Genomic DNA, 69473 nt, shown 5'->3' with positions numbered 1-69473 from the left:
GATCGCGAACAGAGTTGCAACAAACATTTGTGTCCAGGTCTTTGCGTGAACAAAACTGTTTGTCTCTGTTGGGCAGTGGTTCTCACCTGGAGGCCATTTTGCCCCTCACAGGGACACTTGGCAAAGCCTGGAGACATTTTTGTCACAAGAGGGAGTGCTACCAGCATCCCGTGGGCCGAGGGTCCGAGGCCTCAGTCCCCGGGTTTGATGCATCTGCCAAGGCAGCCCACAGAGCTCAGGAACGTTGTTTGCCTACGAGAATCCCGGTTTGTTACACAGGATTTTTTTTTTTTTTTTTGGTACGTGCCCCTAGTGGGAACTGAACCCAGGACTCTCTGTTCTGCAGGCCGATGCTCCAACTGCTGAGCCAAACCAGTCAGGTACACAGAATATTATAAAGGATACAGATGAACGGCTAGAGGTACCCGGACAAGCAAGGCCCAGAAGGTTCCCAAGCACTGGAGCTCCGGTCCCTGAGGAAGGGGGGTGCACCATCCCCCAGTACACGGAGGCAGCAACCAGAAGCTCAGAAATGCTGCACCAGTTCAAGAGTTTTCACGCAGTTTTCACGCAGCTGCACCATGGCTGGATAAGGCTAAAATCTCCACCCGTCTTACCATCGGTGTTCCTGGCGACCAACCCCGTCCGAGGCAGTGTAGGGACCCTACTCAAGTCCCCTCCGACTCGGGGCTTGTTATGACTATCAGAAGACACTCCTATCTCTTAGGAAATTGTAAGGATGGTAGGGGCGCTGTGCCTGAGACAGGGGATGAAGACAAGTATACATTTCTTTTCACACCACGAGATGCAGACTGACGACGCCTCAACTTTCTTGTTCTAGGAAGGACGGGGCGCTCAGATCAGACTTTGGGGAAGTTGTAAGAGAGAGAGAAATGCTGATGTTATCGAAATCTCAGGACAGCCATTGCGCTGCTTCCTGGGGAGAATAGTTTGAATACGAGGAACGCAAAGTTGCTTTCTTTTCCTCACGGGGTTGCTGCGTGTTGGTAAAAAGATTCACAGACCAGTGACTGTTGTCTTCTGCCAGCTTCCCCGGCAGGCTGTACTCACCGTCAGGCAGCAGAACATTCACACATGGCACTCCTGTCTCCTGCACGGTGGCACTCGTCCACTGGAAACCTCTTTCGTTGGTCGGATCACCTGCCAAAGCTTCACATACGCTTTTCTAAAGGTGGAGCGGGAATGCATCTCGTCTTGCTCTGTGACCTTGTCTGAATCCCTCGTCCTCCGAGGCCCTGGTTTCTAGAACAGACGAGGCCGTGGCTCGGCACCAACGCCAGGTGCAGAGTAGAAGAGAGTGGGTTCTGCTGATCCCCGCTGGCCTCCTTCCTGGGACTGGAGAGCTCGCGGACCTTCCGCCTCTCGGTGCCCAGGTTCTCTATTCTTTCTTTAAATAGTCTCTCTTTATTGATTTTAAAGAGAGAGGAAGGGAGAAGGAGAGAGAGAAACATCGATGAGAGAGAACATCGACTGGCCGCCTCCTGCATGCCCCCCACGGGGGATCGGGCCTACAACCTGGGCGTGTGCCCTGACCGGGAATTGAACTGGTGACCTCTTGGTGCAGGGTCGACGCTCAAGCACTGAGCCCCACCAGTGGGCACAGGTCCTCTATTCTTGCTGCTACACTTGGGCCACAGAATTTGACACCTTCAGCCCCGATCTGGCAGCGATGCCGCCGACCCGCCCCTCTCCTGGAAATGCCGCGAGACTCGAGTGATGGAGCACGGAATGCCGCACCGCTCCCAGGGGCTTCTGTAGGGACAGAATGGGGGAGTGGGCGGGCGGGAGGGAGGGGGCATGAGGACATCTTCAAACCAGTCTGATTTGTGTCCAAATTTTTAATAAGGGTGAATTCCTTTTGTGATTTCAATACAATTGTAAATGTTCCCAGTGGCTACGCGTGTCGATGGGATGGCGTACTCTGTGGTCTTCAAGAAGTGTGCAGCCCTGCCAGGCTGCAGGCCACTCTCCGACGCCTGCGTGTGGGTCACCGGGCCCAGCGAGGACACTTTCAGTCTAAGAGTGGCAATGAGGTCGGCTAGGACAGGGACCTGGGTTCCAGGGGAGGCGGGAGGAAGAGAAGGCGGACTCCACATTGGCTGTGAATTCGGCTCCTCCCTCCTCCCTCCCCGCCCCCAGGTATGTGACATATGTTTCTCCCCGGGATCTGGCTGGACCAGCAGCAGGATGGAGCCGCGGCGCCAGAGGGAGGGGCTCTGTAGGACAGAATGGAGTCAGCACAGAACGCGTTTTTAAAAAATCAATCGTTGGAAAAAACGAAAAACAAAGACAATCACTGGGGCAGCAGCTCAGCAGAGTGAAGGGCCTGGGCCCCGAGGCCACCCTCCCAAGGAGCCAGCGTGCGGGCGAGGGTTCTGGGTGTGCCGATGGCTCAGCAGGCGCGGAGGCCAGCCTGGGCCCACTGTTTGCAGTACCCAGGGCACAGCGGGGGCTGGCACACCTTGGCCCCTTGGCGGGCAGCGAGGAGGAATAGGGCTGTGTGTGTTTGTGCTTGTTTGTTGTCTGAGGTTCTTCTCAAGCTCATGTGAGCGCTGATTTCCCCTGTGGCTGGAGTCTGCTCAGGACAAGCCCTCAGCCCCTCCCAGGTCTGTGAACGAGGCTGGGGGTGTAGTTTATGGAGAATCCGGACACCTCAGGAGCAAAGAAAGGGACCACATGAGACCACTGTTATTCCTCATAGGGGGTGTCCCACTGACCACTGACGAGGGCAGACAGGAGGCGGGACCCGGGATGTCTCCCTGGAAAGGAGAGAGGCAGGAGTGGCAGGGCCCAGCCCCCTCCGGTTAGCAGCGTAAACCGGTCACTTTAACAGCGGAGCTCAAGTTACAGGGCGCTCGGCCCCTCAGGAACCCACCTCCTGCCCCGGGCTCCGCAGTCACCTTTGGGTGTGCGTGTTGGGAATTCCTCCAGTACCGGGAACAAGTTCTGTCCTGTCCTCCTGAGCTGCCAGGGACCTGGGGGACCCAGGGGACAGGGAAACAGTGTTCTCTGCTGGGGGTGCAGCTGCTCAGGGGCCAGTGAGACTCAGGGTGGACGTGAGGAACACCCAGGCTCTGAGTCAGCCCCACTTCCGACCCCAACCTGTTCTCATCATGAACAAGCCCAGCCGCACAAACCTTGTCCCTCCTCTGTCAGCCTGGTCAGAAATCAGCTGGTGCAGAGCGGGGCCTGAGCACGCCCCCTAACTCAGGGGTCAGCAGCTTCCGTGAAGGGCCACACAGCAAAGATCTTCAACTTCCTGGCCTGTGGTGTCCAACAACTACTGAACTCTGCCATGGCGGCAGGCAACGTGTCAACAAAGGGGTGTGGCTGTGTTCTAATAAAACTTTATTGATAAAAACAAGCGGCGGGCCAGGTGTGACCTGTGAAGTGGAGCTTACTGGCTCTGCTAAGGCAGGTCTGAGCATCACTTAGGATTGGCCACCCCTGCTAAACTCCAGTGGACCTGCAGTAGCCATCCAAGAGTCTGGCTGTCCACCTACCTCTGCAGAGAGGAGGAGTTTGTACGGGGGGAGATGAAGCAGATGTTTGCTGAGCTGAGCACCCCACCCCACCCCGGTAACTCACTCCACCTTTGGCCAATGCAATTAAACCTAAACAGATAACTCCCCAGTGAACAGTGTTTGTGGCCACTTAGAGATGAACAAGCGATGTGATCCATCTCCCAGAGGGTTTGTGAGTTTAGAAAACAGGTTGGAGGCCTGGGGAGGGGCTGTGGGTCCCCACCAGAGCCCAGGAGCAGAGATATTTTTATTCTTATTCACATCACCGTGGGCCTAGGATCGGGCAACAGTGGGAAAAACTAGGTTCGAGTCTCAGAGCTGCTCCCACTTACCAACCGAACGACCTTGAGCAAATTACACAATCTCTCCAAGCGTTAGTTTCCTTGTTTTACAAAATGGATTAAAAATAGACCTTGGTTCTTGGAGCCCTAGGGTTTAGATCAGATAACCCATGGAAAGCATTTCACACAAGACCTGCTACAAATGGGCAAGATCAGACCTGTGACTGGGACTGTTGGCTTCCTCTTTGGGCACCTTTCCTGGGTCAGGCCTGTGCTAGGAACTGCTAAGCGAGACCTTATTTAATCCCCATGAGAAGCCTGTGAGGCACCCGATGTTCCAGGTGGGGAAACTGGGGTTCAGAGAAGTAATAGCTTGCCTCGGAGCACACAGATTTGCTTTTGTCCAAGGGAGCCATAAGAGTAAATACACAGGATACACAAGAAAAGAACGGAAGCCGGTGAGGAAGCGTGGGGACCTCCACGGACAGATGACGGGGCGGAGGCAGCCCACCGACAACTGTGATTTCAGTTTCGGAGCCAGCAGGGGCTCCTGGGGGGGCCATCTCTGGCACACCTGCCCGTCTGTGCTAGGAAAGCTGACTGTTCTGGGTAGGAAGAGTCTGTGGAGGTTGTTGGGTGAACATCCCGCGCTCCCATGTACTGGGTTCAATGGTGTCGCTCATAAAATTCATGTCCACCCAGAACCTCAGAATGTGGCCTTATTTGGAAATAGGGTCTTTATGGGTATAATTAAGGTCAGGATCGAGGTCAGATCGCACTGGATTAAGATGGGCCCTAACTCAAATGAGGGTGTCCCCCCGCAGGAACCAGAGAAGGGTACCCCGTGGCGTAGAAAGGAAGGCCCTGTGCACACGGAGGCGGAGCCTGGAGCGAGGTGTCTGAGCTCGGGGCTGTCGGGAGCCAGAGCGGCTGGGGACGAGGATGCAGTGGATTCTCCCTCCGGCCCCAGAAGGAACCACACTGCTCGCACGGTGGTCTTGGACCTCTGGCCTCCAGCCCTGTGAGGGACCACACTTCTGTCCTGCGAAGACAACCCGTGTGTGGCTATTTGCTACGGCGGCCAGGGGACGTGAATACACCACACGGGAGCTTTCGAGGGTGGCTCCTGGCGTCCGGCACACTCTGAGGACCCCGACGACGCCACAGGATGACAGAGTGAACAGGGAGAGGACGCGGGAAGGGAGAAATCGGCCGGTGGGCCAGGGACAGTAGAGCAAGTTCAAGGGGAGTCCCTGCTGGGCCAGGATGGGGGGTCAGGAAATAAATGGGGCGGTGAGGCTGGCCGAGCTCCGTCTCCTCTATGCCGGAAAATTGCAAATAAATGGGCTGGTGACAAGTTCTTTATTTTTTTAATCCTTACCCAAGGGTATTTTTCCACTGATTTTTTTCAGATGGAGTGGGAGGGAGGGAGGGAGAGAGGGAAACATTGATTGGTTGCCTCCTGCACAACCCCAACCAGGGGTAGAGATCAAACCTGACCGGGAATCGAACCTGAGACTCTCCGGTCTGTGGGCTGACGCTCTAATCGCTGAGCCAAATTGGCCAGAGCGACAAGTTTGTTTATTAAAGAGAGTGAAGCCCTGGCCAGTTTGGCTGAGCAGTTGGAGCATCAGCCCGCGGACCAGAGAGGCCCGGGTTCGGTTCCCGCTAACGGAACGTGCCTCGGTTGCAGTTTGTCCCCGGCCCCGGTTGGGGTTGTGTGTGTGGCAACCACTTGATGAGTCTCTCTCACGTCGATGTTTCTCTCTCTCTCTCTCTTCCTCCCTCTCTCCCTCCCGCTCTATCTGAAGATAAATGCAAAAATGTCCTCGGGCGAGGATAAAAAAATAAAAAATAAAAATGAAGAGAGAACCAAGTCAGTGAAAGGATTGTTTGGTTGGCTCCCCACTCCCACTTCCGGCTGCCCCCCACCCCCAGGGCTGTGCCAGCACAGCCGGCCAGCCGCAGTCAGACACCACTCCGGCAAAGCCATCCAGCTGCCAGGGCAGAGCTGCGGTCAGGGTGTGGGAGTGCAGCCAGGCTGGAGGGTGGCCACCTGGAGATCTCTGTCATGTCCCTGACCTTGGTGCCCAGGGCTTGTCTGAGCCCATTCCCGTTGCTCAGGGAAAGCCAGCAGCACCGGGGTGACAGGGTAGAGGACTCAGGCTGTCCAGTGGCTTTTCTGTTGAGGGGTTTCTTCCAGTCCCCATACTTCTGCCAAAGCTAGGCCCCCCGCACGATGTCATAGCAACAGGCTTTCTAAGCTGGGAAGCTCAGGAGTCTAGGGAGTGGGGACTGTCCCTTGTTGTGGGTCACAGCTTGCTGCCAAAGGTGGCGGCCATCAGTTTCTGCCCTCCTTGTCTGCACACCCCACTGCCCCACTGAGAGTTGAGTCTATTCCTCCACACCATGTATCCGCGCTGCCCTGTGACTCTTTGACCAATGGAATATGGCTGAAGTGAGGCTGAACCTTCTCCGCACCCAGCCCTTGAGAGATTGGCCATTTCTCCCTGCTCTTGGAATCAACAGCTGCCACCTAAGAAGCCGGGGCCACATTGCTGGAGAGAGAGGCCACGTGGACATCTTGGACATCAGCCTGGTTGGGACTTCAGGTGACACAGTCCCAGCAGCTCTCTGCTTGTAGCTGTGGAGAGAACCTCCCCCACGGCTGCGGAGAACCGGCCAGCTGAGCCCTGCCACCCCACACGCCCATGACAGATAAAAATGAATGACTGTGTTAAGCACTAAATGGTGGCGTCCTTTGTTTACACCATCCTCAATGACAGGAATTCTCTGAAAAAATCACCCCTTCCCCAGTCGTATTCACTGGGGCAACGAGGACCTCCACGCTCCAGAGTCCAGAGTCCAGAGTCCCTCACTGGCGACGTGGCCTCATGGTCTCCCAGGTAACCAGCCGTGGTTGTGGAGCACGGTTGCTGGGAGGTGCTGCTCCTTCTGGGGTTGATAGGAAACCTTTCGATCAAAATCAAGGAATATCTGTAAAGCGCCTAGGACGCTCGTGGCACTCTGAGCAACTCAGAGCGACACATGACGCCTTTTATTTGAATAGCATTAACCAGCTTAGCAAGCACTCCAACATATCGGAACTCATGTCACCCGTGACAACCATAAAAAGCAGCAGCGCAGGCAGGCTTCCTTCTGTTATGCAACAGGAAACTGCCTCGGACCACACCAACAGGGGCGGCACAGCCAGGGCTGCAAGCCAGGTCACCTGGCTCCCCGTGCACAGGCTCCTGCACACCACACTGTACCCCTTTGTCCCCAGACCATCCTACATAGCAGTGTGGGGCTTGACCAGGCCCATTTTCCCTGGTTGAAGGCACAGAGAATTGGGGAAGAGAAACCGCCCGTAGGCGCTAAGGACAGCTGTGAATGTGACCTTATTTGGAAATAGGCTCTTTGCAGGTGAGCAAGATGAGGTCCTGCTGGACTAGGGTGGGCCCTAAGTCCGACGTGATTGGTGTCCAAGCAGAGTTTGCTGTGATGCGGTGGCCAACCAGGGAATGCTGGCAGCCACTAGGAGCCGGCGGAGAAGGAAGGATCCTTCCCTGGAGTCTTCAGACACGACGTGGCCCTGGCGACACCTTGCTTTCAGACTTCCAGCCTCCAGAACCGTGGGAGAATAAATTTGTTCTTTTAAAAAAAAATTTTTTTTCTTTATTAATGTTTGGAGAGAGAGGAAGGGAGAGGGAGAAAGAGATAGAAACATCGATGAGAGAGAACATCGAATGGCCACCTCCTGCAGGCCCCCATTGGAGATCGGGCCCACAGCCTAGGCATGTGCCCTGACCGGGAATCGAACCGGTGACCTCCTGGTGCATGGTTGATGCTCAACCACTGAGCCACACCGGCCGGGCTAAACTTCTGTTCCTGCCAGGCCCCCACTTTGTGGTACGGCAGCTCTAGCAAATGCATACAGCATGCTGACATCTCTTCTTTGGTTTGATCCCACGACCCTGTTGGTGGCTGCGTTACTGCCCGCGAGGGCCGGCCTCCACGGCGGCCTCTGCGTTCCCACGTCCCGGAGCACCCTTCATGAATATGGCTGACCTGTCATCAACAACACATTGTAGAAATAACAGATGTGCCTTCTATGGCTTAGTCACTATGTTTCAGTTCTGCCTTGTCCTCTCTGGGAACAAGTCCCGAGGCCACCCCAACAGCCTGTGGAGAGTCTGCGTGGTGAGGAGCCGAGGGAGGCCTCCAGCCAACAACCAGCTCCATGTGAGGGCACCGACTTGGAAGCAGGTCCCCCAGCCCTAGTCCGGCGCTTCGATGACCACAGCCCTGGCTGACATCATGGCTGCAGACCCCCCAGTTAATCCACTCCCCGAGTCCGGGCCCACAGAAACTGTGTGCCATAACGTTGGTAATTTGTACCGTGAAATGTCCTGGTAATTTGTTACACACTACTCACCAAGACATGTTTCCCTAACCCAACCGAGGCAGCATGCATAGTAGATAAGAATGTAAGTTCTGGGGTCAACTACCACCAGCTAATGACCTTGAGCAAGTTACTTCAGCTTCTCTGAGTTCCCTCATCTATCCTTATTTATTTAAGAATCCCTGTTTCCACTTTCTAGACTACTGGGAGGGGCAGAGGAGTTAACACATAACAAATGGAGGCCCTGGACCACGTTAGTTATTGTTATTCTGTGGGTGAGGGAACAGCTGGACAGATGACGAGGGACCTCCATGGCTCCTTGGCCAGCTCCTCCACGGGCAGGCTGTGCTGGACTCAGGTCTCCAGCCTTCCTGTACAGTGCTCCTGGTTCATCCGAACTTCGCTCCGACCACCCACCCCAGGACGTGCAGCTGCGAAGCCCCGTCTCCAGCTGGCTGTGCACACTGGGCCGGGGGTGAGGCGGGGGACAGCCAGGTGGGTCAGCCTGTGGCCCTGGCCCTGACAAGCCCTGAGCCCCAGCAGGAGAGGGGCTGAGCAGGCACACAGAGCAGGCAGCAGCAGCAGGCACCCCCTCAGGGGACTTCACTGGATCACATTTCACTGCCAGAGCGGGGCCAAGGGCAGGGAATGAGCCATTCCAGCCCTGGTTAGCAAATGACCAGGACAGCAGGACAACTGTTTTGAAATGCAATACGGTTTTAGGGCGAAAGGGGTGTCGGGAGTAAATCTCTACTGCACGGGCTGCTTTCGTTTAGCAAATCAAAATGACCTTGGACAAGCAGAGGCCCAGGAGCCACGGGCCCCCTACGAGTGTCCACTGCCCTGTTTGCTCTGAGTCTGGGCACAGGCCCCACGTCTGACTGCGGGAGGCAGCGAGTGGCTGCAGCGGATGAGGCGATGGAGAAGGTGCACAAATAGAAAAGGTGGTGGCATTTGAACTTTACCTTTGCTTTTTAAAAAATCTTTTATTTATTTATTTTTAAAATACGTTATTATTGGTTCTTTAGAGAGAGAGGAAGGGAGAGAGAGACAGAAACAGCAATGTGAGAGAGAAACAGCAATCGGCTGCCTCCTGCACGCCCCCTACCAAGGATCCAGCCCACAGCCCGGGCATGTTCCCTGATCGGGAAGTGAACTGGGACCTCTCGGTCCGTGGGATGCTGCTCGACCCACTGAGCCACACTGGCTGGGCTTTATTTATTTATTTATTTAAATTAAAGGTGCACAAATAGGAAAGGTGGTGTCGCCCGGCCAGTGTGGCTCAGTGGTTGAGTGTCAACCCCTGCACCAAGAGGTTGCCGGTTCGATTCCTGGTCAGGGCACATGCCCAGGTTGTGGGCCCGATCCCCATTGGGAGGCATGCAGGAGGCGGCCAATCAATGTTCTCTCTCATCTATGTTTCTGTCTTTCTCTCCCTCTCCCTTCCTCTTTCTAAAAGCAATAAAAAAAAAAAAAGAAAAGGTGGTGGCATTTGAACTTTACCTTTGTTTTTTAAAATCTTTTTTAATTGATTGATTTCAGAGAGAGAAAGGGAGAGAGAGAAATGTGGATTTGTTGTTCCACTTATTTATGCATTCATTGGTTGATTCTTTTTTATTTTCTTCCATCACCATTTGTCCTCTTTATGACCTCTTCCCCTCCATTGCCCCCCCCACCCCCAACATTGGTTGATTCTTGTATGTGCCCTGACCAGGGATTGAACCTGCCAAACTGGGCATATGGGAAGGACACTCTAACCAACAGAGCTCCCTGCCTAGGGCTTGAGCTTTACCTTTGAATGAGCAGTATCGCCTATGAAAATTGGATGCAAAGAATCTCCAGGTGTGCTTGTCACTTTCTAATGATGCCTCAGGGACAGGTGTAGCACTTGTAAATCTTCAAGGAAGGTGACTGGGTGTGGTTTTCCCTAAACTGTCACTGAACAGTGGCAGAATAAGCCATCCCAAAATATGCCCTTCAGCATAAAGATGATTTTGAGCTGCTTGTTTTGAAAAAACAAAAACATAAATGCCTACTCTGGAGAAGCTCTGAAAACAGTCACAGTTACCCTTTTGTAAGGGAATTTATATTATAAAGAAAAATCTCACCCTGGCCGGTTTGGCTCAGTGGTTTGAGCGTTGGCCTACTGACCAGAGAGTCCAGGGTTCAGTTCCCACCTTGGTTGCAGTTTGTCCCCAACAAGTGGGTGGCAGCCACTCGATGTGTCTCTCTCACATCGATGTCTCCCTCTGTCTTCCTCCCTCTCTCCCTCCCGCTCTATCTAAAGATAAATGCCAAAAAAAAAAAAAAAAAAAATGTCCTCGGGTGAGGATTAAAAAATAAAGAAAATCTCCAGCCCGGGCCAGTTTGGCTCAGCGGTTAGACCCCCCACTTCCTCCGTGGACCAAAGAGTCACTAGTTTGATTCTGGTCAAGGGCATGTACCTCAGTTTCGGTGCACCCATGGCCCTGGTCGGGGTCGCGTGGGAGGCACCCGGTCGATGTCTCTCTCTCCCTCCCACTCTATCTGAAGATAAATAGAAAAATATCCTCAGAAAGAAAATCTCCGTTTGTCAGGGTGTCTCCTTCTCGGTACTAGGAAGAGAAAGAGGCTCAGGATCCTGGGGACCACATCCAGGGAGAGGGCAAAGGTCTAAGTCTGCACCCCAGAACTGTCCCGGCCGCGTCCCCTCCCCGACCCCTCGCACCTTGCTGCCGCTGTCTGCAGCTGGAGGTGGCGTCTAAGTCCGAACGCTAAGACGCGCTTTGAGTTAGACCCCACTTCTCCCTGGTGTCTCTTATGTATGCATACAGTATACACATTAACAGACGCCTGTTTATTTTCCTCTTGTTAATGTGTCTTTCGTGACAGACTTTCCAGCAGAGCACACGGAAGGGTAGAGGAAATATCCCCCCCCCCCCACCGCCTTGACCCGAAGTGCCCCATGCGGGCATCCAAGGCCCTCACGTCACGGTCTGCTGATGAGATGTTTTCCGGAGCCTTGCCGTGTCTAGAAAGAGTTTGGGGATAAAGGGGAAGGCAGGACACCAACCAGAACCGATTCAGTGACTTCCTCTAACCAGGACGAGGCTCCAGAAAACCTTTCTGAGGCTCGACTCCGGGACTCGGCCACACTTCCTTCTAGGGCTCTGCTCCTTCCCTCTCCCCGAGACGCTTTCCTTCCAACAGGCAGGAATCCAAGGGCTCCAAGTCACGTGGGTCTGTGACAGGTCGTTGGACACGAGTGGAGCAAGGACCGTAGGCCAGGTGCAGAAGGTCGCCAGGGCGGACAGCGCCAGGTGCCTGGCCGCGGACGACGCTGGGAAACAAGGACCTCTCCTGCAGGGTGCCCTTCCCTCCCCCGCAATGCTAGTCATGGCTTAGCCCCCTGACCTTTCATATCACCCGACCTCTCCTCCCCTGGCATGTCGCTTGAGGAGGAACAAGGGGCTGGAGAGTGGTCTCATTGGACTCCCATCCCGGCTGGTGACCATTCCCTTCAGCATTAACCCCTGGGGACAGCATCTAGGCCTCTGTGGTATTTCAGCTCCAGGCCCAGAAAAGCAGAAAAACCAGACACGCAAAGCCTTGGCCGACATCTGGACCACCTGCATTGACCAGCGACCACCCCCTCCCCGCCCTAGCGCTGGCCAATCAGTGAAGGCCACACCCTGAAAGAGCACACCTGGAGGGCTGATGAATAATCCATTGAGATGCTCCCCTGAGACCCTCCCTAAAACCCCCACCCTGAAAGCCCTCCAGCTGAACTCTCCCTCCCGAGAGCACACCTGCGCCCTCCTTCTCGCCCCCCTTCCCCAGAAGTCACCTTGACCTTTTTCTCTCCTAAGCTCCAAAGGGCTCTTCTTTTGCCTCAGTAACTTGTTTCCTGAGTCTATTTCTTCTGCAGCCCACTTCCACCCCTGTGACTTCCTAAGTAAACTTTCTCTGGTAGTTTGAGTGAATTCCTTCTTGGCCAGAACTCAAGTACGAGGTTGACGAACAAGGTCCGATACGATGCCACCAGTCACATCTGGTGCCATTCTTGCCTCCAACAGGTCCAGCCACTGCCTCTCACTGCGGCGCACCCCACCCCCCGAGGGCTCCACTTTCATGTCCTCTCCCCAGGAGTGCATCCACTTAATCAGAGGCTCTCTGACCACAAACCCTCCGGTCAGCTGCAGTCATCTTAGCCCACAGTTCTGACCATCACATTTCTGCTTGTATTCCAAATAGATTTGTATTTCAACTTTCTTAGATACAACCATCACCTGAAGCACTTGTTCAACTATAGAGCCTGGGCGCGTTCAGAAATCGATGGTATTAATGAGCTCCTGCCCACGGTGAGGGTGGTGAGCCTTGAGCCGCGGGAATCCTGCCCTGACTGGGGTGATTGTAGTCGGGGCTGGAAAACACCTGGGAAAGGGGCAGGAGAGCCAGACGAGGAGACACGAATAGTCACTTTGTGATCCTATCATCCCTTCAAGGAGGGCCAGGGGTGGGTGTGGGGAGGTGGAGAACCACAAGGCCCTGCATTCCCCTTGGGGATGAGGCTCTGTGCCCCTCACCCTGGCTCCACCGTTATGCCGTCCTCCGTCCTCCGGAGTCCTCCACTCCCCAGAAGCAGGGACCTGCCCACCTGCTGTGAGGACCGAATCCTTCCTTCCTCATAGCTGACTTGAACAATTCTTGGTTTAACCTTGCGCACTGGTTCTCAAGGTCAGCAGGATCAGTCATCATATGGGGGGCATGGATTTCGTAAAACAGGTTCTTAGGCCTGTTGGCTAGAGACTTGGGTTGAATAGTTGGCAGTGAGACCCCAAAATCTGCTATTTATTTATTCTCACTCAAGGACATTTCTACATTTTTTGTTCAGAGAGAGTGGGAGGCAAAGAAACAGCGACGTGAAAGGGACACATCAAGTGGCTGCCTCCTGCACGACCCAGCCAGGGCCAGGGACAAACTGCAACTGAGGTACGTGCCCTTAGCGGGAACCGAACCCAGGTCTCTCTGGACCGCAGGCCGATGCTCTAACCGCTGAGCCAAACTGGCCAGGGCTTTATTTAATTTTTATTTTACATTTATCTTCAGACAGAGTGGGAGGGAGAAAGAGAGAGAGAGAGACATGGACACGAGAGAGAGACATCGACTGGCTGCCACCGCATGACACCAACCGGGGCCAGGAACAAGCTGCAACCGAGGTACGTGCCCTTGGCCAGAATCGAACCATGGACTCTCTGGTCCGCAGGGCGACGCTCTAACCACCGAGCAAAACCAGCAGGGCTAAAATCTGCTTTTTAAACAAATGACTCGGCCCTGGCCAGGTAGTTCAGTTGGTTAGAGCATCATCCCCAACCGCCAAGGTTGTGGGTTTAATCCCTGGTCAGGGCACATACAAGAATCAACCAATGAATGTATAAATAAGTGGAACAACATATCCATGTTCCCCCACCTCTAAAATCAATGAATAACATTTTTTTTATTTTTTATCCTCACCCAAGGACATTTTTTCGGTTTTTGTTCAGATAGAGTGGGAGGGAGAGAGAGGAAGAGAGAGAGAGAGAAACATCGACGTGAAAGGGACACACCGAATGGCTGCCACCCCCACAACCCAACCAGGGCCGGGGACAAACTGCAACCGAGGTACGTGCCCTTAGCGGGAGCCGAGCCCGGGTCTCTCTGGACCGCAGGCCAACGCTCTAACCGCTGAGCCAAACTGGCCAGGGCTGAATAACATTAAAAAAAAAAGAAAATAAACAAATGACTCACTCGATGACAAAGCCGTACACGGAAGTCAGGAACCCCGAGGACCAGCTCTCCACCCTTTCTGTGCGCTGCCGTGGCCCTTCTCGGGGCGGCGTGGAAGGGGGATGCGTCTGGAGCCAGAACATTCCGAGTGGTCGGGCACGCGGGGCGCGGCCTCTCAGACCTGTGGTTTCAGGTCATCTCTACAGCATCACGTGCAGCCAGGGTCATGACCCCATTTTACAGATAAGCTAGTTCAGTGCTCTGAGGACTTCGGTGCTCTTCCAGCTCTGAGACTATAGTTCCACGACCAGAAGGTCCAGGAGTCAGGATACCAGGCTTAACCTTTACGTCCATCACCGTGTGACCCTAGGTGGACTTCCCAACTTGGCCTCCAGTTCCCACGTGGGGCTGACAAAGCCGACCTCGTCACCTCGGGGCTTCTCTGAGGGCTATCCCAACACAGGCAAATCACAGGGCTTAACTTTGTCGTAAGGTGGGTTTGACGACGACTCTCCTCTTTTGTCACCTAACCTCAGTCCTGACACTTGATTGCTCACATGGCAGAATCAAACCACGCAGGCTCAATGAACAGAGAAAGACAAAGGGGCTCCGTGGAAACCCATCACTGGTCTCTCTGCAGGAGCCTGGGCCAGGACGCCTGGGAATGGGTTAATGTCGCAGGGTGGGGATGAGGGCGAACGGACAATGAAGAAAGTGACCACATGAGTGACAGCAAGAACAGAGGCTTCTGCATCACAGGGCTGAAGTATAGACTGTTCGTGGCCAGGTCCCACTTTAGCATAACCACAGCTCCCATTAAGACCCTCAAATACGCCATCAGCGGTTCTGAACTGAGCATAATGTCTGAACTCTGCCTTGTCATCAGAGGGGAGCAGAAGAGTGTGGAGACCGAAGGGGCTGAGATTTCAGCTGCTGCCGGGCGTCCCAGGGCTGCAGCACACTCCCAGAATAGCACGGCCGGTTCCCGGCAGCCTCGGGTGGCTCTGCAGCTGGGCTTCCGGAGAGGGAGTCGGCCCCAGGCAGCGTGGGGAACAGCTGGGACTGGGCACCACCCAGAAGCCAGCTGGCCGGCCCTGCCCTGCTGGAAGCCCCATGTCTGGTGAGTGTGGGCACCTCTGACTCTCTCACGGCACGTGGCTCTCCCCCACCACTCCTGCCGTCACCTTGGGGTCCTGGCTGAGTCTGAGAGTCAGGGCACCCCCACATCCCAGGTGAGGGGGGGTCTTCTGGATGCTGCAGAGTGAGCTATGTCGGTGTCTGGCCAGGCAGGTGGTCGCTGAGCGGCCCCGAAGGCGGGGCAGCCACAGTGTGTGCAGAGGCCGCCAGGGGCTGGAGGAGGAGGAAGGGCAGAGAGCGACACAGCCCTGCCACAGGCTGGGCACCTGCTCAGGGCAGCGCTGTCTTGGAGTTGGGCTCTCAAGGAGAAGGGCTTGCTGGGGGCAGAGACAGGAGCCGAGGAACGAGGTTGCCTGCTCGACGCCTGGTCTGCTCTGTTGCCAACAGGCTCCTGTGCAGGCCCGGGCAGACCCTTCACCTCTTTATTGCCCCGCAAGTATTTACCGAGGCCCTACTACGCGCCAGGCACCGAGGGGACACGAAGGTAGATTAGGCACTATTCTTCCCGCAGAGGGCCTATGGGACATAAGACATGCACCTAAACAAGCATCAGGAAGGCGGGAAAGGCAGGAGCTGTAGGGAGGTAGGACGCGCTTTGGGGTGTGGCACAGTGACACGCATGTGCAACAGAAGCGGGCTGGGGTTACCGGCAAAAGCTTCTGGGAAAAAAAAAAGCCCAGCTGCTGTGGCTCAGTGGCGGAGCGTGGACCCATGCACCAAGAGGTTGCCGGTTCGATTCCCGGTCAGGGTACACACCCAGGTTGTAGGCCCGATCCCCAGTGGGGGGCGTGCAGGAGGCAGCCAGTCGATGTTCTCACTCATCGATGTTTCTATCTCTCTCTCCCTCTCCCTTCCTCACTCTCTAAAATCAATTTTTTAAAAAAATTTTTAAAAAAAGGAAGCTTCTGGGAGGAGTAGAGGGCTTTAAAGGGGGGCTGTTTCAGAGAGGCCGAAAGGGGGACATCCTGGATTGACAGTGGGGGCAACATGAGCGAAGCCCCAGGAAGGCAGGTGTGGTGGCCTGACCCGGGGCTGCCCTCCAGGCTGGAGCGGCCACTTCCTGCGGGGAAGAGGAGAGATGAGGCTGGAGCCCAGCTGAGGGCGGGTCCAGGAGGCCTGGATGCCGGGACGGGGCTTTGGTCTTTCCACCTGACAGCAGTGGAGCCAGTGGCGAGCACAGCGCTGGGTGAAGTGGGAAATGTCCCACAATGCACGGGGTTTGCAGGGTGCTGGAGGCGAGGCAGAAGGCACGCCCAGCCCCGGAGTGACACTACCTGAGGGGGGGAGGGGCCTACATGCAGCACTGTTTGCACATTTTTTTTTTTTTTAAGAAAAAGGGGGTGGGTGAGTAGAGGGGCTTAAATCCTGAACCCTCAGCTTTGACCCAGGTTCCTAGATTCACTCAGTCTGTTGGTGGAGGCTGTCCAGACCTGGGCAGCTCAGAAAATCCAGCCTTCTTCATTCACAGGGGTTGGTCAGTGGCCACTGAGCCATGGTTGGGGGTGGGGGGTCAGCACCAGGTGACATTCCAGCAGGCTCTGCCCAAGGCCCACTTCCCGGTACATTTCCAGAGGGATCGTCCATGGGCAGCCAGCAGTGGTGAATGAGTGTTTAACTCACCTGCCCCGCACCCCCTGGCTTCCTGCCTCTTAGGGGGCCACCTGGATACCTGGGTCCTCTCAAAAACCAGGTGGCACCTGCTGTTCCAAGCAGGCAGTCCCACAAGCCCAAGAGAAAAGGACACACAGCCAGACACTGCGACCTGAGCAGTAACCAGTTAACATGGGGGCCAGGGGCAAGCAGAGGGCAAATGCAAAATCTGTTTACCAGCGCAAGATTCAGGCACCTACCTGTCTGGGAGCCAAGAGCCCCACCCTCAGTGCAGCCAGCTGGGCCCGGACTGCAGGACTGGGGGCACCCCACCTCCTGGGATGTGGGCCTCCTGCTCCCCGGAGGAGGAAATGGCCGAGAGACTCGGCCAGGCCAGCCGCAGCTGCACTCCAGGACTGCTGCTGCCCAGGCAAAAGGGAAGTAAGTCCCTCCAGGGAGCCAGCTGCAGTCCAGCCAGGCTCCTCCAGGGCCCCAGACAAGGCCCCTACTCTGGACTCTGAGTGCAGGGCTCTCTGGACCAGGGAGGCGGACTTCCCCAGCAGATTCCGGGGCTCGTCTGCTTCCCAGGAAGGAAGGGTACCGGTGGGCAGGGCAGGTGCAGGCAGGTGCTGCAATTTGTAAGGCCCCTGGTGTGAGGGGTTCAGCCGGGGGCTACCCTCCAGGGGCTGTATCAACTCTTGCTGCCATTGTTTGGACCATAGAATAAAGGGTCTGCCACGTGCCAGGCTCTGGGCCAGATGCCAGGCGCAACAAGATGTGAGACAAGTCCCTGCTCTTGAGAAGGGCACAATCTAACGGGGGAGCCAATAATTAGAAGGCTGATTAAGATACACTAGGATCAGTGAGAAATAAACAAATGCATGGCAGGCCATGGGTCAATAGGGCAGTTCACATGGTTCTTTCTTGGGGAGGGGAGGACGGCTTCGCAGAGGACAGCCACTGGAGCTGAGCTCTGGGGCAGGGCATATTTTTAAAATTTTGGTTCTAGACATTTTCGGGAGTGGGAAGGAAGGATGTTGGAGGTAAAAGGAGCAGCAGAGGCGAAGGCCCAGAGCACGCATGACTACTCTGCTAAGAGTGAAACAGAATCAGGAGAATGTTGGGGGAGGGAGCAGCTTCTATACGTTTGGGTTAACACTGTTGGGCCTTTTGCCCAGCTGGTGTGGCTCAGTGGTTGAGCATCGACCCATGCACCAGGAGGTTACGGTTCGGTTCCTGTTCAGGGCACGTGCCCAGGTTGTGGGCTGGGTCCCCAGTGGGGGTCATGCAGGAGGCGGCCAATCAGTGTTTCTATCTCTCGCTCCCTCTCCCTTCCTCTCTCTAAAGTCAATAAAGAAAAAAAAAATTTTTTTTTAAACAAAACTGTTAGGCCTTTTTACCTGACAGGACCAAGGCTCAGAGGGGACAGACTAGGGACAGAGAGGCTGGCCACTGAGCATCTGCTAGGCTGTTTGAGGAATGTTCTGGACACAGCCTCGTGTGGACTTTCCCACAAGATGTGGAGTGACATCATACCAGTTTTACAGCAGAGGACAGTGGGGCTTAGAGAGATGAAGGGACTTGTCCGGGTCACACAGCTGGCAGAGGGCAGAGCTGCTCCTGACCCCGGGGCCTTGTCAGTACCTTAGACTCTTTCAGGTTCCGGAAGGGGGTCTTCCAATGAATGAAGGTAGTTTCAGGATCTCCAGCACCGTATCAGGGAGGGAAGAAGACGGACGCCCCTCTATAATTCATTAACCCAGGATTTCCTGAACAGCGAGTGGGCAGTTCCCACATGGGACCACGTTTCCACGTGTTATTTTTTAGTGAAAATGGGAGTTTATAAGGCTTATATGCCTGTGGGTTATTATTATGGGTGAAGATGACCCTGTAGCTGGAGTCTTCGAAAGCAATTATAGCAGCTCCCACAGAATTTCCCTTCCAGCCCCTCCAGGCCCCCTGGGACCAGCAGCACCCAGCGCCTCTGACTCACAGGGTGGGTGGGGGTGAGGCTCTCAGCATCTCCACCTCCAGCCCCCCACCTCTCAGCAGCACAGGCCCCCAGGGGAATACAGCAGAGGGCACCAGGGATCCTGGGGCCGGGCCGGTGTGCCAGGCCCTTGCTTTGTTTCGAAGGCAGATCCTGTTCCAGGCGAGGTGGGGGGAAAAGGAAACAAGAAAACTCAGAACACTGCCCTACATTTCCACTGCTATCTACCGCCCAGGGCTGGCCGAGGGCAGAGGTCAGCTCCCGCGGCCCCAGGCTTCTGTCCAAATGACGCCCAGTGGGTGGCCAGGCACCCACTACCTTAACCTTCCCCCTGCCTGCCCCAGATTGTAGGGGGAGACTTGCTTCTTGGGATAGGTCTCTGTAGGGTGAAGGGGTTCCCAAGGCTTGAAAGCACACTGAGGAGGATCCACAATTCATCTGCGTCTCTGTGAGGTCTCTCAGACCACTCCCATCTCCCAACCATTTCCCGCCTCTCGGAATTGGTATATCACATGTGCTAACGAGAGACCCCTCCCCGCAGACTGATCTCTGCATTAGTAGCCTTGTTAATGAAACTACAGCACTAGGCCAGAGTGACTTATCGGTCTCACTGAGACCAGATCGGCTGCTCACCCTTTCGTGGTGTGCACCCAGCTGCCTGGACCTCACAAGCTCTGCACTCCCTCCCATGGAGCAGGGTAGGGGTAGGGGGATCCCTGAGTCGTGGAGTGGGGGATGGAATTGCGCTCTTCCGCTTCATATTTAAAAGCACTAAAACAATTCCGTCTTCATTTCCCAGCCCAGCCAGCGAGGGCAAGGCACCGAGAGGGAGACAAGGTGCTAGAAAAGCTGGGCCCCACCGCCAGCTCCGCCGCTAAGCAAATATTCCCAGCCAGAGTCCGAAAAGCCGGTGTGCGCGGGGAGGCGCCGGCCTGAGGTTTATCGCTCCGGCAGCTCAGGGTGATTCACGGAGTTAGATTCCTGGTTGTCATAGATTGAGGCACGCAAACAAACAGCCCGGGAGGTACCCCTCCCCCCACCTTGCCACCCCCGAGCCCGTGACCAGCTGCCACCCCTCCTCCCCCGCTGCGCCCATTCCCCTCCCTCCTCTCCCCCACCCGCGCTCCAGGCTGAGCAAACACGCCCCGCCACCAGCAGGCTCCGACCGACCGCGCGCCTCTGGCGATCCCCCAGGCAACTCAGCGGCAAGAGAACCAGCACCCCGGAGACCCAGCGCCCTGCCCTTCCTCTGTGTCCCCTGAGCCCCAGCCAGACCCAACTATTTCTCCCTTCCCGGTGCACCGCGGCCCCGCCGGGCCTCCCGCGCGTGCTAACTAGGCCCCTGTGGGCTCCCGGGACAGAGCAGCCCACCTCGCTCGTAACCCACTGCCCTTGGGGAAGGCAGGCAGCCAGAAAATCTCTTGTTTACTGAACCGGGGAGGTCCCAGCCTGGATTCGCTTCCTCAATTCTGCAGTTCCCTTTCTGCGAATTCCTGGAGGGGAAAAGGTGGCAACCCGCTGATCCACCCCGGAGCAAGGAGTGGAGGTGGGGCGTGGAGAGGGCCAAGCGTACCCGAGTCGTGGAAAAGTCCCTGGGCGATGGGAAGGGCAGGACTCGGAGTTAGGGCAGACGTGTCCGCAGCGCTGAGTCCTCCTGGGGCGGGTTAAACACTGTACCTAGGGGAACAGAAGCAGGAAGGCTAATTAGGGCAAGTCAGAACAGGGAATCGGGACGCGGGAGAGGAGCGCACTCCGAGTTGGCCCGAGTCTGGGCTGGTCCCTGGAAACCCAGGCGCGGGTTAGTCGGGCTCGGGGCGAAGTTTGCTCACGGTCCCGAGTGGTTCTGAGCTCGGCCCACCGCATTTGGGGCCCGCACAGTGGTGTTGTCACGCACACTTAGTGGTCCGGGTGTTGGGGAAGAACCATGCATGCAAGAGGCGGACACTTGGTGTGTGGTGTGTCCACGTGTGCAAGCTTGGAGATGGGAGGGGGCACAGAAGGCGTGACAAAGGCGGACTTTGTGTCTGAGTGTGCTTCTCGCTCCAGCCCGTAGCAGCGAGCTGTGTCTGGAGGGTGTCTCACGGGAGACCCAGGACGAAGGTGACAAAGGCGAGGTGTCCACCACGGAGAGACGCACCAAGGCGGCCCCCGCGCGTCTCGGAGTGAGCGCCGGTACGTGCAGGGAGGGAGAGCCCGCCTGCGAGGTGCGCTGGGCTGCACCCCTCACCGCTTTCTGGAGAGAAAGCCGAGTCCAGAAACCGAGTGCGCGTGAGTGTGCGCGCACCCGCGTGCGGGGGCGTGGCAGTAAACAGCAACAACCCACTGGCCAGCTCAGCCAGAAACTCCGTCCTCCCTCCCGGGCCGGAAAGTGCGACTCGCCGGAGCCTGGAGGTGAGTCGGAGGGGGAGGGCTGGGCGGGCTTTGTTACAGTGTAAACCGATTGCACATACCTGGAGCTGCGGTCGCTCGATAAGCGCCTGAATGGAGGTGATGTCACGGTGATGCAGGCGCCGGCCCACCCTCGCCGAGAGAAAGGAGCCGAGCCTGGGGAGAGGCCAGTGTAGGAGCGAGCGCGGAGCTCGGACAACTCAGCCCCAGTCCGGGGAGAGGCAGGCCCCCCGCGCCCGAGCCCCAGCTGGGCCCAGACACCGTAGGCCAGGGCGGGCCTGGCCCCGCGCCCTGCACGGCGCCCCTCCCACCTCCGCCCGCGCCTTGCTTGGGGCTGGAGTTGGCCCCAAACCCCGCGCCAGAGCCGGGCGGGCGGCGCGTCCCAGGTAAGAGCTGCAGCCTTCGCTCTGCCCCCCTGTCGGCTGTCCGGAAGAGTTGGCTTGGGCTGGCGGAGAGTGGACTAGGGCAGAGAAGCGGGGGGCGGAGGACGCCGCTCCAACTCCGCTGGGTCGCAGAAACTTTCCAAACCAGACCTTGCCAGGGACCGGGGGTGGGAGAACCCGGGCGCTGCGACCCCCAGTGGGGGCTGCGGGGGAGAACTGCACAGTTGGGGTCTTCGAGGTGTGTCCCCTCCAACCCCACTGCCTCTCTGCGAGTCCACGGTCAAACAGCGACTCGGGGGCGGTTGTCTTTTCCGCTGCTTGCTACGGTACATGGCGAGGGCAGGTTTCTGTGACCAGAGGAAATGGGGGAGAGAGGCGGCCGCCCAGCTCCTTCTGTTCCGATGATCAGGGGAGCGTCGGCTAGACCCCAGTGGGGGCGGGGGCGGAGGGGAGCCTTCAGTCTTGCTGCTTCCAAGTTTGGGATTTCAGACAATCAAAGAGCCTCGACTTCTGGCAGCGTCGCTTCTAGATCCCTTCCCTGCCCCCCCACCCCCAATGGCTTTTCCAGGGCCTTCTCCAGCCTCAGAGGTTGGGTAGCGCCCCCTCTATCCCCCGGCCACAGGAAAGCCCAGTCACTTAAGAATTCCACAACCTTAATCCTAAAGCATCCCTGAATATGTGGAAATAGGATTTTTGCTCCTGGAGTCCCCCCCCCCCCTTGAGTCTTATTTTGTGGCTGGGGGGAGGAAGTGCTATTGGGGGTGGGGAACATTCCAGAGTGACATATCCGGAGCAGACCTTTGGATTGGGGACTTCCAAGTTTCAGAATGCTCAGGGAATTTGGGCCCAAATGTGCACCCATGTGGAGGTCTAGATTGGGGTTCCAGGAAACCCCCTCCCCCACACACACACTTGGGCACTGAGGTAGCTCCTTACAGGCACAGGCTTCACAGATGGAGGAGGAGGAGGAGGTGGAGGGGAGAAGGGGAGGAGGTGGAAAGGCTGTTAGGGGGTCCATCCGTCTCTCCTGGCAGGCTGCTGAGTGGTGGCAGACAAGGGGAGGGAGGAGGATGCTCTGGAGCAGTCCTGGGTGATCATAGGTGCCCCAGGAGCACGCACAGGTAGCCGGCTGGGGTCTGTGTCTGTCCGAGCCTGGGAGACAGATTCCGGCGGTGGGAAGCCCAGGGCGCTGTTCTCAGGAGGGACCTTGGGCCTTTGTGTGAATCGGGCTTGAGGAGGAGGAAGTTGGTTGTTCTGGAAAAGTGAGAGGGCTCTGTGGCCCCATCCTTGCTGGGTGAGGCCAGTCAGGGCTGGCTGGGCCTTGAACCCACCGGCACTCCTGAGGCCTCTGCTCCCTCAGGAGGAGAGCGGGCAGAAGGTGATCCTGGAACTGGACTGCGCTGAGTCGCTGAGCCTGGGGAAAGGCCGGTTTCAGAGGTGATTAAGACTATGTATTTGTATGGCTGAGTCCAGGGAGGTGAAGCAAAGGGGGCTTTTGTCCAGAAAATAATCTGAGGCTGGGGTTGGGTTGCAGCCTTGGGGTAGGGGAGACCTGTGAGTCCCCTCCTTGGTCCCACTGAGAACCTAAACGAAGGAGGCAGGGCTGGGACGGAGAAGTGGGCACAGAGTCCACCCAGGGACCGATTTTCCAATACCTACTGTGTACAAGGCACGGCATTAAACGCTGCAGGGGATGGTCCTGTTCGCTGCCCTCAGACCGTGGAGTCTGGTAGGGGAGACAGGGGCACACAGTTCTAACGTGCAGGTCTCAGAAGACTCAGCCTAGAAGCGCAGGCTCTGGGGACCCATGGGCAGGAGAGTCTCCAGGCAGAGCTGGGTCCCTTCCACTGCAGCCTTTCCCCTTTCACCATCTTAAAATGTGGCATCCGCTGACTGGTGGGTGGGTCTGGACTCCCAGAGGTCAACCTCTTCTGAGTTACCTTCACTACGTCTCCTGCTGGCCTCCAGGGGTCACTATCCTAGGCAGTGGACAAGAGCCAGGTCCATCTGGCCCAATTTCCCCACCCAAGTCAGGGTGTACTTGTCTCCCCATTTGCCGTTCCATTTACCAGGGAGTCAGAGAAATGAGAGTATCAGGGTGGGAATGGTTGGTTTCCTCTGGGGCTGGTAAGTGTCAGCATGTTACCTGGGTGGGGTGGGGTGGGGGGGCATGTACCTGTTTCCTTCCTTGGAAGTTCCCGTGTTGGCTGAGGCGAGACTTGAAGATAAGGTCCGGGACCAATAGGAGGGAATTGGGCTGAGAGCTATGAAGTTTGCTGGCCCTGGCCCTGGCCCTGTCCCAGGTGCCCGTAAGGTGCTGGGTTCTGGCAGGGTCCAGGCAGGTACAGATCTAAGAGTAAGACAGATCAAGGCCCTGGCCAGTTTGGCTCAGCGGTTGAGCGTCGGCCTGCAGACCAGAGAGTCCTGGGTTCGGTTTCCACTGGGGGCACGTACCACACACACACACACAAAAAGAGTAAGACAGATCAAGAAGGGGTGGCATATAAGGGTCACAGGGCTAAATGAGACCTGGCTCGGTATTTTCTAGTGACGTGGCTCTTATCAGACTTGAACTCGTCGCATAGGCTTAGCATTCTTTCCCCTCACATCCAACCAGGACTTAGATTTTATTTTGGAAGGGATCTCTCAGATCTGCCTGGTATGGCTTACCTTTGGTCTTTGATCTTTAAACGTGATGAGTGTATCCTCAACACATAGATTGCCTATGCTTTGTGCTAGACTCAAATCTTAAAGCACAAGCCTGGTTATGCCCCTATCGTGCAAAAAAACAGCCTTCAGTGGCTCCCCAGTGCCTTCGGGGTAATGCTCCGCACCCCTTCCCTGAAGCATTTCTTTTTTTTTTTTTTTAATTTTTTTTATCCTCACCCGAGGACATTTTTCCATTTTTTGTTCAGGTAGAGTGGGAGGGAGAGAGAGGAACAGAGAGAGAGAGAAACATCGACGTGAAAGGAACACATCGAGTGGCTGCCACCCGCACAACCGACCAGGGCCGGGGACAAACTGCAACCAAGGTACATGCCCTTAGCGGGAACCGAACCCGGGTCTCTCTGGACCGCAGGCCGACGCTCTAACCGCTGAGCCAAACCGGCCAGGGCCCCTGAAGCATTTCTAATCGGGCTTCAGGGTGCAACTTAGTTTGTGCTTGGTGAGCCTGGTGGACGGTCTCCATTCTATCTCTTCTGACCCCTCATCCGAAGAGCTCCCTCCTCTGTTTCTGTAGCACCGTTCTCTCCCCCGGAGGCAAAATCTGTTGTGTGGCACTTACTTATTCTTCACTGTGTCATTTTCTTGTAGACCTATCTTGTCCTTCCCGTTAGCTTTTTTTTTTTATGAGTTTATTTGAGCCAAACTGATAACCTATGCCAGATCGCAAGATCTCAAATGTTCTGTCTCCTATTCGATTTTTAAATACCATCAAATCAGGGACTGTGTTTGCTCCTCTGCGTATTTTCCAAAGCTCTGAACGACTGGGCCCGTCCCCTGGGTGCATAGTACGTATCTGCAGATTTGAATAGCTGCTTGTTCCAAACTGGGATGGAATGAGAAGCACTCGAAGATGTGCAGGTGCCCGGAGGCTAAGTCTGGGTGGCCATTCTCAGGGTTCAGTCCCACATCTCCCAACTTCACCCCAAGTTCTGGCTGCTCTGCTATGAGCCAAAGATGCCCAAGAGGAGATTGAGTGCTTCGGATCCTAGAGCATGACGTCATAAATTACCTCCTGGAGTGGTTCAGTGTTTCTCCTTACCCATTAGCCCTTCCTGACTCTCTTCTGGGACCAACACTTATAAATACAGTGTGTGCTTTATCGGTCCACGATTACACAAAGCCCCCTGCAGAAGCTTATTTAAGGCACGGGGTAGGGGAAACATACTTTCACATTGGAAGTCGGGAGAACTAGCTGTTACACTGCTAGTTACTTCGGAAAACAATGGTGACACTCACATAAGAGTGTTCATTTATTAAGAGTGGATGGGTGATCGCTTCCTAACGTGCATAAATGTCTAATCACTATGTGGAACACCTGAAACTCACATAATGTTGTATGTCGACTGTCACTGAAAAATAATTTAATAAAAAAAAAAAAAGAGTTGCCCTGGCCGGTTTGGCTCAGCGGTTGGAGCGTCGGCCTGCGGTACAGAGAGACCCGGGTTCGGTTCCCACTAAGGGCATGTACCTCGGTTGCAGTTTGTCCCCGGCCCTGGTTGGTCGTGCGGGTGGCAGCCACTCGATGTGTCCCTTTCACATCGATGTTTCTCTCTCTCTCTCTTCCTCTCTCTCCCTCCCGCTCTATCTGAACAAAAAATGGAAAAATGTCCTCGGGTGAGGATAAAAAAAAAAAAGAGTTAATGGGAAAGCAAGCTTAAATGAAAGATGAGGAGGTGGCTGAGAAGGTTGAGATACCCCAAATATTTTTAAGAGGCATGATTATCTTAAAGGATGTGGAAAATTGATGATCTTTCTTATGTTCTTTTCAAGTAATTTATGAGTTTTCTTTTTCCTGACTTAGCAGTGTCCTTCCATTTAGTTATGGGAAGATAGCCTGACTGGTGTGGCTCAATGGACTGAGAGATGTCCCATGGACTGAGAGGTCCTGGTGTGATTCTTGGTCAGGGCACATGCCCAGGTTGTGGGCTCGATCCCTAGTAGGGAGCGTGTAGGAGGCAGCCCATTGATGTTTCTCACATTGATGTTTCTCTTTCTCTCTCCCTTCCTCTCTCTCTCTCTCTCTAAAAAGTCCCGGGCCGGGGACAAACCAACCGAGGCAGGCGCCCTTAGCGGAAACTGAACCCGGGTCTCTCTGGACCGCAGGCTGACGCTCTAACCGCTGAGCCAAACTGGCCAGGGCAGATTTAGGATTTTTGTTTGCCTATTAGAAATTCAGTAACCAGGAATGGTGAAAACATAAGGGAGTAAACTGTAAATCTCTCCCCCTCTTCCCCGCCAAAAAAGGGAAGAGAGGTAATGGGAAGGATCCAGTTGGATCATGCCCTTCCCCTACCAGCCACTAGTGGTCGCTATCAGCCCAGGAAAGCTTGGTTGCCGTCTTTCTGGAGAGTCCCTGGGCCCAAGAGGTGAGAAGAAAAGTCATCACTAGTTATTTGAACATACAGAGTGATTTAAAGGTGGAGTGCCTGCATTTCGTAGACTTTGGGAATTTATAATTTGCATTTTAGAGCATTTAAGTTTTCTCTTCTCCAAGCAAGTGTAAAACCTGTGCTTGGAAAGCTCGCTGATTTAGTCTTTACTTTCTCTTAACCTGCCACATTCTTTACCGCCACTTCACACAGGAAAAATCCAATGGGTATTGAGAGCAGGAGTTTGGTTTCCTTCGGCCAAGCTGCTGTGCAGGACTGGTCGAATGAGCCGCTTGAGCGACAAGTTAGCTTCCTGGTGCGACTGAAAGACATTTTTCTTTCTTTTAGCTACAGTTATTTAAAGTCTTCCATCATGGATTAATTCCTTTGAGTTTTGCATTGCCCTTGTCTGGTTCTTGCTTTTAAAATGTTAATGCCTCATCGGAGAATTTTTGCATTGAGTCATGAACTCCCTGGCTGGGCAATTATTTCATCCGAGACTTCAGCAATTGAGCTAGACAAAGAACTTCGGATTCTGGAGAGAGAAGCCATTAAAAGTAGGAAAGTGGCAGGGAGGACGCAGGGGGAAGTGCTGATAAATACAACTTTTTTTTTTTTAAGAATGCTTCAGCTTTTATTTTATTTTTTAAATTAATTAATTTATTTTTGTTACAGATGTTTCTCCTTTCCCCCCCCACTGATTCCCCCTTCCTCCCCACCCTGTCCCTACCTTTGTTGTCCATTGTTCATACATACATGCATATAAGTTCTGTGGTTTATCTCTCCCCCCCAACCCCCTCTTCTGGGGATTGTCAGTCTGTAACCCACTTTCACGTCTCTGGGACTACCCCATTCCTCAGATAGTTATGTTCATTATATTCCACAAAGAAGTGAGTTCATGTGATATTTGTCTTTCTCTGCTTGGCTTGTTTCGCTTAGCATAATACTCTCCAGGTCCCTCCGTGTCGTCTCAAAGGATAAGAGATCTTTCTTTCTTACGGCTGCGTAGTACTCCATTGTGTAAATACAACTTTTCAACTCTTCATTTTTTTGGCTGCAAGTTATGCCTGTCCTGGGTGTTTGTTGAATACTTGTTGAATGAATGGATGGTGGAATGAATGAATTTAGGACTGATTCACCATGGATGTAGGCATCACATGGACAGAGTTAGGGGCATGGTATCTGGCCCATTGAACTCTGAAAGTCTCAGAGCAAGAGAGAAAGTGTTGAACGGGTGGCATACTTGACTGCAAGAACTCAAGAAATATTTGGACCTAGGTTATGGTTGGGGGGGGGCTGAAAATTCGATGATAGTTTCTTCCTTTTCCATGAATAGGAATAGGGATGACGAATGGGCTTTATTTCATTCGCCTCTCTGGTCAGTTGAGATGCCTCCCAGCAGTTCTGTGTTAAGAAGGATTCTGAAGCCCAGGGGGGAAATCTCATGATCAACTTGCTCTGCCTGCCCCGGTTCAGGATCTGGGAAACAGCACCGATGTCAGAGTCTGACTGTGGAGGACTGATTTTGCCTTTTCTCCCTCTGTCTTTAGGGACCCTGTGGGAGCCTGGCCTGGGAGCCAGGATGGCCATCCACAGAAGCTTGCTGACATGCCTGGGACTGCTTCTCTTCCTGTTCCCAGGGGCACAGGCCCAGAACCATGCCCCCCCTGGCTGCAACCCGGACCTCAACCCCCTCTACTATAACCTGTGTGACCGCTCTGGCGCTTGGGGCATCATCTTGGAGGCAGTGGCTGGGGCGGGTGTGGTCACCACTTTTGTCCTCACCATCATCCTGGTGGCCAGCCTTCCCTTTGTGCAGGACACCAAGAAGCGGAGCCTTTTGGGGACCCAGGTGTTCTTCCTGCTGGGGACCCTGGGCCTCTTCTGCCTCGTGTTTGCCTGCGTGGTAAAGCGTGACTTCTCCACCTGTGCCTCTCGGCGGTTCCTCTTTGGGGTCCTGTTCGCCATCTGCTTCTCCTGCCTGGTGGCCCACGTCTTTGCGCTCAACTTCCTGGCCCGAAAGAACCACGGGCCCCGGGGCTGGGTGATCTTCGCCGTGGCTGTGCTGCTCACCCTCGTGGAGGTGATCATCAACACCGAGTGGCTGCTCATTACGCTGGTCCGGGGAGTTGGCGAGGACAGCGCTGTGGGCAACGGCAGTGGCCGCGGGGCCGTGGCCTCCCCCTGCGACATTGCCAACATGGACTTCGTCATGGCGCTCATCTACGTCATGCTGCTGCTGCTGGCTGCCTTCACGGGGGCCTGGCCCGCCCTGTGCGGCCGCTTCAAGCGCTGGCGCAAGCACGGGGTCTTCGTGCTGCTCACCACGGCCACCTCCATCGCCATCTGGGCGGTGTGGATCGTCATGTACACCTACGGCAACCGGCAGCACAACAGGCCCACCTGGGACGACCCCACGCTGGCCATTGCCCTCGCTGCCAATGCCTGGGCCTTCGTCCTCTTCTATGTCATCCCTGAGGTGTCCCAGGTGACCAAGGCCAGCCCAGAGCAAAGCTACCAGGGAGATCTGTACCCCACCCGGGGCGTGGGCTACGAGACCATCCTGAAGGAGCAGAAGGGCCAGAGCATGTTCGTGGAGAACAAGGCATTTTCCATGGACGAGCCAGCCTCAGGTGGGTCGTGGGCCTCCCCACAGCCCTCTTCTGTGCTGCGGGACAGGGGCTGGACTGGAGCAGGTCCCTTGCGGTTTACCGAGGTTGGGCCTTAAAGCCCCTGAATCCCGGTTCGTAAAGTATTTTTTAAAATTTAATTAATTTATTTTTTTAATCCTCACCCGAGGATATTTTCCCATTTATCATCAGGTAGAGAGGGAGGGAGGGAGGGAGAGAGAGAAACATCGATGTGAGAGAGACACATCAATGGGTTGCCTCCTGCCCGACCCCAACCAGGGCCAGGGACAAACTGCAACCGAGGCACGTGCCCTTGACAGGAATCGAACCTGAGATCCTTCCGCCCACCGGCCGATGCTCTAATCACTGAGCCAAACTGGCCAGGGCTTAAAATATTTTTTTACTATCATCATGTAATTCATGAATATATTTTCACCATAACATTTCAAACATAACAGATAAAACAGTTTCTCCCATTTCCCCAGTTCTGCCCCGCTCCTTCCTGTTCCAGAACTGGCTGTTGATTGGTATCTTATCTCCACGTGCCTCAGTTTCCTCGTTTGTAAAATGGGACCCATAACGGATCCTGCTCCAGAGGGTTCTAGTGAGGATTAATGACTGCACGTGCCCGGCGCTCGGGAGGTGCTGAGAAGTATCAGCTGTGCGCTGTGCGTGTTACTATTATTTTATTATCTTTATCCTTCCAGAACCTCTGTTTCTATTATGTACATGTCCGTAGTCATCTTAGTTTCCTTTCTTTTTTTTCCTGTTTTTTAAAGATGGAAACAATCCATATGTCCATCAGTAGTTGAATGGATTTTATTATTTTTTTAAATATGCTTTTATTGATTTTTTTGGAGAGAAGGGAAGGGGGAGAGAGATAGAAACATCGATCAGCTGCCTCCTGCACGCCCCCTACTGGGGATCGAGCCCGAGACCCCGGGCAAGTGCCCTGACCGGGAATGGAACCGGGACCTCTCAGTCCATGGGATGATGCTCAGTCCATCGAACCACACCAGCCGGGCTTAGTTTCTTTTAAAAACAATCCAATTTTCGGTTAATTTTTTCCTTTTTAGTAACAGCACTCATGCATGTACCAATCTAAAGCAGCACTCACGATCCAGCCAGTTTGTCCCCAAGCTCCTGCACAGGCTCCTTGTTGACGGGACAGTCTTTCCTGGCAGAGCCCAGCACTTACTGGTCAAACTGGGGGTGCCCAGCGGTGGAAGAGGCAGGAAGGGGAATGAAGCTTTTGAAGCCTGTGCCAAGCCCGCCCCCACGGAGCAGCGTGGGAAGCAGGCATGAGGATGGCCATTCTCCAGTCTTGGCCACACAAGCTCCCAGCTCCCGAAACTGAGGACCACTGGCATTTATTGAGCACCTGCTGGTGCCAGGCACTATGCCTGTCTTGATGTGCGCGTCTCAGATGCTTTCTTAGCTGGCTGGCTCCAACCCCTTCGTCTGACATGACCCAGAAAGCCAGAGGTGCGGCCTCAGAGCCCTGCCCCCACCCCGACTGTGCTGATCAGGATGTTTGGGGTCTTAAGTCTTTACCTTTATGATAGTCAAGTGCCATCTCTGGGGCCTGTCCCAGGGGCAGGGTAAGTTCCAGAGGCAGTGAATGAACTTCCTGCCTCTTCTCTACAGAGATGCCCATAATCTGCTCTGGGGAAAGGGGTGACCTTTGTCCTGCCAGGCACTGCTCTGCGATCCGCCCCCAGGGTGGCTCCTGGCATGCAGGGAGTGGGGCCAGCGGGCGGGGGGCGATCGATGAGGCGCAGGAGAGGAGCTTGTGCGGAAGTCTGGGGAGGAGCGTCAGCCGCCCCCACCTCTGCTCTTGCCGGTGTTTGGTGTTTGTCAGGGCCAAATAGTGCCCAGCCTTTGTCCTTTCGAGGTAAACATTTCTGGAGCTGTGAGGGTTTCTTTTCCTTTAAATGTTTTTTTTTTTTTCCAAACGGAAAAATTAATCGAGTGAGCCCGGCACTTGGAAGCTCTGTGGTCCCTCAGAGCTTTGGGGCCACTAGGCTGCAGCAGACAGACAGACATCCACTGTGCCTGCCCTCCACGCCTGGCTCGCCCTTGGGCCCCGGGCTGGTCAGCAGCTCCCCTTAGACACCCTGGAGCACCCAGCAGGGTGGAGCAGACCGCAGACCAGGACTCCAGCTCACGGAGGCCTGGGGAGGGCTCCTGGAGCTGGAAATAGTTCTGGAGACGGGCCCAGGGGCCGCAGGACAGGATGTGCGCTCGGTTCCCTGGGGGGCTCGGGGCTGAGGTCGTGGGGAGCCAGCACGCAGCCCTGCCCTGCAGTCGGGGCCGGGGGTTTCTGCTGCATTCACCCCAGCCCCTGGCAGCCGGCCCGCAGCAGCCCAGGCCAGAGCTGGAGGCTGGCCATCTGGGAGGCGGCCGGAGGCCCGTGTGCCCCTCATAGTGCGGCCTCTGGCCCTGGAGGGCGGATGGGGATGTGAAGGTTGCTGACAGGAGCATTTTATGAATTGACGGATGAAGGGGGGTCCCCGCACTTCGGGAAAGTTCGAGGGGAAGGCAAGCAGCATCGAGGCTCCCAGTGCAGCCAAACAAAGGGGTGTGGGCTCCGCAGGGGCCCCCACAGCCTCGCCCCCAAGCTGGCTGCCCCCAGCCAGCCTCCTTCCTGGGGTAGCCGTCGCCCCTGGGAAGCCTAGACCCCTCTCCCTGCCCTTGGGGAGCTTTGCCCTCAGCTGGGAGCCCAGCGTTCACACCTCTCCTGTGTTTCCTTCCAGCCAAGAGACCAGTGTCGCCGTACAGTGGGTACAACGGGCAGCTGCTGACCAGTGTGTACCAGCCCACGGAGATGACCCTGATGCACAAAGGCCCGGTGAGTGGGGCCCCCGAGTCCCCAGGACCCTGCTCAAAGGAGCCCAGTGGCAGTGGCCGGTAGAGGGCCGTGTGGCCCGTGCAGGGTGAGGTACAGGTAGTGGGGACAGGGCAGGTGTCTCCATTTGGTGCATCAGCCTCGGGAACCCGAGCCCTGGCCCCTGGTGCCCCTTTCCTGGAGGCACTGTGCCCAACGCCTTCAGTTATATGCGGGGGGACCTGCCCACCCCGTGTTGTCGGGGCATCGCACACTGAACTGGGGCTGAACAGGCTCTTTGAGCCCGTGGGGGTTCCCAGCCTCACCCTCAGAAGCTTAGGGAGGGACCGAGGAGGGCCTCAGCCCACTGGGTGTCAGTCTTGGTGACTCCCAAGGGACAGAGGACCCAGGAGCAGGTCTGGGTAGGTACTGACACACAAATCACAGCTGTCTCAGGAGGGCTCCCCTCCCCCCACCAGCAGGCAGCCGCTCTCAACCTCACACCTCCCCTGGGCTCTGGAAACCAGATGCTCCATTAGCCAAGGGAGGGGGGTGGGAACCGGAAGACCGCGGGTTAGACTCACTCGCTCCGTACGCTCCTGCTCCCTGGCTGGCAGATGCTGTGGGGAGAGGTCAGTGACCCGCCTTGGCAGGGTGCTGGGAACAGGAAGGAGGGAGGTCAGCAGGGTGTTCTCATGCCCCTCCGCCTGGGAGCCCTGGGCAGGGTGAAGCTAATGTCTGAAACTCCAGCCCCAGCCCTTTGCTCTCCCTCAGCCTGAACCCACAGCCACCAGATGCCGTGATGGGCAAAGGAGTCCCCTGGGCCCCAGCCACCGAGGGTGCCCCATGCTTTCCACCCCTCACTCCCAGGGTTGGGGAGTGGGGTGGAATCCGGACCAACAGTGACTCTCAAAATGCAGTCCCCAGACCTTCAGTGTTATCACCTGGGATCTTGCTAAAATTGCAAACTGAGTGGGGCCAGCGGTGTGATGAACTCAAGGGTTAGCATCTCTTCAGTGACCGCACCCTGATAACCTAGATCTGCCCCATGGGAGAAACCACCGTAGAAACCCTCAAACACCACTCCTCGGGGATTCCTCCCTTCCCACCCGCCTCGCGGTGTGCGTGTGGCTTAAACAGCCCAGGAGACTCTGGTGCCCACCCAGGCTTGAGAACACCCATGGAGATGCTCCTGGAGCTCCCCGGGGAGGGAGGGGGCGTGGGGCCTGGAGCTGCAGGGGTTCGGTGGCCGCTCTTTCCCTCCGGTTAAGGCCGGGGGGCCAGGAGCTCACCCTCCTTCCAGGCTGGGACCTGGGATGCTCAGGACCCTCTGCACCTCTCAGCCGTGTTTCCCCCGCACAAGAACAGGACCACTGCAGCTCAAACCAGGTTCCGGGCAGTGAATTTGGGTCAGAAGTCTCCTAAACTTAAAATTCTCAAACCCAAAAGCATAGTCTCCAATCAGATGGGCCGGCCCAGACTTCTAGATGAGAAATCTCTGCTCATGTCTGGGGCCTGACCCGAGCATGTCCTCAGCCAGACCCACCAGCAGCTACGATGCTGTTGAGGTTGCGGGGCTTCTGCGGGGGACTCGGGTAAGATTCGTGGAGGAAGGGAAGCTGGGCGCTCCAGACAGGTGACAGCCGCTCTGTGGGTCACCCTCCACTGGGCTCAAGGTTTGAGGATCAAGAGGGAACTTAAGGAGAGACCTGGCCCTCTGCGGGGTGAGATAAGGGGCTAGAGGTCAGAGGGAGGCCCCTCCGAGGCAGAGTCATCAACCCAGCCTGACACTGGGGCGCGGGGAGTGAGGTGGGAAAGGGGCGCCGGCAGGCTCGGCCCTGCCCGAAGCTGTGTGTGTGTGTGTGTGTGTGTGTGTGTGCCCGCCCCCCATGTTTGCCAGCAGTGAGACCACCTGCTCTTTCTTCCAGTCCGAGGGAGCTTACGACATCATCCTCCCACGGGCCACCGCCAACAGCCAGGTGGTGGGCAGTGCCAACTCGACCCTGCGGGCTGAAGACATGTACGCGGCTCAGAGCCACCAGACAGCCACCGCGCCAACAGATGACAAGAACTCTCAGGTCTTTAGAAACCCCTACGTGTGGGACTAAGCCGAGGCCAGCAGGCTGCGGGCAGATGCAGGGAGGGCCCTTGGGACCTGGCCTGAGCCAGGGACTACCCAGAGCCCTGGGCCCTCCTGCCCCGCAGCTGCTCCCTGTCCCCCCTCGAGGGCTCAGGGCAGCTTGTGCCTCAGCTGTGAGGCCCTCCCTGTGGGCCAGCGTTTAGGGGGGTGTCCCAGGGCCCCTGCCCACTCCTCAGTGTTTGTGGAGTCCAGGAGCCAACTCGGGCTTCGTGCCAGGGTCGCCTCCAGTGGTCACGCTCCAGCCAAATAGTGTTCTTCTTGGGGTGGTGGCCTCTCAGCACCTACATTCTCTGGAGTCTTCGGAGATTCCTGCGACCTCCAGAGATCTCACAGCGCTTCCTGCCCTGGGTCCTGCTCCTCTGTGAGGAACAAGGGCCTAATAAACACATTTCTGCTTTATTAACCGCTCCTCCGGGAATGGCGTGTCTGGCCCGGCTCTTGGTTTCCAGTGAACTGCTCCTTCGTGGCCTGCGGGTGGCTCCCCTCCCGCCCCGTCCAGCTCCCGCCAAGGCTGCTGTGAGTTTCCGTACAGTGAATCCGCTGAACCTCCACCCAGTACAGCTCCTTCCACTGAGCCTGCGTCCCTGCCGTGTGGGGTCGCGATGAACTTCTGGGTCAGCTCGTCCTGCCTCTGAGCTTGGCTGAAATCAGGAGCTTTCCTCGGGGACCCGCCACCGGCCATCCGTGGGGGCCACGCAGCGAGGGTGGACCCCCCCGCGGGCATTTCTGCAGAGGGCGAGTGGACGGGGAGGCGTGTGCAGGGAAGACGGCTGACCTCGGCCTCTGGGTGGGGACGGTGGCTCAGATCCTTCAGGGGACGAGGGGGAGACTCTGCTCCGTGCACCCAGGTCACCTGACAAAGTTAGTGTAAAGGTGGAAAGGGTTGGCCACGTTCCGGCCGCCTTCACGCCTGGCAGGGTTCTTACAGGGCGGGTCTGCTCAGTCCTCCGTGGGAAACCCTTTCCACGTCAGCCCGTTGTCATCCTCGTGGCTGCCCCAGAAGGCAGGCCGGACCGTATTCTCCTGGCCAGAGTCCAGCTCCCAGAACTGTTACCGGTTTAGGGTTACACTGGGCCTTGAAGGACACTGAGGGGTGTAGCTCTCCTGCCCCCTATTTCAGGCCCGCGAACCGACCCAGAGAGCCCACACGGCCTTTGGATGCGGCTTTACCAAGACCAGCCAGCCGTGCTCGAGACTCTGACGTCCAGGAGCTGGGGACAGCCAGGGGGCCCCAGTGGCCTGGACGCGACACGCCGTAGTGCCCTGACCCTTGGACACTGGCTCAGGCTTTTCGAGGGGGCTGCCAAGCCCGCCCCTCCCAGGCTTGGGAATGTTTCTCCCCAACTAGCCAGCAGCTATTTTCTGACACGGGTCGCATCAGACACGTCCTGTTGGAAGGGAGAGAAAGGTTGCCGGAAGAGAGAGATGGAACCGCGCCCGAGCCGGTCCTTCTACGGCAGGTCGCCCGCCCCCTGGGGCCGCCAGCGCTTTTTTTAGTATAAACCAGCAGTGGGCCCTGAGCAGTGGGGTCCCCTTTGACTTGTTCTTTCTGGTTGCTTTAGGCTCAGTCCCCGCAAAATAAAACAAGATGGTAGACGCCCTGTTCCCTGGACTACACATCGTCCTGATGTCCTCATTGCTGCGTCCTGGCTGGGCAGGGCCCAGCACCTCTCCTGCCCTTGTCACTGGAGCCGGCAGGGCCCAGAGGCCACCGATCTGGAGCAATGGATCAAGTGGGGGGCCCCATGAAACCTTGAGGCTCATTGGTGGGGCTCTAGGGCCACCCCCCACCTGCCCTGCCCAGCCTCTTCTGGTCCCCAAGTGACTGAGGCCACAAGGAGCTGTCTGCAGACCAGTCTGCCTCCCTCCCCCTTGTGACACCTTCCCCCCCCCCCCCCATCACAGCCCTGCTCTTGCTGTGGCTCCAGATCGCCACCCCCAGGGGCCCGTCTTCACCCTGTGGGCCTTCCTGGCCATCTTTCTGGTGTCCAGCATCGCTTGGACCACTCCGCAGCTAGGTGAATTGAGGTGAAGCCCCGTGAGTCTTCGGAGCCATGCCGAGGCAGAAGCTGCCCCTTGCCTTTCTCACTGGGTCTCTGCCACCCCCTGAATGACCCGTGGGAAGCCACGAGCGGGGGCAGAGCTCATTCGACGCCGGGACAGACTGCGCCTCTTCGTGGCCTGTGGGCCTGGACCTGAGTCCCCGTGATGCTTCCCTCCAGGACCCTTTGCACGTGACCCCACCTTCCCCATCTTGGATGAACTGGGGGCCATCAAGACACACAGTGGGGCGGGGGCTTCATTCTCAGGGACCAGTTAACAGTCCTGGGCCCCGTGGACTGGAATCGAGGCCCTTAGACAGGTGGCATCCAGGACTGAACACTGCCATTTCCCGATGGGCAGGGGAAAGGTTTCCACCTCACCATGGACACCTCGTGCTGGTGCCGCTCGCCTCAGCCGGGACATGCGCCGGAGGGTCCTGACGCCACCCAGGGCAGTGGGGGACATCCGAGGGACCTACATGCTGGCACCAAGGACAGAGGTGTACCCAGCTCCAGATTTGTGGGAACATCTCTGTAGCGTCATCTTTCTGGTTTGGTCTTGCTCTCTGGGACCAGACAGAGCTGGCTCGTCCAAGAGGGGCTTCCCCAGGTGTGCCCCCGAAGTTCAGGACGTAGCCAGCATCCCCTCGGGCGCCATGATGAGGCGAGGACGAGAGCTGTGCAGGTGAGGGGTTGTGCCCACCTCACCCTTCAGTCAGTCCCACGCTGCGGTGCCGCTTCCAGCAGCCTGTGCCTTTGTCCCTGGAGTCTCCAAACTGACTAACAGGCCCTGTCCATGAAAGGAGGGCTGCACCCCAAGCACGACACCCCACCCACCCACCCACTGTTTACGGTCCATTGTACCCCATTGCTCAGTTCCAAGAATGCAGTATAACTTCCCTCTGATGGAAGGAAAGGGGGGAGCTCTGTGCACCTCAGACATCGCTTGATCTAGATTAGTGGCCCCAAGATCCCTTACGGTGAACAAAGGGACTATCCTGCTTTTCGAGGTGACAGTATCACGTGAGTCCTTTGCAGCGCCAGGCGGCCGGGGAGCAGCCTGCAGTGAATGTGGGTTTGTTCCTCGTCCGAGTCCCCTGGAGGCCTGCGGGGAGGCCCGGAGAGGTAGGGGCTCCTAAAGGATGCGGGCCTGGCCGGATTCAGGTGAACCCCGACACTGGTCCTTGGCCAAGCAGAGGCGGAAGAGAAGTGGTCCAGCCGCATCACAAACAAGCCTTGAAGGGAAGAAAACCAGAGTGGGCCCGAATGTGACACGGGTAAGCTCAGGCCAATTCCACACCCACTCTGTCCAACTCGAGCTCACAGCACAGTAGTTTGGACTTCATAACAGCTCGGAATTAAATGACCACCTCCGTTTGTGAGGAGTTACTACCACTGAATCCCTGTGTGCTCATCAAGAATTTTTCTGGGAGATACACATACACACACACCCCCCTCTGTATCTTTGTCCTTGTCTTCTAGACCAAGAAAGGATGTTTGATTTCAAGTAACCTTTTTCTTGGTTGGGAATTTATTCTAAGAGGGGAAGCCAGGTCTCCCAAACCAGCCCAGCTCCAGACCAGTGTACCCTCCCCCACCCAACACACAAAGCCTGGGAACAGGAATGGGGCAGCAGGGGGGGGACTGTTCTCATAGTCCTGCTGCTGCCTGGCACGCTGGGGGCAGAGTGGGGGCACAAGGCTGGATGAAATACTGGGCTCCTGGGAAGGTGTACTGGGACCAGCGGGTGGTCAGTACCTCCCCTGGGTCTGAGGACCTGCTAAGTGCCACTCCCAGTATTTGATTTACATTGTGGCTCCCACATTTGTTGAAGGACCCCCACAGCTCACATAAGAGCAAGTAACAGGTTAAGTGACTTGCTTATGGTCAAGCAGCCCTGAAACCCACGGTCACCAACCCAATCACTTAACCAAGCCCCAGGGGGATGTGCTGGGTCAGGCACAGGTGCTGGCGACCGGACTGCTTCCTGTCTGCTGTCTGCACTCTGGGCCCTGCCGGAAGCTGCAGCCGTTGCGCACAGTCGTCCATGAATTATTTAGCATCTGCACCAGCCTGGTAATGGTCTGACCTCATCCTCCTTGGGCTCAGGGCGAGGCTCTGACCTGTTTCATTGAAAGGATGCTGATGGGCGGGTTGGGCTGAAGGTCCCTCTGTGGGTTGCGGGTGATTAAGGGAGGGACACCAGTACCCACCTGGAAGGAGGTGGGGGCCAGAGACCAATGGCCTTTGTAACAACAAGGCAGCTCTGCAGAGGTGAGACCAGGAACGAGAAATCAGACGGGTAAAGGTGCAGACCTCGGCTCTTGATTACTAGCTTTGTGACCCCGGGCAGCTCTCGACACCTCAGTTTCCTCATCTGCAAAATGGAAGTACTAACACCCTGAGTTCATATTTCGTGTTCCAGCCCTTCAAGGTCACTCCTAAAAGTCACAGCCAAGACAGCATTCCGGAGCTGGCTGCCCTGTTTCCTGCCCAGACATGCTGGTCTCCAATGTCACCATTTCCTGCCCTCTGGAGGTGCCACATCTTCTCTTTCCTCTAGTCCCGAGCCGGTGGGATGGCAGGTTTCGGGGATCAGAAGGGGGCGAACGGGGCAGGCACCTTTGCTGTTAACGGAGCTCCTCGGTGAGCCCTGGTTCTTACTAGCCCAGTCCTTGGGCACTCCTGCAACCTGCCTCAGTTTCCTCACCTGGGATGGACCCTGAGCTTCCAGCTCTGCCTAAGCCCTGGTGGGGGGATCCCCAGCAGTTGGGAGCGACCCGAAACGAAAGGGCTCTGCTGAGCGTGCGCCCCAGCAGCCTGACTTGGGTCTGGAGCGGCGGTGGATGGTGCAGGGCCACCGACTGGCCGTACCCGGGGCAGAGGCGCTGGGTGCCCGTAGGCAAGGGGGCTGCGTTCCAGCCGGCTCTCCCCTCACTACCCCAGTCTCCAAGCCGGGGGCGGGGGAAGGCGCCCTCTGCAGATTCGACAGCCCAGGGCGGGCGCACACGGGCCCCTTCGCCGTCCGACGGCACCGAGGGCCGGTGGGGGTCGCAGCCCACGGCGGGCCTCACGGTTCCGTAGCCGAGCGTTCCGGCGGCGGCCCTGCCCCGAGCGGGTGGCAGGGGGCGCGGGCTCCCGAACCCCTCTGGCTGCACCCGCAGACACCACACTACGCCACGCACCTGGGCGGCGGCAGGTGGGGGTGGGGACCCGGCTTCGGCCGCTCCGACGTCACCCTCCAGCGAGGGCCCGCCCCCGCCCCCAGCCAACCCGAGGCCGCCTCCTGCTCCCCACCCCAAGCCCCGCCCGACACCCCTGCAACCTGATCCCCGCCGCCCGGGGCGAGCCGGCCCGGACCGGTTGCCTCTGCTCCCGCCGCCGGCTGGGCCCGCCCGCGCTCTCCCTTCCCGCCCCAGGAGGCGAGGCGCACTGCCCCCTCTCCCCCAGACCCGGTTCCTCCGCTCAGCCTCCCCTCGGGGGCTGCAGGCGCCTGTGACCTGTCTCCTGTCCCCCTCGGGCCGCGAGCCGCGGACCGGCCGGTCGTACAACGGTCGCCCCTGGGTCTCCGGGCCCAGCACGCAGCAGGTCCGTTCCCCGCGGAGGAACCTCCTGGGCGGCCCGTTGGCTCATTGCGTTTCTCGGCGGGTGTGAAGGGGCCGGTGCAGCCCCGGGGCGGGGCTCTCAGCCTCGCTCTGAGCACACTGGGGGCCTGGTCATTCTTCGTGGAAGGGCCTGCCCTGTGCTTTGTCGGAGGCTGGGGAGCGTCCTGGAGGCCAGTAGCCCACCACCCTCCTAGTGGTGACAACCAAAGAGGTCTCCAGACATCGCCAATGTCCCCTGGGGGCAAACTCTCCCGGTTGAGACCCTCTCTTCTGGGGTATTACAGTGGGCACCGAGTAAGCCCAACTCAGTGCCCCGGGCCTGGAGCCAGAGGTCCCCCCAGCTCAGGAGTCGGTGAGGGTAGTCCTGGGCCCCCGCCTCCAGGCTGGCGTACAGGCTCAGGCCACATGTGGGCCGAATGTGACCGGCCAGCTCCTCTTCCCGGGAACACACCTTTTCAGCTCCTGCCCTGAGCCGGGTGCTGAGTGGGCCCTGGGACGGGTGCAGGACACTCGGATGTGTTCCTGTCCCTAGGAGTCAGAGGGGTTGGGGCACCAGGAGATTCACACCGTGTATCAATGACACAGCCTTGGGGTTCACTCAGAGAAGCTAGGGGAGTGGACACAGTGGGCTGAGGCCACCAACTGAGGCTGTCAGGACCGAGGGTCAGGGGACTATCCTGGTCAGCAGGAGCTCAACTGTGGACCCCCATCCTTGGAGCTGTCCAGACGTGGTTCACACACACACAGAGGTGAGGAGTAGGTTTTGAGGAAAGACCAAAAAATGAGTCGATCCCAGCTGGGGAAGATTTCGTTCAGTCCGCTAACCAGGCTACATGGGGTGCTCACTGTAGCCAGGTGGAGGGCACAGAGAGAGATACTGTTGGCACCCACCCCTCACCCTACCCCTGCCCCACATGCAAAGTAAAAATTTCAAAAGGATTCACTCCCATACTTAGGGGAAGATTTTAATAGCCCCCTTCCCCCACAGTCATAGTTAAGTGTTTGCACAGAGTCAGACCCCATAACAGAGGTTAAAGTGGAGGGGATGGTTACTGAGACCTGGCAGATGGGGGACAAGAAGACTTGTTACTGTCGTCTCCCTCTCCCCCTTTCCTCTTCCATGGAAAACAGCATCCCTCCCCCACCAGCCTGCATTGTCCCCCGCCCCCCAACCTTCACAGTGGCCAACCTCATAGCAGTCCGGGCCACATGTCTCATCCTCCCTCCGAGAAAGACAGGCGGCTCGCACCCTGCCTAGTTTTTCCAGTGCATCTCCCCTTGGGGGGATTTTTGAGGAGGCTGAGGGTGGGGGACCCAGGGAAGGCAGAGTGTGTTCATTGCACGTAGGTGCATGGAAGCCCCGTGCCACCCCCACCCCAGCCTTGCTAAATAATCGCCCTTCTGCGAAGTCTGAATTAGGTCGACATTCGTGGGACAGATCGTGGTGCTGGCGCCATGTGCTGCTTCTCTGTGTGCAGCTCATTATAAAACACGCTGGGTCCCGCAGGGCAGACGTGGGAATGGCATTTGGCTCATTAATTCATTCATTCACCAGTTCTTCATCAATATTTATTAAAGGCTGTTCCCTGCCATCATTCTAATTGACATCAATTCTCACACTGAACTCTCTCCTAGCCCCCAAGCCCGTCTGCCACACAGATCTACCTCTTCAAATTCATCAACTCTGTCTGCCCTGGTCAATGCAGCGGCGTGCTGGACAGCTGTCCCTGGGAGGAACCGCCTACCCTGCCCTCGGAGTGAATCCTACAGCTGCGGCACCATATCAACAAGGGGCTGGGCTGCAGGACAGAGCCCCGTGTGTGCATGTGACCAGGGACCTGTGTTGGGAGTGAGGGCTCACTGGGGAGAGGCTGTGTCCGATTGGAAAGTGGAGCCGAACAGGACAGCCTGGGCTCAGGTGAGAGCATCTCCCCCTCGGTCATAACCACTAAGGTCAAGAGGGGTTTTCTGAGTCATTCCAAGGTCCATTCTCCACGGGACCAGAGAGTAGGGACCTGGGGTATTAGTTTGCTAGTGCTACCTGACAAAGGGACACCGTTTGAGTGGCTTGAACAACAGAAATGTATCATCTCGTTGTCCTGGAGCCTGGAGCCCCAAATCAAGGTGTTGGCAGAGTTGGCTCCTTCTCAGGCTGTCGTCTGTCCAGGCCCCTCGGCTTGTAGGCGGCTGTCTTCTCCCTTCGTCCCTTCACATGGCCTCCCCTCTATGCGTGTCTCTGTGTCCTCATCTCCCCCTTTTATAAGAGCACCAGTCACACTGGATTAGGGATCACCCTAGTGACCTAATTTTAAGTTGGTTACCCTCTAAAGACCCCATCTTTCTTCCTTTTTTTTTTTAACCCTCACCCAAGGACATTTTTGCGTTTATCTTCAGATAGAGAGGGAGGAAGAAAGAAACATTGATGTGAGAGAGACACAGCGAGTGTCTTGCACGACCAACCAGGGCCGGGGACAAACTGCAACCGAGGCACGGGCCCTTAGCGGGAACCGAACCCACGACTCTCTGGACCGCAGGCCGACGCTCTAACCGCTGAGCCAAACCGGCCAGGGCCATTGTGCACCCTTTGGAAACGCAGTCTTGCACACGTGTCTGTTGTTTTTCAAGTACCCTTGTGCATATTTCTTTGGTCCTCTCTGGCGATGGGACCCCCCTCAAGGGGGCTGAGACACCCTGGTACCTTCTCCCGCTCTGGGAAAGCAGATGGCATTAATACCGGAGGCACTTACCAATCGTCCGTCAACCAAGAACATGGAGATCCATGTGTCCACCCCAGGTACGGGCTGCAGAGCTGGCAGGGAGGGCTGGCAGTGAGCAGGCATGAGGAGTAGAGCCCCTGTGTTTGGGAAGTGGGCTTCCGTGTCATTCACGTGTCACTGAAAGAGTAGTACGGAAACTGCCCCCCTCACCAGCATCCCGAGATTGTGGTGGGATGTCAGTGGGTCCACAGTTGTCCCCTAGGAAGTGGGCATCTCCCTACTTTGGATCTCCCTCCACTGGGTCAAGGAGACACCCCTGTTCAAATGTTGGCCCTAGGAGTGAGCAGCTCCAAGCCCAGGACCACCGGGGCAGGTGGCTGAAGAGTCCCATTTCCGAAGGAGGCAGGAACCTGTAGCTAATTAACACCTAAAGCAGTGTTGTGTCCCAACTCGGGGGATGTAAGGGACAGCCAACCCTCCTGACCCGTTTCGGGCTCATCGTAAAGGAAGTTCAGCCTTGCCAGGTGGGAGGGAGACCCCCCGCCCTGTCACGGGTGCCAAAGGAAATGCCTTCTCAGACAATGACCAGGGCACGTTTCCTGGCCACCCTGGGGCCGGTGCTGAAGGGCCAGCGGGGATGCCTTTACCTGTCAGACTTCACGTGCGCTACACTGACTGGCTCGGCGTGCACCCACCTTACGCTGGCAGGCCCGAGGCAACCCGTTGAAGCCCATTCTCAATGGGGATCAGAGATTGCAGTGATTCCCCACGAACGAGGAATTCCCGGGCCAGCAGGGAGGGAGGACTCGGGACAGAGTCGGGACTTCTTGGAGGAATCTTGATTTCATTTGAGACTAACCTCGGAAGTTCCAAGATTCATCTCCTTAAGGGTCATGAGTTTCTTTCTTTTTTTTTTTTTATCCTCACCCGAGGACATTTTTCCATTTTTTGTTCAGAGAGAGTGGGAGGGAGAGAGAGGAAGAGAGAGAGAAACATCGACGTGAAAGGGATACATCGAGTGGCTGCCACCCGCACAACCCAACCAGGGCCGGGGACAAACTGCAACAGAGGTACGTGCCCTTAGAGGGAACCTAGCCCGGGCCTCTCTGGACCGCAGGCCGACGCTCTAACCGCTGAGCCAAACCAGCCAGGGCTGGTCATGAGTTTCTTTATGAACTCCTTCCACTTCTGAGTTTCAGATCCTGAAGTCCATTCCTCTGGCCACACCCTCTTCACCTCCCACCTTCCCTCCCTCTCCCTGGGCTTACAGCCCCTCACTGGGGTCTCCCAGCCCCAGCCCCTCCCCCTCCCAGTGTACAGTCCGCCAGGACACAGGCCTGGACCCAACCCTCCCAGAGCTCCTGGGCCAGCCGCATGCCCCGGATATACAGTCTGTAGATAGGGATGCTGCCGGCCGTGACCTCACCAATGAGTCCTGTTTCATCTGCTCTCTTTTTTTTTTTTTAATTTTTTTTAATTGACCTTAGAGAGAGGAAGGGAGAGAGAGTGCAAGAGAGAAACATCAATGAGAGAGAACATCGATTGGCCGCCTCCTGCATGCCCCCCACTGGGGATCGAGCCCACAACCTGGGCGTGTGCCCTGACCGGGAATTGAACCAGTGACCCCTTGGTGCATGGGTTGATGTTCAACCCCTGAGCCACACCAGCCAGGCCTGTTCGTCTGCTCTTCGCATGGCTTTGGGAGAACCTGGGGGCCCACAGCCGTTAGTTATCTTCCCGTTGCTCACGCAGTGTTTGAACAAATATTTCTGACGCCCGGGGACCCAGAGGCACAGTGAGTCCAGCATTAAACTCTCCACCAGGACCCCAGGGACTCCTCCCAGAGGACACTCACCCCGGTGCTCCGACCTCTGGGACCAAAGGGCAACCTGGGCGCTGCCCTGAGGGGACGCGTCGGAGCTGCCGCCTGCATGGCCCGCGCAGGTACAGTCTTCCAGCTCACTCTCACGTTGCTCTCCTCAACAGATAGCTACTGAGTTGGCTGCCATGTGCCAGGCACAGCCCTGTCCCACACTGTCCTGGCCCGTCCTGTCCTGTTCCAACAGTCTTGTCCCACCCCATCCAACACCTCTGCGCACAGGGAGGGTCCCAGGCATTCCACAGCCCTGCACGGTCGCTTCCTCGACGTGGCTGACTGTAGGCATCACCTGCGGGACGTTGTTAAGATGACCGATTCCCCACCCCAAGCCTAGAGAACCCTGATGGGGGGGTCTGCGTCAGGTCCAGGGAGCCGTGCTCGGAACCAGTATGCCAGGGGTTTGTTTTGTCTTTGTTTTATCGTTAGATAGAGTGGGAGGGAGGGAGAGAGAGAAAGAGAGAGAGAGAAACATTGATGTGAAAGAGCCACATGGACTGGTTGCCTCCCGCACGGCCTGACCAGGGCCGAGACGAACCGCAGCCGAGGTACGTGCCCTTGACCGGGTATCAAACCCACAACTCATTGGTCCTCAGGCCGACGCTCTAACCGCTGAGCCAAACCAGCCAGGGCCCTCCAGGTGTTCTTTACAGTCAGCCAAGCTTGGGACCCAGTGGGGAGACCTAGATGAGTTCTGTAACATTCAACCCCAACCCATGGTCCCGTGAAGGCTGCTGGAGGAACTGTGACCGTGGACAGGAAACTTCCAGAGACCACCTTCTCATCTTTTTGGGGACTGTGGCGGAGGCAGGGTGGGTGGGGTAAAAGAGGGAAGAGACAAACAACCTCAGGTAGTCCCCCAATACCTCCCATGACCGAGGCTCCCTTTGGGGTCAGGCTAGACATCCTTCTGGAATTTTCAAGGGCTCCCAGAATTCCTCCTCCCAGAACCTCAAGGAGGCCAGAGATCAAGCGGGACTGAGATGGGTGGAGGGGCACAGGGCCGAGGTCCAGGGCCCTGGCACTCGTCTGTGCCATTTCTGGTGTCTGACAAAATGAGGGGCCCTCTCTCACCCCGGCCACTGGGATGTTTGTTTTGACCTAAGTACCACGTCTACCTTTTAAGGTAATCCTTTGTGTTTACATGTTTCCCACTAAACCACAAACTCCTGGAGAGGAGAATGGTTTTATTTTTAACCTTCATGTCTCCATCTCCCTGCCCAGAGTTTGGCACAATGTAGGTAGCCATTAAGTATTTGCCAAATAAACAAATAAATGTTGCCCGGGCAGAGAGTGCCCCCTGGTGGAGTGAGGGAGTATAGCAGCGTCTTAGACCTCGGCTGGAACAGTCAACTGGGAGGGAGGTGTCCTGTCCCTCCCTTTAGGCCGTCTGGTTCTGGGCAGCCTGTCCAAGTGTGAGGTCAGGGGGCCAGGGTAAGCACAGAGGTCCCTGGACAAAGCCTTGTGAGGAGGGACAGGCTGGGCCTTTGAAAGATGTGGCTGTCGTAGGGTCATGAGGGGCAGGTGGGAAAGGGACACCCCCAAGGCACAGGAGAAAAGAGAGGAGAGTTGAAAGAAGTCTGAGCTGCTGTGCAGACTGAGGGCTGGGATTCAAAGCTGGGCGATGAGATTCAGAGTCCACGCTCTTTATCACTGTCAGCATTCATTCATTCATCCATTCATTCTTTTCCGGAGCCAACTTTATGGATCTGACTCTGTAGAAGGTTTGGGTTGGGGACACTGGTCCCATCGCCCCAGCTTGTTGTCATGTTGAGTCTCCCTGGAAGAGCCCCTTCCCTCTCTGGGGAGAGTTTCGATTGGGCAGGGATGGGGACTAAAATAAATGCCCCGCTGACTTCTGTGTCTCCTCCGCCTGCCTCGGTATGTCCAGGGTTCTGCCCTGACACATCCCCCACCCTCCCTCTTCCTCGGGGTGTGGGCTCCACATGGATAAGGCTGAGGCAGAATCTCAGGGCACACTTGGGTAGGAAAAGGGGAGGGAGGTGGGGGGGGGAGCTCAGGCATGGGCCTTTTTTTTTTTTTTTTTTTTTAACAAAATGTTGTCTTCGGTGTCTGACATTTTCTACTTTTCATGTTTTTGGTTTTGGTTTTTTTTAAACATTTATTTTATTTTATTTTATTTTATTTTATTTTATTTTATTTTATTTTATTTTATTTTTGTTACAGATGTTTCTCCTTTGTTACCCCATTGACACCCTCCTCCCCATCCCCCTACCCCATCCCCGGTTTTGTTGTCCATGTCCACTGGTTATGCATACATGCATATACGTTCTGTGGTTTATCTCCTCCCTCCCCCACCACCCCCTCTTCCAAGGGTTGTCAGTCTGAACTCTACTTCCTTGTCTCTGGGTCTACCCTATCCCTCAGACTGTTATGTTCATTATATTCCACAAATAAGTGAGATCATGTGGTATTTGTCTTTTTCTGCTTGGCTTATTTCACTTAGGATAATACTTTCCAGGTCTCTCCATGTCGTCTCAAAGGATAAGAGATCTTCCTTACAGCTGCATAGTACTCCATTGTGTACATATACCACACTTTTTTATCCATTCGTCTACTGATGGACACTTGGGCTGTTTCCAGATCTTAGCTATTGTAAATAGTGCTGCTTTGAACATGAGGGTTCTTTCTGATGGTGTTTCAGGCTTCTTAGGGTATATTCCTAGAAGTGGGATCATTGGGTCAAATGGCAATTTAATTTTTAATTTTTTGAGGTAACACCATAGTGTTTTCCATAGTGGCTGCACCAGTCTGCATTCCCACCAGCAGTGTACTAGAGTCCCTTTTTCTCCACACCCTCACCATGATTTGTTGATGGCGGCCATTCTGACAGGAGTGAGGTGATATCTCATTGTTTTAATTTGCATCTCTCTGATGATTAGTGATGTTGAGCATTTCTTCATATGTCTCTCGGTCATTTGTATGTCCTGTTTGGAGAGGTGTCTATTCAGCTCCTCTGCCCATTTTTTAATTGGGTTCTTTGTCTTCCTTTTGTTGAGTTGTATGAGCACTCTATTGTGGAAATTAACCCCTTATCTGATGTATCATTGGCAATGATGCTCTCCCATACAGTGTGTTGCCTTTCCATTTTGATGGTTGTTTCTTCTGCTGTGCAGAAGCTTTTCAGTTTGATGTAGTCCCATGTGTTCACTTTCTCCTTTGTTTCTGTTGCCTTAGGTGATGTATCAGTGAAAATTCTGCTGCGTACGATGTCTGAAATTTTGTTGCCTACATTTTCTTCTAGGCTTTTTATGGATTCAAGGGTCACATTTAAGTCTTTTATCCATTTTGAGTTTATTTTTGTGTATGGTGTAAGTTGATGGTCTAGTTTCATTTTTTTGCATGTAGCTGTCCAGTTTTCCCAACGCCATTTATTAAAGAGGCTGTCTTTACTCCATTGTATGCTCTTGCCTCCTTTGTCAAATATTAATTGAGCATAATGTCTTGGGTCCGTTTCTAGGTTCTTTGTTCTGTTCCACTGGTTTATATGCCTGTTCTTGTGCCAGTACCAGGTTGTTTTGATTACAGTCGCTTTGTAGTATAACCTGATATCCGGTATTGTGATCCCACCTACTTTGTCCTTCTTTTTCAAGATTGCTATGGCTATTAGGGGTCTTTTTTAGTTCCATATGAACTTTTGAAGTATTTGTTCTAGTTCTGTGAAATATGTCATTGGTATTTTGATGGGGATTGCATTGAATCTATAGATTGCTTTGGGTAATATGGACATTTTAATGATGTTAATTCTTCCAATCCATGAACAAGGTGTGTACTTCCACTTTTTTATATCTTCCTCTATTTCTTTTTTCAATGTCCTGTAGTTGTCTGCAAATAGGTCTTTTACTTCTTTGGGTAAGTTTATTCCTAAGTATCTTAATTTTTTTGCCACGATGGTAAATGGGATTGCTTTTTTAGTTTCTCTTTCTGTGAGTTCATCATTGGTGTACAAGAATGCCGTTAATTTCTTGAAGTTAATTTTGTATCCTGCTACTTTGCCAAATTTATTTATTAGCTCTAGTAGATTTTTGATGGAGTCTTTAGGGTTTTCTATGTATAATATGTCATCTGCAAATAATGTCAGTTTCACTTCCTCCTTTCCAATTTGGATCCCTTTTATTTTTTCTTCCTGTTTGATTGCTGTGACTAAGACTGTCAGTACTATGTTAAATAAGAGTGACGAAAGTGGACATCCCTGTCTTGTTCCTGTTCTTAAGGGAAATGCTTTTAGTTTCTGCCCATTGAGTATGATGTTGGCTGTAAGTCTTTCATATATGGCCTTTATTATGTCGAGATATGATCCCTCTATTTCCACATTGCTGAGTGTTTTTATCAGAAATGGATGCTGGACTTTGTAGAATGCTTTTTCAGCATCTATTGATATGATCATGTGGTTTTTATTCTTCATTTTGTTTATGTGGTATATCATATTTATTGATTTGTGAGTATTGTACCAGCCTTGCATCCCTGGGATGAATCCCACTTGGTCATGGTGAATACTTTTTTTGATGTATTGCTGGATCCGATTTGCTAGTATTTTGTTCAGGATTTTGGTGTCTATGTTCATCAGGGATATTGGCCTGTAGTTTTCTTTCTTTGTAGTGTCTTTTTCTGGTTTTAGAATTAGAATTTGCTAACCTCATAAAACGAGTTTGGAAGTTGTAAGAACGAGGCGGAACAGGCGGTGCAGGGTCTCCAGGGGTGCAGGCTTATTGGGAATCAGCCTAAGGAGAGAGTAGCAACCGGCTTGTACAGACTAGGGATTTTTAAATTTAGGGCTGGGGGGGTGGTCGTTCAGCCGAGGAGATGTGGTCATCTTTGATTGGTCGGGCCTGGGGCTGGGGAGGTGGTCGTTCAACGGAGGAGATGTGGTCATCTTTGATTGGTCGGGCCTGGGGTCTCCCGAGTTCTTGATTGGTCTGGGTCTGGGGTCTCCTGAAACTTGTTTTTCTTGTCGAGCGACCGTTTGCAATTTTGGGTGGGTTAGGGTAGTTCCGTCATTTCGTTCCGTCTGACTGGAGTGATGGGTTTTGGTTTTCTGGAATGAGAGGCTTAGGGCAGTAATATGGAAGTTAAGAGTTAACAATCGTATTGCTGTTGATTTCTCCTTTGAAGTCCTCCAGAAGATTTTTAATATATTTTGGTGCTCCTATATTCAGTGCATATATGTTTATCAAGGTTATATCTTCCTGTTGGATAGATCCTTTCAATATTATATAGTGGCCTTCTTTGTCTCTAGTTATGGCCTTCATTTTGAAATTATTTTATCAGATATGAGTATTGCTACCCCTGCTTTTTTTTCCTTTCCATTTGCTTGGAAGATTTTTTTCGATCCCTTCACTTTCAACCTATGTGAGTCTTTTGTTGTGAGGTGGGTCTCTTGTAAACAACATATAGATGAGTCATGCTTTCTTATCCAATGAGCTACTCTGTGTCTTTTTATCGGAGCATTCAGTCCATTTACATTTAAGGTGATTATTGAGATGTACTTATTTATTGCCATTTTTTGTTTAGTGTGGTTATATTTTTCTTCCTGTTTCTTCTATTAATTACAGCAGTCCTTTGAACATTTGTTGCAGTGCTGGTTTGGTGCTAATGTATTCCCTTAACCCTTTTTTTTGAATGGGAAGCTCTTTATTTGACCTTCTATTTTGAATGATAGAGTAGTCTTGGATTCAGATCCCTGTTTTTCATGACCTTGATTACTTCGTGCCATTCCCTTCTGGCCTGTAGTGTTTCTGTTGAGAAGTCAGCTGAAAGCCTTATGGGGTTTCCTTTGTAGGTAACCTGTTGCTTATCTCTTGCTGCTTTTAGGATTCTCTCTTTGTCTTTAATTTTTGACAGTTTGATTACTATGTGTCTTGGCATGGGCCTGTTTGGGTTCTTCTTACTTGGGGCTCTCTGTGCTTCTTGAACTTGAATGCCTTCTTCCTTCACCAAATTAGGAAAGTTTTCTGTCACTATTTCTTCAAATATATTCTGTAACCCTTTCTCATTTTCTTCTTCGGGGACTCCTATGATGTGAATATTATTATGTTTCCAGTTGTCCCACAGTTCTCTGTCTTCCTGTTTTTTAATGGTTTTTTCCTTTTGGTTTTCTGATTGGTTGATTTTTTCTACCCTGTCTTCTAATTCACTGATCCGGTCCTCAGCTTCCTCTACTCTGCTGTTTAGACCTTCCAATGTGTTCTTTATTTCTGATATGTCATTCTTGATTTCTTCTTGGTGGTTTTTAATTTCCAATTGGTTGATTTTCAACATCTCTATGTCTTTACTCATGGTACTGATGTCCTTACTCATGCTCTTGAGGAATCAAGATGATGGCTCTGAATTCTAGTTTTGTTAACTTGCTTAACTGCACCTCATTTATCTCATCTTCGGTAGAGGTTTCTTGTTCTTTCATTTGGCATTTGTTTCTGTGTTTCACCATTTTGACCATCACAATGGGCTTTGGAGCCTGCCAAGTTTTCCCTGTGGGTGTTGGTGTTCTGCTGTTTGTGGCTCCCTCTCCTGGGTTTAGATGAGTGTGGGAGGACCCACGTTATACACCACTGTCAAGTCTTACTTTCCTGGCCAGAGTTGCAAGCCCAGGAATGGTTCAGTTATCCTCTAGCTTTTTGCCTGTAGGTTATTAGTCGTGGTTACTTGAAGAGCCTTGGGTTCTCAGTTGAATGAAAAACTCCCTCGGGTGCTCAGCACAAGGATTTCCCGAGGGTGGGGCGGATGCTGGTTATTAATGAGCCTCAAGGCGTGGGCCTTTTTTAAAAGCCATCCATAGTTAACACTCACTTCCCCCAAAGCACTGTGAACTCTTGGCTTGCCTGAAGTAGCCCTGGGAAGCACACACCTTCCAGCTTCCAGAAGTGTCTATGGGGAGATCATCAGGTCAAGAGGGTTGCAGGGGTGTGTGTGTGGGTGGGGGGAGAAGTCTCTGACCTTGCTGAGGCCTTGGGAGTCGGGGTCATCCTCAGAATGTCAGAAATTTACATCTTCAAGTTCAAGGGCAAATGCTCCCGAAGCCAGACATGCGAGGGTCTGAACTGACCGCTTGCTGGTTCACCTCAGCCTCAGTCAGCACGGCAGGAAGCGCCCCCAGGCTGTCCCCAGGGTGCAGAAGGAGAAGGAAGCAGATGGGCAGGGAGTCGGGGAAACGGGGTACCCTGGGAGGCCTGTCAGTTTGGGTTCTCATGGCCCCGGCTGCCTAACATTCTCTTCCTCTCTGCTCCTGCGTGGTCAGCAGTTTGGGCGCCTCCACCGCCTCTCGAAGCCTTTCTCCCGCCCTGCACCGCACGAGTCATCGCATGTGGACGACGTTGCGGTTAATCGGGACGCGCGCATCAAACACGACTTGCTGTGTTGCGAGGAGTGGAAATCGATGCGTGCACATGGCGGCCGTTCAGTGAACCGCAGCTTCGGGGACGTAGCTGAATCCCGTCTCTGGCCTCAGGTCCGGCTCCCTGCAGTGTGAAACGGGTGGGGTGCTGCCGTGCTCCATTGCACAGCAGGGGACACTCACTGGACAAGGACTCACAGCAGCTGCAATACAGCTGGGGGCCAGGACACAGGGCAGGAGCTCTCCGCTCTGTCCCCACTGTCTCAGTCAGGGCTCCCCCCAGGCTCCCCTCACCCACCCCCGGCCCTGGTCCTGCTCCCTGGAGGGATCCCAGGGTATTACAGAGATTCAGGAGACGCCTGGGGCCCGTGCTGGGAGGAGGCGGCCCCCTTGGACGCCACTCTCTCTGGGCACCCCTGGGGAGCTGGGAGAGAGGGGAGATGCTGCCGTTGCGTCTGTCCATCCGTCCGTCCGTGCGCAGTGGACACACCGCTGGCCTCTGCTGGAACCTGGCTGTCCCTGAGGTGGGACTTCGGGGGAGGGTAGGACTCCCAGTGCTCAGGTGGATGGATTTCAACATGCTCTCCCCACTTTACGAGCTGTCCCTTCCTTCTCCTGGGGGCGGAGTGCGGCTGGGAGCCAGAGGCCTTGCTGCCTCCCTCTCCCTGGCGAGAGCAGTGGGCCCTGCTTTGGGAGCCTCACAGTCTTGCCCCGAAAGGAGGGCAGGCGGCGGCCGGTGTAGGTGATTCAATACAGAAATAGACTTTGCAGGGGGCGGGTGCGGGGGCGGGGAGAAAGCCCGAGCGGCCCTGAGAGGACGGGGGCTTCTGAGGAGCCGGCTCGAAGGGTCACCCCTGTCGCTGCGACTGACGTTGAGGAGCCTCGAGGCTGTTTCCAGGGGGAGCCTGGAGCAGGCCCCCTCCTGAGCCGCCCCCACAGGGGCCCCGCTGGGCTCCCAGGCCCCCCCAGAGCAGGTCTCATCCCGTTCCCGTCGGGGGTGGGCAGGGCCTGCGGGGAGTCGGCTCGGATGGCGGGGACTTTCAGGCCTCCGGCGGGAACCGCCACCCATCTGCTCAGCCACAGCTTCCTCTTCCTCCCCATCTGCGCAGAGCCCCGGGACCAGGCAGAGAAGCCGTCACGGGCGATCACAATCACTGGCTATGGACCGAGGGTGCGCCGGGACATGGAGTTTGCAAGCTGCCTTGACTGTCTGGCCATGCTGGGGTGGCTGCCCCAGAGGTGGGCAGTCCCCAGAGTCCAGCAGAGCGGCAGGTGGGGGCGGGGCCCGCCACAGATGCTGATCTCACCAGGCTCCTGGGGAAGGGAAACCGGCAGCTCCCGGCACTTTGCCTCCCTCCCCTGCAGCCCCTTCCCCGACTGCTTCCATTCAGTTGGTCCACTTGTCTCATGGATCTTGAAGTTACTAATCCCTGAGTCAAGTCCATCTAACCCCGGCCAAAGCTCCTGGCGGGTAGCAGGTGTTCTCAGTTCTCACTGCAGCCTGGTCCTGTGGCCACACTCTCATCACTGCTGGGCGTGGGCACAGCCTCGTGGCCTTTAGGCCGCACTTGATCCCCTCAGTCAGGGGGAGAAAGAGGCAGAGCAGATGGGGAGCCACCGATTGTTCTGGAGAGAGGGCAGCTCTAAGTTGTACTACCCTGCAGAGGGAAGTTCTGCTGAGAAGCCCCACACCTCAGTCACCCCCAAATCTTTTCTGGGGCTCCTACAATCTGCAGGACTAAAGCTGCTGCAAGTCTGCCTGGAGATACCCCACCCGGCACCAGCAACACCCTCCCCACTGGAACCCGAGCCCGTGGGTCCACACTGGAAGAGGCCCCCAACCCAGTGAGAGGCCTTGTAATGGCAAGACCTGGCCTGAGAAGGGGGCTCAGGCCAGCACCCCAGGGTGGGCCTTCCTGTGTCTACCAATGGCTCCTGGGGAGCAGCAGGGAAAAGGCCACTTCCTTCATTTCTGACATCGTTCAGTAATTTTGTTTCTTCTTAGGGTTTGTGGACAGGCTGTGGTGAGCAGGAGTGTGGTGGGGATCAGCTCCCCTGGCCCTCCTCTCTCCGCCGCCCGCCATGGTCCAGTGTGTGCCCATGATCCCGAGGAGAGTCCGTCCCAGGTTACATGTGGAGCCCACTTCTCACGGTGGAACCCTATTCTCCCCTTGCTTTTCATTGAAGATGTATTCCCTGGGGGAAATGGCCTAAGGATATTATCTCCCACGTAAGTATCTTCATAGGTATTATACTGTTATTCCCACAGATTAGCTCTTATTGTTGACATTATACAGGAGCCCCCGGCTTTGTTCAAGGTCACGGCAGAGGAGAACCCCGCCTCCTGCCTCTCAGACCTGTGCCTGCCCCTCCTCACCTTGACCTTCACGGGGAGGCCACGCCTTTCCGGGGTGGAACTGCAAAACACCAGTCTCTGCAGAACTCCACAAGCAGTTTCCAGTAAACCACCCCACGTGACGCCGTGTTCCCATCTTGCTGTCCAGTTCAAGACCCGGGTGCTCACAAGTGTCATTCATCCTGACTGCGGTGCCTGAGGAACCCTCGGGGCCCCACCCCGCTGTCCGGGGACCTCCCAGGAGGAGAACCAGCCAGTCTCCCTGTCCCCTAGCGCTTGCTGAGTCCCCGCTCTGTGTCCTGCCCCGAGCTGGATCGAGCGAGCGGGGGCCACACAGGAAGCAAGGTCACAGCCTGAGGACCTTCAGGTCGTGTTGAGGACACGTTTCCAAGACTAGAAAGCGTTCAGGGACTCTGAGGTCGTTGAGCCAACTGGGGGGTCCGGGCCTTGAGCTGGAGGCTCATGGAAAGGTGGCCTCATTGTGGGAGCTGCCCAGGGCTCCACCCCAGGGTCTCACCCTGACCACCGACCACCAGGAAATGGGGTGGGGGCAGTTACTGGGCCCGACCCGAAGGAAAGCTGGCCCTGTAGTCTGGGGGTGCAAAGAGAGGGGAGACAGGCCTGTGAGCTGTGGAGGAATGGGGGGCTCCTCACTGGAACACACGAGAGCCTTCGAGTGAGCTGGGGTTAGGTAGGAGCGAGCTCAGTTCCGGGGTGTCTCAACCAGCCCCCCAGGCTTTGCGGCCTTGGCGCCTCCATTTCCTGACAGTTCCAGGAACAAAACCAAACATGGGAACAAGGAACCAGCGCAGAGAGAAGCAGAAGCTGAGCCGGGCACTGGGCCCCTGGACGGGGACTGACGCCTGGGTCCCGCAGGGCCCTGTGCCGGCGACCTCTGTGCGGTGAGATGACCCCGCCGGACCGGGCGTCCTGGCTGCCCGCAGCCCTGCTGCTGCTCTGGGTCCCAGGTGAGGGCCGCGGGGGCGGGCAGCGGGGGGCGGGCAGCGGGAGGTTGTCTCTGTAGCAACCCCAGTCTGGACGCCCCACCGATCTCAGGATGGGGCGCACTCAGTCCACCAGGGAGTATGGACAGACAGACGGAAGGATGGCACTCCTGGGGACAGAAGGCGCAAGGGTCTGACTCCTGACCTTAGATGAGCCACCGTGGGGCGTGGGGCCACGGGGAGGGCATGGGGGAGGGTTCTGGGGAGGCTGAGAGGCGCAGCGCGGTGTGGACAGGGGCTTCCCTGAGCACGGAGGGCTGTGTCAGGACGGGGCCCCTCCTGGTTCACGGTCCAGGGTGTGGAGGAAGCCTGGGGGCCGTGCTCTCAGGACGTGGAGGGTGTAGCCAGGGCCCCTTGAACGCTTGAGAGAGAACTGACTTGGGAAACTGTCTAGGTTTGCTCTTATTATTATTTTATTAATTAATTTGAGAGAGAGATCAACATTGATGTTAGAGAGATACATTGACCCGTTGCCTCCCATACACACACCAACCAGGTCTCGAACCCGCACCTAGGTATGTGCCCTGACTGGAAGTCGAACCTGAGACCTGGTGTATGGGATGATGCTCCAACCACAGAGATACCAGCAGGGGACTGTTTTTTTTGGGGGGAACCCCCCCAGCTTTATATAATTAACAAATAAGAAATGTGTATATTTCTGGTGCATGTATACACTGTGAAATGATCACATCAGTCACGTAGTCATCATCAGGCAAGGACTCCATGAGAACACTCACCATTATTGGTCTACACTAAAACATGGATTTGGAGCCAATAGTGGTAATTCATGTTTTCCTAGAAAAGCATCCGTTTCACCCAAGCTACAGACTTATTTGTAGAGACTTGCAGATTACCCTGGTTACTTTTCTTTCTAGTGGTTTGTGGACGTGTGGCTTCTTTTCCCCTTGATTTGGCGAACCCACCAGAAAGCCTGTTATTGTCTGTCCCTCTCAGTGTGCACACTAATGGGAGGTTTCCTGTTCCCTGATCACTGGCTTCTGCCCCGGCTTGACTCTGTCCACCCCCCGGGCTGGGCCTTAGCCTCTCCTGACTTCCGGAGTTGGGGTTCACTTCTTTCTGTGGGATTCGGTGGGAAGAGCCTTTGCGATCCTACAAGAACACGAGGACAGCACGGGCACCTTCTGGGGGAAGAGTCTTGGGAACGGTGGGGACTCTGGCCGGTGGTCTCCGGGCCTCTGGGTGTGTGCTTAGCAGGGAGGGTCGGGGACAAGCCTCGGAAGGTCAAGGCACAGAGAAGGCTCCAGGGAGGACCGTGCGGACGTGGCAGGGCTCCAGGTAGGCGGGGGAACAGGCTGCAGGTTTTCTGACACCCTCCCTACCCCTAAGTTAGTGTGACCCCTTCACGGGGGCGGACGCTTTGGGGAGAAATGGTGACTTTTTTCACCCCAGATTTCAGATGCAGGGTGGAGAAGGAGAGAGAAGGGGGTGCACGTGAGAAGGAGCACTGGAGACGGACAGAGGGACGTGACTGGGTTTGGGGTGAGGTGCTCTGGAGACCCAGGCCTGGGAGGGGAGCAGGACCCCGGCAGAGAAACGTGTCAAGGACAACTGAGGAGAGGCAGGGACCAGAGCCGGACGTGGGACCAGGAGTGCCGTCTTGGCCGATAGGGGAGGCTGAAGCAGACATGCATTTATGAAGCACTGGTCTGTGTCCATGTCAGTAATTTGTATTTTTCTAGGAAAATCCCACATTCATCCAGATTTACGCATTTATTTGTAGAGAACTCCTGCAAAGTACTGCCTTCATTGTCCTGATTGTGTTCGTATCTGTGGTTACTTTCTCTTTTTACTTCTTCATTTGGCTAGACAGAGGATTCTCTCTTTTTATTAGACCGAATCATGAAATTTCTGGGTTTTTGGTCAGAACAGTTGGACATTTTTCAGCAGTTTCATATCGTTCAGCCTAAATTTATTTACCAGGCATTTTGCACCCACCATCTCACTCAATGTCCCGCGTGCAATGGGAGGCCTACCAACGATCAACACTCTACACATGAGGCCTGGAGCTCAGAGAGGTCGAGTAGCCTGCCCTGGCACACACAGCTGATGCATCATAGAGCTGAGACAAACCCGGGTTCTTCTGACCCTTCTCTCCTCACCCTCGCAACCTAGTGACGGGGCTTCTCTGCGGGACATCTGCCCACCCAGGCCAAGAGAGGAGGGCCTGCTGGGCCCCCGTAGAGGGACCCACAGGACCTTGTGGTCACAGAGCTGCAGGGGAGTGGGGAGGGGCTCACGCTGAAATATTACTTGGGGGCCTCCGGGGAGAGCAGAGTGCTGGGGTGTTTGTGGTCCTGATGAGTTGGAAGTGGGAGGCCCCTGGTTGGTGAGGGGTGGGCAGGGTAGCAAGAAAGGGGGTTGGGGTCTGGAGGAAGGGGCTGCTGCGATAAAAATATTGGGGTGACAGGAAGGGGAAGACGCTCAAAGTGGGATTTGGCTGGTTTGAAATGGGGAGATCCATGGGGTGACCCCCAGGCGCCCTGACCCTGGCCCATCTGTAAGGGGCGGGTCTGGGCTGTCTTGCAGGCGGTTTGTCTCTGAGCGGCCCTCGCCGGGTGACGGGCACCGTGGGGGGCTCCCTGAGCGTGCAGTGTCAGTATGAGGAAGAGTTCGCAGACATGAAGAAATACTGGTGCGAAAGCCCATGTCCACTTGTCGCTGATGAAGAAGATCGTGGAGACCACAGAGACACAGAGAGCAGTGAGCAGGGGCCGTGTGTCCATCAGGGACCACCCAGAAAACCTCACCTTCACAGTGACCTTGGAGAACCTCAGAGAGGGCGATGCAGGCACATACGAGTGTGGAATTAATGTACCATGGAATGAAGGACTTTTCGATACTACCTTTTAGGTTGAGGTGTCTGTGTCCCCAGGTGAGCTGCACGCACCCTCCCCTCGTCCCAGCTCCAGGCCGCCTGAGGAGTCAGGTCTGAATAGCCCAGGCAAGGGCCAGATCAGAGACTCGAAGCAAACTGTGTGTGTGCATGTGTTTGTCCGCGTGTGCATGTGTGCGTGTGCGAGTGTGCGCACGTGCGTGTGTGTGTGTGTGCATGTAGAGAGAAGGAGAAACACAGGGGGAGAGACGGGAAGGCTTCCTGGAGGAGCTGGCATCTGTGCTCAGTCTTGGGGGGTGGGAAGGTGCATCAGGCAAAGGGGAGGCCGAGAGCAGATGCACAGGAGAGAGGAGCCCCGTGGGTCGGCCCCGTGGAAGCCCAGAGCTGCGTGGGGAAGTGTGGGAGCTGCAGGCGCTGAGCGCAGTGGGGCTCGGTGACACCTCAGATTTGCCGCTGAGCAGACATCTCTGGCAAGCAGCATGTGGCAGTGGCTGGAGGGGACAGGACAGGGTGTGACAGTGACTCAGGGCCTCTCTGGAGGGCGGTGACCCCCCTAGGGAGGATGGAATCGGGACCCTTGGGAGCAGTACCCGCGTCCTGTTGGGAAATGTTCTCCCCAGGCCGGACCAGGGGAGGCTTTGGCCGTCCTGGTGAGCATTGTGGGTGAAATCACACGGTGGGGGGGGGGGTGGCGAGGGGTCAGAAGAGGTTCCCGAGTCTGACCGGTGTTTCCCCTTCCCCTTCCCCTTCCCCTTCCCCCAGCACCGATATCAGTGTCACCTACAACGTCAGCTACGGCCAAGCCCCCGACCACCTCAGCCAAAATTCCTACCAGGTCCACAGCTCCGGCTGGAGTGAATGTCACCCACAGGGCGAACATCCAGGATGACCCCCCTCCGAGTCCAGGCCCCAGGTAAGGAGCCCAAGTCCCCATGTCCTAGAGGTGGGCCTTCTCCTCAGGAGGGGCTCAGGGCGGCCACCTCCTTCCCAGCCCTGTGGCCCTGTGGCTGGACCTGCCTTGGGATCCGAGAATCTTCTCGGGGAGAAGCTAGGGGGATGAAGGAAGGTGACGTTGAATGATTGTGACGCCATCCCACCAGCCTGGGCCACACCTCCCGTGAGTGCTCTCGTCTGCCGCTCGCTGGGACCCTCACCATTACTGCTCCCACTATGCAGAGGGGTAAACTGAGGCTCGGAGAGGTTACACGATTTGAGTGGTTTGCCCGGTCGTGTAGCTACAAGAGGCAGGCTGGGCTTCTAACACAGGGTTCTGTGACTCTGACGCCTTAGCTTATTCCTTCTAAACTACTGAATCTTTTTTTTTTTTTTAAATATTTTTTTCTTCATGGGTTTTAGAGAGAGGAAAGGAGAGAGAGAGACAGAAACATCAATGAGAGAGAACATCGACTGGCCGCCGCCTGCATGCCCCCCACTGGGGATCAGGCCCACAACCTGGGCATGTGCCCTGACCGGGTATTGAACCAGCGACCTCTCGGTACATGGGTCAATTCTCACCCAGTGAGCCGCACTGGCCGGGCTAATCTAGTGATTCTTGACCTTTTGGGGGTCATAAGAGAATCCAACGTTTATAGAGTTCCCAGAAAAATGCATGCTGTCCTAACCCATTTCTGGGGTCAGACAGCACCTGTGTCCTGTGACTCAGTCCCAGCACGGGCGCCTGGGGTTAGCACAGCCCCCACAGGTTAGGGGCTCAATCCCCTATGACTGCCTCAGATGCCGGAGCACTGTGGGGATCCCCACGGCATCGCACTGCTGACCCACTGGCTACAAATTTGGGGGTTCCCATGACCCCCTGGCTTTTATCATTGGTAGATCACTGACAGAATGCGAGAAAGCACTACACTTATGCTAACGGTTTTACCATAAAGGACGAAGGTGGGGGCCAGGCTAAGGCGGAACACGTGGGGGCCGCACCGGGTTCTGAATGCAGAGCTTCCACGCCCCCTCCCCGTGGAGCCGGGCGCATCGCCCTCCTGGAACTTGTGTGTTTAACAACCAGGAAGCTCCTCCCACCTCTGGCGTCCAGAGGTTTTATTTGGGTTTTATCACATAGACCGATTGATTGAATCAGTGACCACATGATTGAACTCAATTCCCAACCTCACTGAGGGCCAGCTGGCTCAGAGCCCCGAGTCTCTAATCGTGTGGCTGTTCCTCCTGGTGACCAGCCCCACCCATCCCGAGTCACCTTACCTCGTAGCATAATGTCGGGGGTGACCCAAGGGCTTTGTGGATAATGAGAGATCCTGAGGGTTTAGCCTCTCTCCCAGGAGCAGGACGAAGCTAGTCAGCTGCCAGCCCTCCCAAAGCTACCTGCCAACTAGGTGACAATCTGTACACCAGCCACGGTGAAATTCGGGTCCCAAACACACCGCTTCCAAAGATTGACTCTGCGGATACACACATGGGAGGCAGAGCTGGGTTTTGTGGGGCTTAATGTTGGCCCGCGGACCAAACCCGGGTTCGGTTCCCACCAGGGGCACTTACCTCAGTTGCAGTTTGTCCCTGGCTCCGCTCTGGGTCGTGTGGGTGGCAGCCAGTCAATGTGTCTCTCTAACATTGATGGTTCTCTCTCTCTCTCCTTCCTTCTCTCCTGCCCACTCTGTCGAAGATTAATGCAAAAAAATGTCCTCGGGTGAGGATTAAAAAATCAAAAAATAAGAAAAAGACTTGAACATTGTGAATGCCAGCTAGGGATGAAGGAAGGGGCCCGAACCCTAAGTCATGGCAGGAAGTCTGCTGCTGCTGGTCCATGTGCGCAGAGCTACAAGGTGATATTTTGCAGCAATATTGGTTATGGGAAAGGACGAGGAGAGATAAATGCCCATTAGAGGGAAGAGGTAAATGAATGCTAGGCCATCCAGGCAGTGGAATACTATGCAGCTGTAAAAAACAGAGTGAGCGGTTGCAGTTTGTCCCCGGCCCTGGTCGGTTGTGCGGGTAGCAGCCACTCGATGTGTTCCTTTCACATCGATGTTTCTCTCTCTCTCTCTGTTCCTCTCTCTCCCTCCCACTCTACCTGAACAAAAAATGGAAAAATGTCCTCGGGTGAGGATAAAAAAAAAACCCAAAAAAACCAGTGAGGGCCTTTTGTATGTACTGACGTGGAAAGAACTCCAGGATGCAGTCTGTGATGTCTGTTTTCCTGTCCTGATGGGGTCCAAGATGGACTGTTAAGTAAAATACTAGTGTTTATACTGTGCCTCCTTTGTGTGGAAAAAAGGAGAATGACATACATTCATACTTTCTTGTATCTGATTAAAGAGCTTCTGGGAGGGTCTTGGTCTTATGTATACCGGGTGTGGGGGTTGCGGGAACTGGGTAGATGTGGAAACATGGAGAAAGGAAATGCTTGATGGTTTGGTTTGGTTTTTATTTTTTGTCCTCACCCTAGGACTTTTTTTTTGCATTAATGTACAGATAGAGTGGGAGGAAGTGAGGGAGAAAGAGAGAGAGAAACATCGATGTGAGAGAGACACATCTACTGGTTGCCCCCTATACGACCTCAGCTAGGGCTGGGGACAAACTGCAACCGAGGTACGTGCCCTTAGTGGGAACTGAACACGGGACTCTGTGACCTGCGGGCTGATGCTCTAACTGTTGAACCAATCCGGCCAGGGCTGGTTCGGTGTTTTACTGTGACCTTACCAAGGCATAGAACAAGGGAGGGAATGTATCCTGCACTCCCAGCCCCCACCCTCACCCCCGGCTCCCCTGCAGGCTCGACATGCTGCTCCTCTTGTTGCTGCTCCTGCTGCTGCTCCTGGTGGGGACCTCCGTGCTGGCCTGGAGGATGGTCCGCAGGCAGACCAAAGGTGAGTCACTGCCTGTCCCCTGCCCCATCCCAGTGGGCACTGAGCGCATGCCCTCCACTGCATATCCGGGGTGACCCTAGAGGGCAGACCAGAGCCGGTGACCCCGGTGTGCTGGGGTCCAGCGGTGGGAGGTGGGTCCCAGGGGGAGGCCTTCCCCAGGGCTGGGCCTGGTGGTGGTGCCGAGAAGCAGGGTCCCTCTTCTGTTTAAAGCCCTTCCATGGCCCTGGCCGGTGTGGGTCAGTGGTTAGAGCGCCAGCCCACCAACCAGAGTCACAGGTTCAATACTGGTCAAGGGCACGAACCTTGGTGGCAGTTTGGTGTCCTGGCCCTGGCTGGGGTCCTGTGGGAGGCAGCCACTCAATGTGTCTCTCTCATTGATCTCGCTCTCTCACTCTCGCCCCTCCCCCTCCCTGACCCCCTCCCTTCCACTCTAAGATAAATGGAAAATATCCTTGGGTGAAAATTAGAAAAATAACAAAACAAATTTCTTCCATGACCCCCACATCCGAAATGGCTAGGCCCCCACAGGACAGGCACGGCCCTCCATGACCTCGCTCTGCCCCCCTCCTGGCACCCTGGAAGGCAGCTCTTCCCAACTTCTTGCCAGTCGCCAAGGCCGTGACCCCAGTGTCACTGTGTTGGCTCTGGACACCTGCCTGCTCTCTCCCTCACTCCCGTGGGCCCTGAGGGCTGCCCTCCACTTCCTGTCCTCCCACCTTCTGCTGGTCCCGAAAGTAGCCTGGGGACCCCCTGGGTGTACCTCTACCATCGTCACCGCCTGCTTCCTCGCCTGCCTCTCCCCAGCCCATGCGGCCCCTGAGGTCAGGGGCATGAGTGGAGAAGGCCAGTCGTGTGTTACTGCTCAGATGTGCTGTCATGTCTGCGGGGGGCACCCAGGAAGCTCCCGGCATCCTGTGCTCTGTCGCCTCCTCTGAGCTCCGATGGAGCGAGAGAACGTGCGGAGCACCCAGCGCCCAGGCTGGCGCTCAGTAAGTAGGTGCTCAGTAGGCACGTGGCGATGCGTTAAGTAACTGGTGCTGGGGCCTCCCTGCCGGCTGAGGGGAGCAGACTTCTGCCCCAGACAGAGTGTGAGCCTGACGATTCCTCCCTGAGCTGCGGTGCTGGCTTCGGGGGCAGTGGGTTCTCGGGGATCCTTGTCTGCCATGAGATCGGGGTGAGAGGGATGGGGTTACTCTCTCCAGAGCTGCAGCGATCACTGTGAGCTGGTACCCACGGGGAGCTGGGAGGCGAGGGCCACTGCCTGGCTCCTCAGCCCTCCAGGGGCCCAGCCGCTGCCCCAGCCTGAGCAGCCTTGAGGAGGGAACTGGATCAGCCACTTCCTCTCCCAGCTGTGGCTCCCCCACAGTTCCCAGGGCCCCCCTTTACCCGCAGGCCTCACGGGGTACTGCCTCCCCACGGGCTTTCCCGGCCTGGGCTGGCTCCGACCCCTGGCGGCCAGGGATCCCGCAGTGCCCTTTCACCTAGAAAAGCTCCCCCTTTAAAAATGGGGTACGTGACTGCTGTAAAACTTCAAAAGTAAGGAAAAGCACAGAGAAGGAAGTAAATGTCCCCTAATGAATAAAAACGGAAACTCCCACCACCCAGAGCAAACCAAGCACATTCGGGGTGTGTCCTCCGGTGTTTCCGATGCCTGTTTGTGCCCGTGTTTCCCAAGACGTTGTTTTCACACCAGGATTCCCCTTTCAACCTCTGCTCACACTTACACACTGTAGTTTTTAAAATTTATTTGATATTTTTGTTACAGATGTTTCTCCTTTTTTACCCCATTGACACCCTCCATCCCATCCGCCCCCCTCATCCCGGGTTTTGTTGTCCGTGTCCATTGGTTGTGCGCACATGCATGTAGTTCTGTGGTTTATCTCTTCCTCCCCCCCCCTCCTCTGAGGGTTGTCAGTCTGCACCCTACGTCCACGTCTCTGGGTCTACCCTGTTCCTCAGACTGTTCTGTTCATTGTGTTCCACAAATAAGCTTGCACATTGTATTATTTTCCTCCGGGTTAATGATCTAAAAATCCCTACGCAGAGCTCACCCGGTGTGCAGGGATCACACTGTTCACTGTGACGGGAGACGGGCTTTCTGTTCAAATATGCGAAAGTGTCAGCGCCGCCACTGTCCCCTCTCCTTCCCCTCAGGCTGATGACTGCTGGGCCTGGGGCTCCAGTCACCCTGCAGCTACCTCCTGTCACTCCCTCCTCACTCCTCACTCCTCACTCACTCCTCACTCCTCACTCACTCCTCACTCACTCCTCACTCACTCCTCACTCCTCACTCACTCCTCACTCCTCACTCCTCACTCCTCACTCACTCCTCACTCACTCCTCACTCACTCCTCACTCACGCCGCACTCACTCCTCACTCACTCCTCACTCACTCCTCACTCCTCCTCACTCCCTCCTCACTCCTCACTCCTCACTCCTCACTCACTCCTCACTCACTCCTCACTCACTCCTCACTCCTCACTCACTCCTCACTCCTCACTCACTCCTCACTCCTCACTCACTCACTCCTCACTCACTCCCTCACTCCTCACTCACTCACTCCTCACTCCCTCACTCACTCCTCCCTCACTCCTCACTCCTCACTCACTCACTCACTCCTCACTCACTCCTCACTCACTCCTCACTCCTCACTCACTCCTCACTCACTCCTCACTCCTCACTCCTCACTCACTCCTCACTCACTCCTCACTCCTCACTCACTCCTCACTCACTCCTCACTCCTCACTCCTCACTCACTCCTCACTCACTCCTCACTCCTCACTCCTCACTCCTCCTCACTCCTCACTCCTCACTCACCCCTCACCCCTCACTCCTCACTCCTCACTCACTCCTCACTCCTCACTCCTCACTCCTCACTCACTCCTCACTCCTCACTCCTCACTCACTCCTCACTCACTCACTCCTCACTCCTCACTCCTCACTCACCCCTCACTCCTCACTCCTCACTCACTCCTCACTCACTCCTCACTCCTCACTCCTCACTCACTCCTCACTCCTACTCCTCACTCCTCACTCCCTCACTCACTCCTCACTCCTCACTCACTACTCACTCTCACCACTCTCACTCACTTCCTCACTCCTCACCTCACTCCTCATATCCTCACTCATCTCATCCCACTCACTCTCACTCCTCACTCCTCACTCACCCCTCACCCTCACTCCTCACTCACTCCTCACTCCTCCCTCCTCACTCCTCACTCACCCCTCACCCCTCACTCCTCACTCACTCCTCACTCCTCACTCCTCACTCACTCCTCACTCACTCCTCACTCCCTCACTCCTACTCACTCCTCACTCACTCCTCACTCACTCCTCACTCCTCACTCACTCCTCACTCACTCCTCACTCACTCCTCACTCACTCCTCACTCACTCCTCACTCACTCCTCACTCACTCCTCACTCCTCACTCACTCCTCACTCACTCCTCACTCACTCCTCACTCCTCACTCCTCACTCACTCCTCACTCCTCACTCCTCACTCACTCCTCACTCACTCCTCACTCCTCACTCACTCTCACAGCAATCTGTCCTGAGCAGCTCCTGTGCTCCAGGCCCTGTGCTGGGTTCTGGGATGACTGTAATCAAACTAGGTTTCACTGACCAGCTGGTTGTTGGGGAACATCAGTGCCCCCTTCCTTTCCGGGATGTAAGTCTCCAGGAAAAGGCCTTTCTCCAGACAGAGTTCAGGGACCGTGGTCCCTGCTTTGTTGTGGGACAAACCTCACTCTCTCCCCTGGTCTCTCTAGCTGGCGGGAACCCCGAGCCTCTCCAGAACCCCAGTCAGGTAAGGAAGGCCTGCAGGAGGAGTGTCGAGTGGCTGGGTGGGGCACCGGGTGTGGGGTGAGCCCATCTCTCTGGCTCTTGGAGGTCTGGTTGGATCATCAATGGGAAAGGTGGGGTGCTCGGCCAGGGCAAGAAGGATCTTGCCTGGGAGATCTGGTCACTGTGTCTGTCTTGAGCTCTGGCCAGTCTGTCCCCCCACCAGGGAACGTGGAATGAGGGAGGGTTCTTCCAGCCTGGCCACTATCCTGGAGAGCATTCAGACATCGCCCAGAGAGGACCAGAGTGGGGGTGGGGAGGCAGGCAGGAAGGCTGGGGCTGGGGCCCCCTGAACACAGAGGGAAGGGGAGATGTCAGCAGAGAAGCGGGGACAGAGGCCTCTCTGGAATGGACCAGGGCTGGGGCTGGGGCCCCCTGAACATAGAGGGAAGGGGAGATGTCTGCAGAGAAGCGGGGACGGAGGCCTCTCTGGAATGGACCAGGGCTGGGGCTAGGGCCCCCTGAACATAGAGGGAAGGGGAGATGTCTGCAGAGAAGCGGGGACGGAGGCCTCTCTGGAATGGACCATGGAGGGGCTGGTGAATAGTCACCAAGCTCTGTTCCTCCTGCCCACCCCAGGCTGACCAGCAGAGGGAGCCCTGCTATGCCAATTTAGAGCTTCAGGCCTGGCCTCTTCAGGGAGAGACCCTGCAGCCCAGGCAGGAGGAGGTGGAATACAGCACAGTGGTGAGTTGAGGACCCGGATCCTGGAGGGCACCCTGGGCTATGCCAGAGGCGTCCCCCTTGGGGTGGCAGTGGGCAGGGAGGGAAGGGAGGGGCCGGCTTGGCGCCCTTTTGTCTCTTTAGGGCAATGCCACACGGGAAAGAAAGCAGGTGTAGACTTCGGTGTGGCTGTGGCTTGGCGTGGGGTTGGGGGTGGGGTGGGAAATGGAGGGCCTATTTGGATGGCCCGTCACTATGGCCCTGAGAGCTAATGAAGTGCACTCTTACTAAGCACCTACTGTGTCCCATAGACTGTGTGAAACCTGTGATTCCCCGCTGTTTGTTCCCATCACCTCTTTGGCATCTACTCTGCTTCTCGGGTTTTAATCAATGACCTGCCGCAGGGCCAGTCCTCAGGCAGAAGCTCTGTAAAGTGCAATAGTGGGAGAAGCCCCCAGGGCCCCCCAGCGAATCCTGCTACTGAAAGAAGTCAAGGAGAGGCCAAGGATCCCTTGATGGAGAAGATGGGGTGGGGGGATTTAAGCATCAATCAGACATGGGGCCCTGGGACAAAGCATCAATCAGACATGGGGCCCTGGGAAGACAGCACCCTTGTTTGACTAACTTGGTGACTAATGATCTTCCAGTGGACCTCAGGGTCCCAGGCTGTGATGCCCGGGGTCCTGGGCAGTGGCATGGCCAGGTGGGTGGAGCAGTGGGTGGAGGGTCTTGGAGCCCAGTCCTTCTAGGAGGAGCGGGCAGGACAGTGGGGAAGGCTGGGGTGCTCCCAGTGGAGCCTCTCCAGGGCCCCTGGGGTGTCCCGCACCCCATCCTAAGCTGGGTCCGTGACTCCCTGCGTACCCCTGAGCATGGGTCTGTCCCTGCAGCAGGCTCCCAGGGACGATCTCCACTACAGCACAGTGCTATTCAGCGTCCAGAACCCGGATTCTCAGGACAAGAGTCCCTCCCGGGGGCGCCCCCTGCTGGAACCAGAGTACAGTGTGATTAAGAAGACATAAGCCTGGGCCTCCAGCCTCCCCCTGGTGGACTCCGTGGGCCACCGCGAGCCCGGACCTGCCCCTCACCCTCTCCAGATGCCCTCAGCCTGCCCCTCCACGGTGACCAACAGGACAGCCGGGCTCCTTGGGGCTGGTGCTCGTCCGCTGAGGACTGCGGCTGCCCCCGCCCCCGGCCGGCGGTGTCCCATCTCCCGTCTTTTCCTCTGCCTGGTCCAGCTGGTGAGAGGGGTCGGTCCCGTGGGAGCCCAGGGACAGACGTGGCTCCCACGGTGTTACCTCCGAATAGCTTTGTATCACCCCGTGGAGGTGTCTGGGCTTGCTGGGGGAGGGGTGCTGGCAGGGAGCCAGGAGATGCCCAGGCGGAGGCGGGACTCCCCTCTCCCAGGTGGGGACACTGAGGCGGGAGGAGGGGCTTGTCCTGGGCCCCAGACCCGGCGCTGGGCAGTGCCCTCGGTTCTCCTGGACTCTTAGATTACCTTTTTTTAAAACATTTTTTTGAAAAGTTTCTTTGTTGATATTTAGAGAGAGAGGAAGGGAGAGGAGAGGGAGAGAGAGAGAAAAACATCGATGAGAGGGAACATTGATTGGTTGCCTCCTGCATGTCCCCCACTGGGGATCAGACCCACAATCTGGGGATGGGCCCTGGCTGGGAATTGAACCAGTGACCTCTTAGTGCAGGGTCGACAATCATCCACTGAGCCACACTGGCCAGGGCAGATTTACTTTTAATATAAGGGGGATCAAGACCTGGCCAGCTTGCTCCAGCAGTTAGAGTGTTGGCCCTGGAACCAAAGGGTTGTGGGTTTGATTGCAGTCAAGGGCACGTACCTGGGTTGCGTGTTCAATCCCTGGCCCCATTAAGGTCGTGTAGGAGGCAACCAGTCAGTGTGTCTCTTTCACATCGATGTTTCTCTCCCCAGGTCCCTCCCTTCCACTCTAGCTACAAAACAATAACAACAACAACAAAAATGAATGGAAAATATTCTTGGGTGAAGAGTAACCAGAGAGAGAGAGAGAGAGAGAAAGAGAGAGAGAGATCAATAAAGTTGAAATGTTTTAAGAGAGAAGAGAAGTTATTTAAACAATGCTGCTCTACACCTGCCATCCTGAATTAAAGAAAACTCTTGCCTTTGATCCCAGATGAGCACAGAGCAGCTGGAAGGCTCCAAGGGGTCTGGACATCCTGAGAGGTGTCGTCGCTGGGCGGGCGGGAAGGGACCGTCACCGCTCACTGTCCCCGCGTCAGGGGACTGGGAACCTGCTGCAAGCAGTCCTGGGGTCTGAGAACACGCCTGCCACCCTCTCAGCTGCGTCACGTGTCCCGGCTTTTTTTAAACCACGTTTTGACCCACTTTAAGTAAATGAGAGTCAAAAGCAAGGGGTGTATTTCACTGAAGTCAAAGGTCTGTTCATTTGCTGTGAGTTTACCACTGACATCACCACCCAGTTGTGCCTTTGAGCAGTTTTCTCTGCGATGTGAGCCCGCAGCTTTGGAAGCTTCCTCAAGGGGACGTGGCCCCCACAGCTCTGCTCGGCATCTTCTCTGGTTGTGTTATGTGTGCGTGTGAGGCGTCCCCGTGCTTCCTCTCTCCTTTACTACTGCTCTGAGACGTCGAGGGAAATGCAGACACACACATCCACGTACATACTACACATGCATGTACATACATACGCGCACACACAGGTACACACACACAGAATGGGATCATCCTGGATTATCCAGATGGGCCCAAGGAACTCACAAGGGGCTTTACAGGAGGGAGCCAGTGGGTTGCAGTTAGAGCAGATGTGATGACCCAAGCGGGGGTGGGGAGAGAGGGAGTGGAAGACGCTGCGCTGGGTTTGGAAGGTGGAGGAAGGGCCGCGAGCCCAGGCGTGATGCAGCCTCTAGGAGCTGAGAAAGGCAGCAAATGCGTTCTCGCTGAGAGCCTCCAGGAGCACAGCCCTGCTGCCCACCGTGGTGTTGGGACTACTGACCCCCAGAACTGTGAGGGAAGAAGTCAGTGTTGCTTTAAGCCACTAACTGTGCAGTAACTTGTCACAGTGCTCCAAGGTGCCCTGCCTGAGAGCGTCCCCATGCGGTTGTTCTAAATCCACATTAAGGGCTGCACTGTATCCTATTTTCCACTGTTGGAATGTGCCATGAAATACA

At 55.7% G+C, this 69473-nt stretch overlaps 2 protein-coding genes across 4 annotated transcripts; both read left to right on the top strand.

Moving 5' to 3' along the window:
- Nucleotides 1-21014: 21014 nt before the first annotated feature.
- GPRC5C (G protein-coupled receptor class C group 5 member C) lies at nucleotides 21015-36022 on the top strand. 3 transcript variants are annotated; one of them, XM_036268825.1, is made up of 5 exons: nucleotides 21038-21084; nucleotides 28111-29193; nucleotides 31947-32041; nucleotides 33946-34095; nucleotides 35720-36022. In XM_036268825.1, exons 2-5 carry the CDS (start codon nucleotides 28143-28145, stop codon nucleotides 35750-35752), a joined length of 1329 nt encoding a protein of 442 aa, XP_036124718.1. In that variant the 5' UTR covers nucleotides 21038-21084; nucleotides 28111-28142; the 3' UTR covers nucleotides 35753-36022. The 3 variants fall into 3 exon arrangements, with proteins under 3 accessions (XP_036124720.1, XP_036124718.1, XP_036124719.1); XM_036268826.1 differs by lacking the exon at nucleotides 21038-21084 and adding an exon at nucleotides 21411-21467; XM_036268827.1 differs by lacking the exon at nucleotides 35720-36022 and having other exon boundaries at nucleotides 21015-21084; nucleotides 33946-34567.
- Nucleotides 36023-54120: 18098 nt separating this feature from the next.
- CD300A (CD300a molecule) lies at nucleotides 54121-67889 on the top strand. The gene is given in 8 exon segments (XM_036268335.1): nucleotides 54121-55072; nucleotides 57656-57777; nucleotides 57779-58001; nucleotides 58725-58875; nucleotides 61704-61798; nucleotides 65567-65604; nucleotides 66219-66326; nucleotides 67190-67889. Coding segments are annotated over 8 exon segments (930 nt in total). The 5' UTR covers nucleotides 54121-55011; the 3' UTR covers nucleotides 67322-67889.
- Nucleotides 67890-69473: the final 1584 nt, after the last annotated feature.

The sequence above is a fragment of the Molossus molossus genome, unplaced genomic scaffold (assembly GCF_014108415.1).
Source record: "Molossus molossus isolate mMolMol1 unplaced genomic scaffold, mMolMol1.p scaffold_m16_p_19, whole genome shotgun sequence".
NCBI lineage: Eukaryota > Metazoa > Chordata > Mammalia > Chiroptera > Molossidae > Molossus > Molossus molossus.
The sequence above is the reverse complement of the archived record's forward strand: the minus strand, read 5'-3'. Positions and strand labels throughout refer to the sequence as shown.

What these genes read in the sequence shown, in the direction of transcription:
- GPRC5C (XM_036268825.1), top strand. Translation starts at nt 28,143, where the DNA reads ATGGCCATCCACAGAAGCTTGCTGACATGCCTGGGACTGCTTCTCTTC. An exon ending in CCCTGATGCACAAAGGCCCG is followed by an intron (nt 32,042 to 33,945) that starts GTGAGTGGGGCC and finishes TCTTTCTTCCAG; the next exon opens with TCCGAGGGAGCTTACGACAT. An exon ending in CAGATGACAAGAACTCTCAG is followed by an intron (nt 34,096 to 35,719) that starts GTCTTTAGAAAC and finishes TGGTTGCTTTAG; the next exon opens with GCTCAGTCCCCGCAAAATAA.